This window comes from Dipodomys spectabilis, unplaced genomic scaffold, assembly GCF_019054845.1.
Source record: "Dipodomys spectabilis isolate Male_0828 unplaced genomic scaffold, ASM1905484v1 ptg000597l, whole genome shotgun sequence".
In the NCBI taxonomy this organism is placed as follows: Eukaryota; Metazoa; Chordata; class Mammalia; order Rodentia; family Heteromyidae; genus Dipodomys; species Dipodomys spectabilis.
In genome coordinates this window covers 488,384-560,472 of record NW_024871274.1, presented here as the reverse complement: position 1 = coordinate 560,472, position 72,089 = coordinate 488,384, and positions in this window count along the sequence as shown.

Here is a 72,089-nt window from a genome sequence, read left to right as displayed (position 1 = left end):
TCTAGTTGATCTATGCAGTTGTTTAGATCTGCGGTTTCTCTGTTGAGTTTTTGCCGAGTTGATCTATCTAGTGGGGAAAGTGGTGTGTTAAAGTCCCCAAGTGGTGTGTTAATGTCTTTGGATGTATGTGGGATTTGAGGGAAAGTAGTGTTTCTTGGATAAATTTGGGTGCTCCGTTGTTTGGCGAATAGATATTTAGAATTGTAAAATCCTCCTGAAGGAGAGATCCCTTAATTAGTATATAGCGACCTTCTTTATCTCTTCTCACTAATTTTAATTTGTAGTCTATTTTATCTAATATTAGGATTGCAACTCCCGCCTGTTTATGGAGGCCATTTGCTTGGTAGATATTGCTCCAGCCTTTCACAATGAAAATGTGTTTGTTTTTATGGGCAAGATGTGACTCCTGAAGGCAGCAGATAGAAGGATCTTGCTTTTTAATCCAACTAGACAGTCTCTGTTGCTTAATTGGAGAGTTAAGTTCGTTAATGTTTAGAGATAGGATTGAGAGGTATTTGGGAGTTCCTGCCATTTTATCCACCTTCTTGGGGACTCTGGCAACTGGGTTCTTCCTATGGTTCTTGAATTCTCAGTTTGAGTGCGGTTTCTTGGCCTTTATTGTGGTCTTTTTGGTTTTCTATGTGTAGGACATCTTTAAGAATCTTTTGTAGGGCTGGTTTGGTGGAAATATATTGTTTCAATTTTTCTTTGGTATGGAAGATTTTTATTTGACCTTCGGTTATGAAGGAGAGTTTAGCTGTGTACAGAATTCTTGGTTGATAGTTGTTTGTCTTTAGGGCATGGCATACATTATTCCAGGCTCTTCTTGCTTTGATTGTCTCCGCTGAGAAATCTGAGGTGATTCTATTTGGTTTCCCTTTATAGGTGATTGATCTTTTCTCCTTGACAGGTTTAAGGATCTTTTCCTTGCTCTGAATTGATCCTGTGTGGATTATAATCTGATGGTGGGATGCCCTATTCTGGTCTGGTCTATTTGGAGTTCTGAAAGCTTCTTGTATCTGAATAGGCCTATCTTTTTGCATGTTTGGGAAGTTCTCTGCTAGCATCCTGTTAAACAAATTTCCTAGACCATTAACTTCTGTCTCTAGGTGCTCCTCTACGCCCATTATCCTTGGATTAGGCCTTTTGATGGTGTCTTCCAAGTGTTGAATAGATCTAGCTTATTTCTTGGATTTGTCTTGGATGGTTTTATTTCTCTATAATATCTAGGCTGTCTTCAATCCCTGAAATTTGAGCTTCTGCATGGTCTAACCTACTATCAAGACTTTCTACTTTGTTTTTTATTCCTATTCCTTCTAGTTGGTCGGCTTTGATAGCTTCAAATTCTTTGTTGGAGCTTTGTTTTAGATCTTGTATGAACTTCTTTACTTCCTTAATTGGGTGTTCAGTGTTTATTCTCAAATCACTTAGTTGATTTGTTATGGTTTCCTTGGACTCCCATTCCTTCTGTTGGGTTCTATTCAGCATTCCCTTTGTGGTCTCCCTGACTTCTTTCTGCTCTCCGTTTGTGGATTCCATGAATGCCTTTAGTGATCTTTCTGTATTCTCATCCCGCTCTCTCAATTCCTGTATTACTCTTTCATTAGCTTCTGCACATTCACGCAGTTCCTGTATTTCTCTTTGAGGGTTCTCAGCCTGCTCACACTATTCCTGACTTTCTCTTTGACTGATCTCAGCCTGCTCATGCCATTCCTTTATTTCTCTTTGAGTGTTCTCAAGCTGCTCATGCAATTCCTGTATCAATCTCTGAGTAGCTTCCTCACGCTCATGATATTCCCATATTAACCTTTGTTTCACCTCCTCTTTCTCCCTATCATGCTCATACAGAGTCCTTTGCAGGTTTTCAATCTTTTTGTTTACCAGAGTTTGTAGAGCTTTTTGGGAACTCTCCTCTGGATTATTCATTATCTTTTCTGTCCCCTGATTATCATGAGTGGGAGTTGAGATACACAGACTTGCCATTTTTCTTGTGTTTTTCCGGGTTGCTCTGCCCATTTTGGATGAAAGTAACACCAGTTTTGTGCTGGCACACTATTTTAAGGCAAACATCAACCAAAGTCTGTAGTTGCACAGTCAAAGTCTGCAGATACAATCTAGTTCAACAGATATATCTATTCAACATCAAACAACTATGTATTAATGGGCTACGAACCACAAAGAAGAATTTGGCAAACAGAAATTATTAGGTTTAGGGAGAGATGTGGGTAAAAATAGGCATTGAGGGATGTGAAAAGGCATTGGGAGAGTTAACTAAATCCTAATCTCAAAGCAGAAAATAGGTTGGATAGAGTGATAGTAGAGAGAGAGAGAGAGAAGAAGAAGAAAGAGAAAGAAAAAAGACAAGAAAAAATAGAAAAACAAAAATTCAAAAGTGCAACACTTAAAATGTTTCTTTTTGGGGGGGAGGGGTCTGGTTATGGGGCCTGAACTCTGGGCTTGGGCACTGTCCCTCAGCTCTTCAGCTCAAGGCTAGCACTCTACCACTTGAGCCACAGCACCACTTCCAGCTTTTTTCTTCTTGCTTATGTAGTGCTGAGGAATCGAACCCAGGGCCTCATGCATGCAAGGCAAGTGCTCTACCACTAAGCCACCTTCCCAGCCCCTGTGCAACACTTAAAAATTATGCAAATTTGAAAACATAATATTCAGAGAAGAATGTGGATAGAATAAGAGAAGGGGAGGGATAGAAAGGAGATGTGAAAAACTTAAAAATAAAAATGCTTAAAATATTATATAGGTATAAAGAGGTAGTACTGCTATTAAGGAATTTAAGTCTAAGAGGTTTTAAATTGAGTAATAAATTTCTGGATTAAGTGTGTACACAATGGGGGCTAATAGTCTAATAATTGACTACAGGTATATCTGAGGATGAGCAGAACAGCAATTAATGCACACAAAGAAGAATGAAAGAGAAGAAAAAATGAAAAAGATGAGAAGGAAAGAAAAAAAAGATCAGTCAGTAGAGCTAAACATTTCCCTATTTGTTAGGAAATGGAAAGGCTTGGAAAAAAATATATTAAGTGAAGTAAGCCAAGCCCAAAGAAACATAGGTCCCATGGTTTCCCTTATTTGCAATATCTAGTATATGTATAAGTCTAGCAGGAAAGGTCAGATAATGTGATGTTAGGAAAATGAACCCTTAGATATGTATTTAAATGTTTTTTTCTTTCATGCATTTGTTTCTAATTCATTTATAAGATTATATCTTTGTAGCTTTGTATGTCCCTCCCCCACAGTATAACCCCTGCTTTCACTATATTTGATGTGGGTATAATGTGTGGAGGAGATGGGGAAAAACAAGTCATTTAAGGATACCGGTGGACCCGAAGCAACTATGAGAAGTACAAGTTGTCATGGCAAAAACGAACTTTACAACTTTGGTGCGGGGGGAGGGGGGGGTGCGGGGGGGGGGGGGGGGGGTGCGGGGGGAGACTGGGAAGGGATGTGAAGGGTAAACAAAGGAGGAGGCTGCAATGCTTGATAAGAAATGTACTCATTATCTTGCCCATGTAATTGTAACCCCTCTGTACAGTATGTTCACAAAAAATAAAAATTAAAAAAAAAATGTACTCGTTATCTTGCCGATGTAATTGTAACTCCTCTGTCTGGTATTCTCACAATAAAAAAAGAAAAAAAGAAAAAGAAAAAAGAAAGAAAGAAAAAGTACACAAACATCCCTAAAATAAAAATTATAAGAGGAAGAAAAAAAAGTTAATAGAAAACAAATTTTTTTAAGTTAAAAATTAAAAAAAAGTTTTAGAAAAAAATTTCATAAAAGGTACAAAAAAAAAGTTCTTTGCTTTTTGGGAGGGGGATGGGAAGGTCCTGTATCTCCTTTGTGTCCGTAACCAGTCTCTCATTGTAGTCTCTGGTCTGCTTGTGGTGTTTGATTTTCCTGTGGCTTGGATGGTTTCTTAAGTTAGTTTGTTTGAGCAGGCAGAAAAATGCCCTGCTTTACCCAGGATTTTATGATCCTTCTCCCAAGCTAGTACAATGGGGAGGAGAACTGCTTTGAGTATCACAAAAAAGGGAGATGGCTGTTTCCTCTCGTAGGAGATGCTGTGATGAGGCTAGGTTCTGGGTAGAGTTGAGGCCTTTCAGTAAACAGCAGCTTTTCCCTGAGGAGCTAGCTTCTGAAAAACTCACAGATCCCAGCCTGGAGCCATTCTCAGGGTTTATGTTTACTGAATTTCAATTGATTGTCAAGGCTGCTGTAGGGAGGAGAAGCCTCTGGCTCTGTTTACCCAGTGAAGAAAGCCACTCCTGGGGCTGGCAGCCTGAGCTGGGTGACTTTTCCCAGGGGGCAGCTGAGCCTGGCAGGTCAGGTTAGGTTCCTGTGACCTGCTAAATGACTCTTATTTTCTTCCAAGGCCTGAGTTGGAGCTAGCAGCTCAGCCAGGCCTTTGTCAGTATCAAAGATGGAGATCTCCGGTAGTGGTAGGGGGGAGGGGTGATCTTCCCTCCTCTGCTCCCTGAGAAGGAGTGAGGATGTCAGGCTTCTACTCACACCGCAGTCTTGGTTCCTGGGTCCTCTCTGGTCTGTGAACTGCAGGATGAAGATGTCTGCTCCTTGTCAGTTCTTGTTGGTGCTGAGTAGAATCCACTCGCCTGCCACGTCTGGCGCCTTTGTCTCAGACTCTCTGTGTTGCAGGTATGGTGGCTACGGCCACAGCCGCCGCCACCACCGCTGCCACCATAGCCGCGGCTGCTGGCAAGTGCTCAGATGTGTCTCCTTGCCTGGATTTTCCCTCTTTGGCCTAACTCTCTGTACTGTGATGGCACACTTGGTGTGATTCTCTGGCTTAGGACTGTTCACTGGAACACTAAAACTGCTTTCTATGTGAGAGCTTGTTTAGCCTCCAGCTTCTTGGAACTCCCTGCAATTTAGTGTTTTTACCATTGAAGAATTCCACCCTTAGGTCCCCTGCATTGCCATTAGCATCCTTGCATTTCTTTTCTGGTTAGGGAAATAAAAAACTTTTTTTCCTTCCCATGCTTCAAATACAATCCAATGCTATGTCCTTTGGGACATCATCAGATTTTCTTCTTGGGATCCCCAAGGTTCTTAATAATTATAGCCTTTCTAATTTGAAAAAGAAAATATTAGACTTAACAAAGAGTCCTAACCTGGTGAATACTTTTTTTTTTTTTGGTCAGTCATGGGGCCTGAACTCTGGGCCTGGGCACTCTCTCAGCTCTTCAGCTCAAGGCTAGTGCTCTACCACTTCCGGCTTTTTTTTTTCTGCTTATGTGGTGTTGAGGAATCAAACCCAAGGCCTCATGCATGCAAGGCAAGCACTCTACCACTGAGCCACCTTCCCAGCCCCATGGTGAATATATTTTAAATAGCTTCTGGAGGCTGGAGAAAAAATATGAGCAGGAAAAATTGTTTGCCCTCAAGAAGTTAGTATCTAGGGAGAGATAAATAATAGCAGTTGGAAGTCATAGTAATCAAAAGTAATGATAATAGCAATAATAATAGTAATAAAAAGTAATAGGAAGTACTAGTATTAGAAATAATAGGAAGTAATAGTAATAAGAAAAATAGGAATTAATAGTAATAGGAAGAGAGGTAGAGAGCAACATGAAGTAAAGTAAAGCCTGTAAGAAACCTCATGAGGCTTAGGACTACCTTAGAGAGAAGATCAAGAGAAGGTCTCCATGAGAAATGGTTTGAACAAAGGTCTGAGTGAAAAGAGGTATGAGGAGTAAAATATAATAATTATCAGACAGAAGTCCTTTTACAGCTCCCTTTGTGTAAAGAGGAACTTACTCCAATGGTTCCTTTATTTCCCAAGAGCTTTGCTTTCCACCTCCACGTTATGTGATCAACCTCTCATGTAACAAAGACTTCCTCTCTTTCCTCAAATGAGAGCGGTGTACTATGGCAGAACAAGGCCATCAAACTGAGTTAAGACACTATGTGCCAAAAAGGGTATCTCAGTATTCATTGCTGGAAGCAATGTCTCCATTACAATCACAACTGAAAAGTAAATGGCTTGAAACTCTAACACAACAATTAAGTGCCTCTCACAGTTCCAAGACCTCAGAAGTTCAGATGGGTGGTTCTGTGGCACTCATTTGTGGCTGCTGTGTGACCCATTTTGACAGATGGCTGGTGTCCTCTAAGGCTGTAATATCCAAGATAGTGTCTTTCCTCGGGTATTCTGCACCTTCAAATTCTTCCTGGAAACCTTCCTCTCCATATATCTCCTTGGACTCCAGGGCCTTTTGGGTGGCCTGTCTCTCCAGCCACTTCATACATGCCTACTGGCCTCCAGGATCACAAAACCAGAAGTCATCAGCCCTTCCTAAGGCTTAGATACTATCTCCTCTCCATATTCCATTGGTTAAGTGGCAGACCATGGTCAACCCACATCATGTTGCAGGGGAGGGTTGTTGTTGCTGCATGATGCTATTAAAATCCGTCAGAGGTCACTGAGGACTGTCTTCAGAGACATGGTCTACAACCTACAGAGATCTTATGTCACCTAATCCGTGCCTCAAATAGAACTCAAACATTGTTTCTTCTCTTGTCCTGTTTTTCTTTTTTTTCAATTTTATTTTATCATAAGAGTGATGTACAGAGTCCCAGTTACATAAGTAAGGCAATGAGTACATTTCATGTTAAACATTGTTACTCCCTCTCTTTTTTTCTCCCACTTTCCCTCCCCTCCAACTCCCCAAGTTGTAAAGTTCATTTCCAACATTGTATCTTGTGAGTATTGCTGTTGCATTAGTTCAACCTTTGTCCTTCATCTCAACCTGTTGTTATTCCTCTTCCCTTTGAGCTGAACCCAAATCCTGATTTCATTCCAAAGAAATAATCACATGAAGCTCAATGACACATAAAACCACTGCCCAGCTGGGCCCTCATCCTTTGCAACCAGAGTTCCTCAGTAATTTTTTATGAGTTTTTTTCTTATTTATGGCACACATACATGTATTCATGCCCCCAAAGCCCTGACTTAACAAGGCATGTAATTTTGAGATGAGCTTTGGACACCACCACCAGCTTTTCAAGGAACAATTATTAAGAAAGAATTTTCTAAATAGTGAAAATAAGGTAGACAATTAGGAACTGTCAATAAGTGTGGCTTGGTGTTAGTCAGCTTTGCATTAATACAAAAAAATACCTGAGATAAGCAAGGAGAAAAGGGTTATTTTGGTTCACTGTCTCAGCAGCTGAAGTCCATGGTCACCAGGGTCACATGCCCATTGCTATGAGCCTGTGAAGGCCCAAAATACCGTGGCAATAAAGTGTAGTGATCTCATGGTGAACTGGAAGTGAAAGAAAGAGACAGGAAGAGGCCAAGATACTAGTATTGCCTCAAGAGACTATGTCCTCAGTGAATTTACCCCACCTCATAAAGGTTCCACCACCTCCCAGTAGTTTTCCAAGCTGGTGAACACACACCTTTAATACATGAGACATTGAAGTACCAAAATGTATTCTCTGCCCAAATATTACTAAGTTATCTAGGAAGAGATATTTGAGTTTGACTTTGTTATCTAGTACATAAGTTTCACAACTTACAGATTTCTGGCCAAGAAAAAAACTGTCTTGTACATAAAATAACCTTAAAAGTTTGGCTTTATTTGCCTTTTAGGCATTAATTAGTTTTGTATTTAACCTTGTAATTTATCCTAACATGTATGTAAATTCTTACACATTCTCAGTTCCCAAATCTTTCCTGAATCAGCTTTCCTGTCTCTCTAGTTTCCTTGTTACTGAGTGGGATAATTTTCCAAAACAAAGTCATTCTATATTTGTATGAGATTTAGGTTTTCAACTTTCTCAGAGTCATGCTTTGACAGGACAGGGGCTCTAGTGGGTCTTGCTCTGGGCTAGAAGCTGAGGGCAGCTTTGTATGACACAAGCCCTGGGCTATCATTCTCATTTATGCTCTCAGTGAACTAAGCCCACTGAAATGAATGTCTAATTTGGCAGTAAAATCTCACCAGAATTATTCATGAGTTCTTCCCTTCATTGTGTTCATGACTGCCTCTCTGGGCTTCAAGGAATTCAGAAAGGAATATGCTAAGTACTTAAATCCAGATAGAATTTTTACCACTTTGCAGAAATATGTGAGGGAGAAAAAAAGAGACAACTAGCAGAACCCTGGAGAAAGCTTGGCATTTCTGTTCATTCAATCTTGGGTCTTGGCTTTGAGTGAAGACATTAACAATCCCTGTACAGCCTTATCCCAGCCTACATAAGGATTCCTACAGGAAAACTCTCTTAGGCTAAGCTCACCTACATACTCTTCAGTGGTCTTACTCCATGGTTGTTCTAGGCTTTTAAAGGAGTCTACAGGATCCACCATTTTGTTTCAATATATTACTGAGTTATCTTTTTTTTTTTTTTTGTCTGTCATGGGGCATGAACTCTAGGCCTGAGTGTTATTCCTCAGCTCTTTAGCTCAAGGCTGGCACTCTACTGCTTGAGCCACAGCACCATTTCCGGTTTTCTGAATGGTTTATTGGAGATAAGAGTCTCACAGACTTTCCTACTTGGGCTGGCTTTGAACTGTGATCCTCAGATCTCAGCCTCCTGAGTAGCTAGGATTACCTGGCTTATCTTTTCCTCCTGTTTCCAATACTTAAAATATAGTACAATACGAGTGTGAGTGTAAGAAAGACAATGTACTGCCTTTTCTCTTACTAAGTTTCTGTTATGAGTTCTGTTATGGTTTGATTATGGGTTGTCACAAAGGTTCATGAAGCAGATTCCTAATGTGGTAAAACTTTAAAAGAGGAAAGGCTTAGGAGAGGTGATCAGGTCATGGTAGTTCCACACTTATGAATGGGTTAATGACTTCCTAGAGAGATAAGGTTAAGTCTCATGGAAATGAGCTTAGGTCTGGACCTCTTGCACAAATGCTTTTTTCATGCATTGAGGAGATGAAGCAATATGAAGTCCTAAAGAGACACCAAGAAGATGCAATCACCATGATCCTGATCTCCAGTAATAGAAATCAAAAGAAAACATCTTCTTTATAAATTATGAGCCTCAGGGACTTTGTTATAACATTGAGTTGGATGGTAGAAACATAATCACATTCTATTTCTTCCTTCCTGGGTGCAGATACAGTTTATGCAGAAGGCTGTAAGGATGCCTGGGTACCATGTGTGGCTAGTACTACTTTCTGCTCTGCATTGGGAGGAGTGTCACTGTTGCTACTGCATCCCTCATCTCTGTCATCTGCTCCATCAAAGGTCTTATTATCACTTAGCTGAATCTTGGGATCTTCAGATCCCACAGCAGGTATTTTTCTGTTCCCATGCCTTTTTTCAGAACTCTGAAATTGGACATCTTTGGCCCTCTTTGTCTAAATGTTCCACAAAGCCTTACTTAGCTTAAGAAAATGTATCAACAGCTTAGAAATAATACAAAATGTGGAGAATCATCCAAGAAGGGCTTTTAGAGGTTATCTGATGCTGTAGATCCATTTTCCTCAATTGTATATTTTCATTATTACCCACCAACCCCAGGAGAAAAATAATTATATGCTAATTTAACTTCATTAATTAACTTAACCTAACAAACTAATAATCAATTAGGTGATTGTTCATCCTGTTCACATTAACAATATTCACAATGAAACGCACCAATATCACAACAGTGGAAGTAGAGCAAGTGTCCTCTGACAGATGAATGCATGGGTAAAATGTGGTATATCCATACAATGGAATATTATGAAGCTTTAGAAAGGAAGGCAACATAGATGAATGTTTAGGAGATCATGCCAAGCAAATAAGACCAAATAAGGTATTTAAGAATAGTTAAAAGTCATACAAATAGAATAAATGGTGGTGGCTGGCATTGTTAATTAGGCACAGTTTCAGCTTCAAAGATGAAGAATTACAGAAATGGATAAGGTGATAGTAATACAATTTTTCAATGTGCTTATTACATTCAAAAGGTAAGTTTTATACTGTGTTTAGCATGATACAAAAAAATGGAGGTTAAGCTCTTTAAGGTAAAAATTATTGGTTGATTTATGGGTTTCATTTACTTCCAATAAGATAAAGTCAATAGTGATAAATAAGACTTTTATATAATGTTGACTTTTGGAGAGCCACAAATTATTTTAATACCCAAGTTTTATTCTCACCCACTAAGAACCAATTTTCATCCTCCCAGGAATCATATCATCCTTAAATTAAAATTTTACAGTCTAGGAAAAGGCAACTTTATTTGACTCATTTCTGACTATTAAGAAAAACAGACTTTTCTTACAGAAAAGTATTTTTTTTTGGTCAGTAAACTTACAACTCATGTTCTCCACTGGAACATAGAGTTATATAATTTGTGGATGTGCTGCCTATATGAATACACTAATTCCTTTTAGATCATTTTCTTACATTTTTCTTGGAATCTGCTTTACCATCCAGCTGGTCTTCCTATTCATGTCACATACTCACTTTGTAGATATGTGAATCATGTTTTTAACTTATTAAAAAGTATACTTGCTGGGTGCTGGTGACTCACCCCTGTAATCCTAGTTACTCAGGAGGCTGAGATCTAAGGATCACAGTTCAAAGCCAGCCCAGGCAGAAAAGTCTGACTTCCCACTCAGAAAACTGGAAGTGGCACTGTGGTTCAAGTGGTAGAGCACTAGCCTTGAGCTGAAGAGCTGAGGGACAGTGCCTAGGCCCAGAGTTCAAGCCCCACAACTGACAAAAACAAAAAGGAAAAAAGAAAAAGAAAAAAGTATACTTTGACTTTTTCCCCACTTTTAGGAACTACAAACTATTAACAGGGAAGAGAGCTAAGTCAGTCTGTGTTCTTGAATGCCCCTCATGTCATCAGGACTCAACTAAGTGGAGGCAGGTCCTATGTCCTTCCAGTGAATCCCATGAGCATCAGTTCTCCATATCCCATTTTGACTTTCTTCATGCTGAACCCCTGGGAATCTTATCTTTTCTCAGAGAGTGGAGATTAAGAGAATAGCTTTCTTTATTAGAAAAAAAAAAATCTTCCAACAGTTCTTCAAAATTCAGACGTTATAGCTTAAAAGTCCACTTTTTTTTAACTTTCTGTGGGGGGTAGGGGAAGGGAGGGTGGGTGAGTGTGTGACTGCTGGGGCTTGAACTCAGGATGTGAGCTCTGTCCCTTAGCTTATTCGCTCAAGGCTGGTGCTCTGCCAATTGAGCCACATCTCCACTTGCAGTTTCTTAGTGGTTAATTGTAGAAAAGAATCTCACAGGCTTTCCTGCTGCGATTGGCTTGGAACCTTGATTCTCAGATCACAACTTCCTGAGAAGCTAGGATTACAAGTATAAGCCATCTTCACTTTGCTTTCAAAAAGTCCATATTCTTAAACATCTAAACAGGGGCTGGGAAGGTGGCTCAGTGGTAGAGTACTTACCTGCGTGCATGAAGCCCTGGGTTCGATTCCTCAGCAGCACATAAGCAGAAAAGGAGAGAAGTGGCGCTGTGGCTCAAGTGGTAGAGTGCTAGCCTTGAGCTGAAGAGCTGAGGGACAGTGCCCAGGCCCAGAATTCAGGCCTCACAATGAACAACAACAACAACAAAAATCCAAACAAGCTTTTGGACCTCAAAAGATATTCCTTCTGTTCATAATAATCTATAGTCAAGGGAAAATGCCTTGAAATCTGTTTGGAAAAGAAAAGACCAGAGAGTAAAAAAGGAATCATTCATGGAGGAAAAAAATTCAATAAATATGAAGAGATAAAATCATACTTCTTATACGCTAAAAAAGTCAAAGCTACGTGACTTCAATGGAATTCTATGCCTCCATCAGAAAGAATGACATTTCCCCATTTGTTAGGAAATGGAAAGGCTTGGAAAAAATTATATTAAGTGAAGTAAGCCAGGCCCAAAGAAACATAGGTCCCATGGTTTCCCTTATTTGCAATATCTAGTATAGGTATGAGTCAAGCGGAAAAAGTCAGATAATGTGATGTTAGGAAAACGAAACCTCAAATATGTATTTTAATGTTTTTGTTTCTTTCATGCATGTGTTTCTAACGCATTTATAAGATTATTTCTTTGTTGCTTTGTATGTCCCTCCCCCACAGTGTAACCCCCGCTTTCACTATATTTGATGTCAGTATAACATGTGGAGGAGATGGGGACAAACAAGTCGTTTAAGGATTCAGGTGGACCTGTTGCAACAATGAGAAGTACAAAATGTCATGTCAAAACCAGCTTTACAATGTCGGTGGGGGGGGGGGGTATGATTGGGTGGGAGGGAGGGGGGAGGCTGGGAAGGGAGGTGAAGGGTAAACAAAGGAGGAGGCTGCAATGCTTGGTAAGAAATGTATGCATTATCCTGCCCATGTAATTGTAACCCCTCTGTACAGTATGTTCTCAAATAAAATAAAATAAAATTTAAAAAAAAAAAAAAAAAAAAGCTACGTGACTTGCTGTAGGCCATACCAATGTTTAAGGAGAGTGTCGACATGAGATCTGGCAGAGGGGTGGTGCTGAGAGACCCAGAGCTGTGTCATCTGAAGCAATATAACTGAGAATCAGTTCCTCTGAGGATACTTCTCCCAATCTATCTACCAGGAGCACTGAAAAGGAGGTAAGATGTGTTCCCTCTCAGATATCTCTGTTATTTCTCTGGATTTATTCATCAGCAGTAATTGTGTAACATGACATTATTTGTCAAATGTCTTCTCCTCCTCATATCTTCAGAAAACAGACTCTAGGGGCCAGATCAGTAGTATCTTAAAAGATTATCTTTATTGACCACAACATCCCTGCCTTTTAACTGTAATACTTGCCATTTCCTTTGCAGTAACCTCATCTTGGTTGCATTTTTCTCCACAGAATTTGCCTTCGTAACATTATCCAAGGCTTTATACTCCATTGAGAATCCATTCTCATTGAGAATGCAATTTGGTACCTTTTCCAATGTTTCCTTTTGGTTTTTTATACTATTTCTTATTCGTGGAGGCTTTAAAATGTGTGTGTGTGTGTGTGTGTGTGTGTGTGTGTGTGTGTGTGTGTGTGAGATAGTACTGAGGCTTGAACTAAGGGTCTAGGCATTGTGCCTGAGCTTTTTGATCAAGGTCACTCTCTACCTCTTGAACCACACAACTCCACTTCTGGCTTTTCAATGATTAATTAGAGATAAGAATCTCGCACACTTTTGATCTCAGCCTACTGAGGAGCTGTGATCCACCAGCTCCAAGCTAGCTTTAGAATCTAATACAAAAAATTTCAAGCCAGGGCTTGTGGCTCATGACTATAATCCTAACTACTCAGGATGTTGAGATCTGAGTATCATGGTTCAAAGTCAGCCCAGACAGGAAAGTCCATGAGACTCTGATTTCCAATTAAACAGCAGAAAACCATAAGTGAAGCTGACTCAAAGTGGTAGAGTGTATGCCTTGAGCAAAGAGCTCAGGGATAGCATCCAGGCCCTGAGTTTAAGCCTTATAATTAATCAAAAAAGAAAATTCAAGTATTTCTGAAAATCAGAGCCAACTTAGGTGAGTACTAAAAGAGTGGGAGAGAACACCGACCAGGCTCAGCAGGTATACTTAAGTAAATCAGACAATTCAATGTAGATAGAATCTTAGCATTCCATTACTGTAACAATATGCCTGGGGCACTCACATTATGAGGAAGAAAGAGTTATTATTTGTCTCATACTATCAGATGTTTCAGTCCATTGCCACTTGGCCCTATTGCTTTGGGCCTATAAAAATTCATGGCATTGTGGAGATGGGAAGGAATGGATGGTAGGGGGGAAAATAAAGGAGGAGGCAACAATACTTGATAAGAAATGTACTCATTACCTTGCTCATGTGATTGTAACCCCTCTGTACAGTATTTTCACAATAAAAAAAAAAACTTATTATAAAAGAAAAAAAATTCATAGCAGAACAAACCGTCCACCACATGGTGGCCAGGAAGTAAAACACAAAGAGATGAAATGGCTAGAATCCCACCACCTCCTCCAAAGGTGTTTCCTTAGAACTTAACTCCTTTTTGTTTAAATAAGTTTTTATTGTGAAAATACTGTACAGAGGGGTTACAATTACATAAGCAAGGTAATAAGTATATTTCTTAACAAGCATTGTTGCCTCCTCCTTTGTTTTTCCCCTACCAAACCTTCGCTTCCATCTCCACAACTACATTCCCCGCTTCCCATCCCTCCACCTAAATTGTAAACTTCGATTTTTGACATAGCGTCTTGTATATCTCATTGTTGCAATTGGTCAACCTGTATTCCTATTAAACAATTTGTTTTTTCCCTTCTGCTCCCCAAATTATGGCACCATCAAATACAGTGAAAATAGGGGCTATACTTGGGGGAGGGACATACAAAGCAACAAAAAATCACATGGTACCTTATAAATACATTAGAAACAATAGCAAGAAAGAAAAAAACCAGTGTGTCCTTATCTTGGGGTTCATTTTGCTTAATATCATCTTATCTGACCATTTCTGCTTGTCTCAGATACATACTAGTTATTGCAAATAAGGGAAACCATGGGACCTATGTTTCTTTGGGCCTGGCTTACTTCACTTAATATAGTTTTTTCCAAGTCTTTCCATTTCCTAACAAATGGGGCAATGTCATTCTTTCTGATGGAAGCATAGAATTCCATTGTGTATATATAATATCACATTTTCTTGATCCATTCATCTACTGAAGGGCATTTGGGTTGGTTCCATGTCTTAGCTATGGTAAACAATGCTGCAATAAACATAGTTGTGCTGGAAGTTTTAGTATGATCCTGCTTGTGATCATTTGGGTAAATGTCCAAAAGTGGGATTGCTGGGACATACAGGAGCTCTATGGGGAGTCTTTTGAGGAACCTCCATACTACTTTCCAAAGTGGTTGAACTAATTTACACTGCCACCAACAATGCAGTAAGGTTCCCTTCTGTCCACATCCACTCCAGCATCTGTTGTTATTAGAGTTCTTGATTACAGCCATTCTAACTGGGGTGAGGTGGTATCTCAAGGTTGTTTTGGTTTGCATTTTTTTATGGCTAGGGAGGTTGAGCATTTCTTCAAGTGTCTATTGACCATCCTTCTTTCCTCTTCAGAGAAGTTTCTCTGTAAGTCTTTAGCCCACTGATTTACTGGGCAGTTGTTTCTTTGGGGATTTGGTGGTGGTGGATTTAATTTTTTGAGTTCCAGGTGTATTTTAGATATGAGACCCTTGTCTGTTGTATTGCTAGTGAAGATCTTCTCCCAATCTGTGGGCTTTCTATTGATCTTGCCAGCTATGTCCTTTGCCATGCAGAAGCTCTGCAACCTCATGCAATCCCATTTGTCCAACTTTCTTTGATTTGTTGCGCTTCTGGGTCTCTATTAAAATTTAAAAGAAAGAAAGAAAGAAAGAAAATTTCAGCCAGTGCCAAGGAGACCTATGGTTTCTCCTATTTCATCCTGTAATGTTTTCAGAGTGTCTGCTTTGACTCCGAGGTCTTTGATCCATTTGGAGTTGATTCTGGTGCAGGGTGATAGATAAGGATCTAGCTTTAGTTTTCTACAAGCAATTACCAATTTTGCCAGCCCCATTTACTGAAGAGGCTGTCTTTTTCCATTCTATTGTTTTAGTTCCTTTATCAGAGATTAGATATCTATAGGTCTGTGGGTTCATTTCTGGGTTTTCAATTCTATTCCATTGGTCCTGAGGTCTATTCTTGTGCCAATACAAGCTGTTTTGATTACTATGGCTTTGTAGTAGAGTTTGAAATTTGGTATTGATATTCCTCCAGCACTGCTCTTTCTGTTAAGGATCATTTTTGCTATTCGGGGTCTTTTATTGTTCCATATGAATTTTTGGATTGCCTCTTCTAAACTTAACTCCTCTTTACCAGGCCTCATCTACTAAACTGTCCACCACCTGCCAACTATGTGATAAATTAAGGACCAAGCCTTCAATACATGAACCTTTGGAGGACATTGAAGATCTAAAATATAACCAATGATGACATAACTATTGCCATTTAGAATCCATTGGTAGAAGCTACCAGAATTGCAGCTTCCAAGAACTCAAGAGTTAACACTCAGAATTGATTCTCAAACTCTTGCCCTGTTCTAGTAGCAGCACAGTACTGTGGAGTTTGTTACAGAAGCACAAGTTCTGATCTGATTCATATACATATTAGTGTTTTGAAAGAAATGCTTTAAAACACAATGAATGCTTTAAAACACAATTTCAAACTCTACTAGCCATACAATGAACAAGGGTCTCATATCTAAAATATACCTGGAACTCAAAAAATTAAATCCCCCAACAACAAATCCTCAAAGAAACAACTGCCCAATAAATAAGCTGGCTAAAGACTTACAGAGAAACTTCTCTGAAGAGGAAAGAAGGATGGCCAATAGACACGTGAAGAAATTCTCAACCTCCCTAGCCATAAAAGAAATGCAAATCAAAACAACATTGAGATACCACCTCATCCAGTTAGAATGGCTATAATCAAGAACTTTAATAACAGATGCTGGAGGGGATGTGGACAGAAGGGAACCCTACTGCATTGTTGTGTGGCAGTGTAAATTAGTTCAACCACTTTGGAAAGTAGTATGGAGGTTCCTCAAAAGACTCCACATAGAGTTCCCCTATGACCCAGCAATCCCACTTTTGGGCATTTACCCAAATGATCACAAGCAAGACCATACTAAAGCTACCAGCACAACTATGTTTATTGCAGCATTATTTACCATAGCTAAGATATGGAACCAACCCAGATGCCCCTCAGTAGATGAATGGATCAAGAAAATGTGGTATATATACACAATGGAATTCTATGCCTCCATCAGAAAGAATGACATTGCCCCATTTGTTAGGAAATGGAAAGACTTGGAAAAAATTATATTAAGTGAAGTAAGCCAGGCCCAAAGAAACATAGGTCCCATGGTTTCCCTTTTTTGCAATAACTAGTACATGTCTGAGACAAGCAGAAATGATCAGATAAGTTGATGTTAGGCAAAATGAACCCCAAGATAAAGACTCAAATTTTTTTTCTTTCTTGCTATTGTTTCTAACACATTTATAAGATTTTTTTTGTTGCTTTGTATGTCCCTCCCCCACAGTATGACCCCTGTTTTCACTGTATTTGATGTTGGTATAATTTGTGGAGGGGAAGGGAAAAAACAAATTGTTTAAATAGGGATACAGGTGGACCCATTGCAACAATGAGATGTACAAGACATGTCAAAAAAGGAACTTTACAACTTTGATGGGGGAGGGAAGATTGGGCTAGGGGGGAAAGGGGGAGTGGAGATTGGGAGGAGATGGAAAGGGATGGGAAGGGGAAACAAAGGAGGAGACAACAATGATTGATAAGAAATTTACTCATTACCTTGCCCATGTAATTGTAACCACTCTGTACAGTATTTTCACAATAAAAAATATTTTTAAAAACACAATCATTTTTTAATACTTTACTTCTTATATCAGGTGTTTTTTATATTTTTTTATGCCAGTACTGGGGTTTGAACCCAGGGCGTAGGTGCTATTCCCTAGCTTTTTCACTAAGGCTGAAGCTCTACTACTTCTGGCTTTTTGCAGGTTTATTGGAAATAAGAGTCTCATGAACTTCCTGCCTGGTCTCACTTGGAGCCTGGATCCTCAGATCTCAGCCTCCTGAGTAGTAAATAGCACAGGTATAATACACTAGTGTCTAGCTTCTTACATAAGTTTTTGAGGCAAAAACCTGCTCAAGAACTCTCCTTGGACTTTCCCTAATGATGAGCTTACTGGACTGCCTATGGATCATCTGTAATTATTGTCTTCTCCATTTGCATTTGTTTTTTGTCATTTTGATTGCATTAGAGTAAAGAAGATAAAATTCAATTTCCAAGGAAAATAGAAATACAACACTTGTAGCATCTACTTCAGTTCATTGATTTCTTTTTATTATCTTTCTCTCATTTTTGTAGATAAAATGCAAATAGCCCACAATTCTGCAGTTACATTTTTCCTGCTGTGCTTGAGTTCTCTCTCTGTCTCTGTATTTGTCTCTCTCTTTTTCTTTCTTTTGCTCTCCTCTCCCTCCTCTACTCTCTTCTTCATTCTTCTCTGTACTAATTCTCTGCCTCTCCAAAACATCAGCCCCTTCTCAAATGGCAATCACTTGCAATGCTTTTCCCAAATTGTGCTAACATTAGCCATTTTACTTCTAGACCTCTTCCTCAACAACTGATTTCCCTCTCATCAGTACACATCATCTACAATGTTCAATTAACTGTACCAGTGACCTTTCTTAAGTGCTCCTTCCACTGAAAGCCACCCCTCTGTACTCTCAAGAGGGAATTTGAAAGAAAGAAATACCAATATTGATAGCAGTTAATAGAGAAGCAAACAGTCAAGGAATTCTAGCCTATAGAACTCACAGAAGTCAAGATAAGCTGATAAGCCAAAACTTCTCTAGCACTGAAATGCAGATAGAGGACTACAAAAGAACAAGAAAGTAAGGACAGAAAAATGAAGAAATAAGGACAGTATACTAAATCTTTGCAGCCAAAACCCTACAGGGAAAAGAAAGTCAACTCATCAACCAAAAAGTCATGCTCAAGGACCTAGTTCTTTTTATTTAACTCAAGGTCAATCTCTGAAACCCTGAAGATGGTACAAGATGGCTCAGATGGGCTAATGTGGGTCTTCCCATGACAAATCTATGCCATATGCTTTCTTTCTCTGTCATGTTTCTTTTCTAATCAACTTTCCTATTATCTTTACTATGTTTGAGTCTTGCCTAAATGCTTCTCCTGAACCAAGGTCAGCTTAATTGCCCTAAATTTCTATTAACATATTTGATACATTGCTGAGAGGTTGGGGATATCTGATGTCTTTTTCTAATTTAAATTCTTCAAAAGTTACCAGTGCCAAACAGCTCATTCTAACCCTGTCTCCATGTGGAGCATTCTCAACATGCAGTTAGAAATTATTTGTATTCTCCTCTCTAGATCACCTAATAATGTTACTCAGAAGTGTGTCCAAGGGCTGGGAAGTTGGCTCAGTGGTAGAGCGCTTGCCTTGCATGCCTGACGCCCTGGGTTCGATTCCTCAGCACCACATAAGCAAAAAGAAAAAAGCTGGAAGTGGTGCTGTGGCTCAAGTGGTAGAGCACTAGCCTTGAGCTGAGGAGCTGAGGGACAGCACTCAGGCCCAGAGTTCAGGCCCCATGACCGGACACATCATAGCCACACACTCATGATAATTTGTCTTAGAACTGGATTATTTATTGTCCACTCCCATTTTAGACCCAGTTTTCCCTACAAAACATGGACACAACTTTTTTTCTTTGTTGTTGTTTTTAGTGTACTATGTGATTTCTTGTTTCATTTGTGTGTCCTTCCCCCTATGGTTTATCCCCTGTTGTGCCTGTATTTGGTTTTGGTACCCTGGTATTGTATATATGTTTATCTGAATTAGGGAAGACAAGGGAAACACAGAATGGTGAGATAAAGGACAAGGGGGGAACCAATGCAACAGCAATATTCACAAGATAATATATTGGAAATGATCTGTACAACTTGGGGCACAAAGGGAGTTATGGAAAATAGGAGAAAAATGAGGGAGGGAGTAACAAGTTCAATAAGAAATGCAGTTATTACCTTACTTATGTAACTGTTACCCCTCTGTTTATCACCTTGACAATAAAAAAATTGGGTTAAGTCACAATCATCCTATATATGATGCATGTAACTGATGTGACTTAGGAAACACACCACACTACAGTCAAACTTGAGTACTTCAGATCCCAAATGATTACAGTTTTGTAAATCACCATGAAAATTAGCCAATTAAGATCAAAAGCCAATCCACATGCAGAAACTGATGCTAGATCCTTATATTTTACCCTGTACCAGAATCCAAAGACCGCAACGTAAGGCTGGGTACCATGAAAATATTACCAGACTGGGTAGGGAAAACACTAGGCCATCTAGGCACAGGTTGAATCTTTCTAATTAAAGATTCAAAATCACAACAAATCAAAGAAAGACTGGATAAGTAAGATTGCATCAAACTGAAGAACTTCTACATAGCAAAGGATATAACTAACAAGATAGATAGAAAGCCCACAGAATGGGAGAAGATTTTTACCAACTATATATCAGAACAGGCCTCACATATAAAATATACTTAGAACTCAAAAAATAAACCCTCAAAAACTCAACAATCCAATCAATAAATGGGCTAAAGACTTAAAGAAAGACTTCTTAGAGAAAGACATAAGAATGGCCAATAGACACATGAAGAAATGTTCAGCATCTCTGGCCATAAAAGAAATACAACTCACCCTAGTTAGAATGGACATTATCAAAAAAAACTAACAATGACAGATGCTGGCAGGGCTGGAGCCAAGAGAGAACTCTATTATACTGTTGGTGGGAATGTAAACTTGATCAACCACTCTGGAAAGCAGTAATGAGGTTCCTGAAAAGACTAAACATAGAGCTACCTTATGACCAAGCAATCCCACTCCTGGGCATTTATTCAACAAAACACAAACAACGCCATACTAAAACTACCAGCACAACCATGTTCATTGCAGCATTGCCTACTACAGCAAAGGTATAGAATCAACCTAGATGCCTCTCAGTGGATGAATGAATCAAGAAAATGTAGTATAGATATACAATGGAATTCTGCTCATCAGAAAGAATGATATTGTACCATTTGGAAGGAAATGAAAAGCTTGGAAAAAATTATATTAAGTAAACCAGATTCAAAGAAACATGGGTTGCATGGTTTCGCTCATTTTGGTAACTAGAATGTGCCTATAAATCTACAAGTAAACGCCCTGAATGATTAAAAATACACACTGGAACATGATAAATTACATAGGTCTCTAGACATTCACACACTAAGGCCAAAGGATATGCATCAGAGTGGACAATAAAAGCTCAATAGCTATATGCATATGATCATGTAAAATAATATTTTATGAAATGAATGCCAAGAAAAGGAAACAAGATTTTAATTAGTTTCTATTGTTGCTGTTTTTGTTTTCTTTTCTTTTTGTCTTGTTTGTTAGTTTTTTTAAAGATAAAAAGCCAAACACTGCGCCCCCCAAAGGAGACATGAAGAGAGCCAAAAGTACACATTACTGTCAAGTAATAATTATAGACATTATACCAATAAGTGCCAAAAATAATTCGCAAGATAAATTCTTGCCACAAAAATGCAATATTAGATGGATAGTAAAGAAATATGAGTTAATAAGTTGAACTATATTTTTTGTAAAAGGGGTACTGACTTCTAACTATACCCATGAATGTGTTACAGATATATTCAATTTTCCTCCTGGGAAAACAGCATGGAGTAATTTCACTCCAACATTAAACAATATAGAGTTTGGAAGAGGTAAAACACGTGAGGTGAGTTTCACATTCCTCTTAGCTTTGAACTTTGCAGGCACTTTCCAAACTCAAATTATGACACAGAGAATATGAAATAAAGTACAGAAATCCCAAGCTGGGGATGTAGCTCAGTGGTAGGGTGCTTGCCTAGCATGTGTGAGGACCTTCATTCAATCCCCTGCACTGGAAAAAGAAAAATAAATTATAGAAGTCCCACCATGGTTTTAGGTATCCACAGGGGGTCTTCGAACATATTCCTCAGGATAAAGGGGGAACTACTAGAATTGAAAATTTAAGTAAATTATGGCACATAGTGGGAGTCAAGTTCAAGTTCCTCACTGTAGGAGAGGAAAGTTACAGGTAAAGGAAAATCTTTCTGGATGTACCCTGATCCATATGGAAATGGATTAGAGTTGAAGATATCAGTATGAACTCAGGTTTTGTTTCAAACACATACAGATACCGTGGTGCATTGCTCTATCAACTAAGAAGTCCTAGAAGCAACAACAGTAAGCATTTAACAATGAGTTCCCTTTTCATTTTATTTTGTCACATAAACCTTGAGGATTCATCACAGACTAAAGATTCATCTCTTTAGACTCAAAGTGCTTAGCACACCTGCTTTTATTTCTTCCCTCCTGAGATGATCTGTTAATAACTTTTTTATGCACTGAGCATTGAGCTCCAACTTGCTTAAGACCATGTCTTGCTCATGGCTCAGCATTTTTGCATAGAGTTGGTAAAATTTGTAGTCATAGAGGGAGATAACACTTTCAAAGACAAGAATTAGGGGGCATGGGGAAAAGTATGCTTAGTTAAACAGTCCTGGTCACAGGGGTGAGCTGCTAGATTATTATTTTAGTCCTTGTTTGGGGAGGAGTTGTAGAGAAGAAGAAGTTATCATTATTCTTGGGGAGGCTCTGATGGTCCCTTCCTTTGGGGCAGTTTCTTCTATCCCTCCTTGGATGCATTCTAAGTCCTGTACTTCCTGGATTCCATGGTAAATGGTTTAGATAAAGATGGAGGCAAAATGGAGGCTGGAACACTAAGATTTTCTCCTGCTTTTAATTAATTTGTGGGCACAAGGAATAAGTCAGCTTAAATACTGTAATATCACCACTATTGATATTAGCAAAATAGTGGCTTCAAAATTACAAAAACTAAGTTGCAGCTGTCAGCCACTGTAAGTTTCCTTTAAAGTTTTGTTGTTGCTGTTGTTGTTGTTTGTGTATAAGTGTCTTCCAGATAATTTCCTCTGAAGTCATTTGTGGAGGTTCTGGTAGTGGGAGATAAGTACTGTATAACTTCCACCAGGCCAGAACCATTCCAGGACACAAAAGGTATTAGTGTTCATGAGGTCAGCATAGGAGAACAAAATATCAAAAGAGGTGAACTGCCTGGTAAGAGAGGCTGACTCAGTCACAGAAGTGTGTTGCAGAGAAACACCACATGACAATGCAAAATATAAAGAAACAAGACTATCCCCAAACTGGTTGCGACCAATAAGACCAAACAAGCAACCAAAACAACCGCTAATTATCCTTTGCTTTAGTATAATGCCACCTTCATTCATCAGCCTGGCAGAACTGGCAGTTCTCAGCATGCATTGGATGCCATGACACCTTTAAAAAAGTAGATAAATAAAAATAAATCTTGCCGGGCACCTGTAGCTACTCAGGGGACTAAAAATATGAGGATCACTGTCCAAAGCCAGCACAGACAGGAAAGTTCATGAGATGCTTATCTTCAGTTGGCTACCAAAAACAAAAAGACAAAAAAAACAAAACAAAACAAAAAAACCACAACAGAAGTGGGTCCATGGCTCAAGTGATAGAGCACTAATTAGCCTTTGTGGAAAAAAGCTCAGGGACAGCACCCAGGCTCTGAGTTCAAGCCCCAGGACCAGAACACACACACACACACACACACACACACACACATACTCAAAGATACATACAAGAACAACCTTATCCCAGAACAATGATGATTTATTTCTGGAATTTCTCATCTTTTCCTTGTCTAACTCATAAGTAACCAACCCCTCCACTAGAGTTTGCTCATTATCCCAAATCCTAAGCACCCTATCTTGAGAAAACTGCATTTCTCACCCCTGAATGAGCCCTTTCCCCTATAATCACATCTTCCAAGTTCTTTGTCCTGTCTCTGAATTTTTTCTCTGCTGGTATAAAAGGTGCGGGAGGCGGGGGGCGGGGGGCGGGGGGGGGGGGGGGGGGGGGGGGGGGTGGGAGGGCCAAGGTGGGAATCCTGACTTTTAGTCTCAACTTCCCTAACCTTGGTACTACCGCAGTCTCTCAACACTGATCTTTGCCTGATTGTAATGCTAAAATATCTACCAAATGAGGAGCTAAAGTAATTTTCATTACTTGGGAGGTCCATGGGAACTTATTGTCAAACTTGCAGGCCTAGAATGGTCCTCACTGGACTGTGTGGGATGAAGCTACCACTTTGTGTACAGCAGATCACCCTCTGCCCAGTTTCCTTTATCCCTGCACTTAGGCTTTAAAAGTTATTCCCTTTGGCCATTTTACTTCCTGCAATAAACTTTACTTTGTGTGACAACTCTTCTGGTATTTTGTTCTAATTTGGTCACTACCAAGATGCAGACCTATTGAGTCCATTAATGGTGAGGCTCCTGCTCCTGCCCTTCCCGCCCCCCCCCCCTTCCCCCCCCCCCCCACAACTTCCCAAAGCACCTGACCAAAGGAACTTTAGTAGTTTATTCTCTAGCCAATTATCATCTAATGTCTTTTAAAACCCTGCCCTTTTAAATGTGGCTATACTTGAGATGTTTTTTTCAAAATAAATTTCCTCCATCTGAAAATATCATGGATCTAACTTCAAAAATATTCAACTTTCAGATCTGTTAAGAAATTTTTCATTTCTTTTTTAAGTTCAAGTTTTATAGGTTAAAAAAGACAACGAGGGCTGGGAAGGTGGCTCAGTGCTAGAGTGCTTGCCTCACATGCATGAGGATCTGGGTTCGATTCCTCAGTACCACATAGGCAGAAAAAAGCCAGAAATGGTGTAGGGCACTAGCCTTGAGCTGAAGAGCTGAGGGACAGCGCCCAGGCCCAGAGTTCATTCCCCATGACCATCCAAAAAAAAAAGCCAACGATCTGATGGCAACTGATGGTATGAGAGACATCACTCATACAAGTGTAAACAGAAGGCAACGTAAAACATTTTATAGCTAATAGATACCATAAATAGCTGTCTTAGCTATTAACAAATATCTTTTCAGATAACAGATGAGTTTTATATATAAATTCCCTCGAATTCCTCTTTAGACTTCTACTTCACAAAGGTTGACCACCTAGAAATCCAAGCGGAATTTCCATTGAATTTTTTTTAATTTAATTTTATTTTATTTGTGAACATACTGTACAGAGGGGTTACAATTACATGGGCAGGATAATGCGTACATTTCTTACCAAGCATTGCAGCCTCCTCCTTTGGTTTACCCTTCACATCCCTTCCCAGCCTCCCCCCTCCCCCCCAATCCCAATCCTTCTCCTTCCCTCCCTTCTCCCCGCCCCCCCCCCCCCACCGACGTTGTAAAGCTTGTTTTGGACATGACAACTTGTACTTCTCATTGTTGCAACAGGTCCACCTGTATCCTTAAACAACTGGTTTTTCCCCATCTCCTCCACAAGTTATACTGACATCAAATATAGTGAAAGCAGGGGTTATACTGTGGGGGAGGGACATACAAAGCAACAAAGAGATAATCTTATAAATGTGTTAGAAACAATTGCATGAAAGAAAAAAACATTAAAATACATATCTAAGGGTTCATTTTCCTGACATCACATTATCTGACCTTTTCCGCTTGACTCATACATATACTAGATATTGCAAACAAGGGAAACCATGGGACCTATGTTTCTTTGGGCCTGGCTTACTTCACTTAATATAATTTTTTCCAAGTCTTTCCGTTTCCTAACAAATGGGGCAATGTCATTCTTTCTAATGGAGGCATAGAATTCCATTGTGCATATATACCACATTTTCTTGATCCATTCATCTACTGAGGGGCATCTGGGTTGGTTCCATATCTTAGCTATGGTAAATAATGCTGCAATAAACATAGTTGTGCTGGTAGCTTTAGTGTGGTCTTGTTTGTAAACATTTGGGTAAATGCCCAAAAGTGGGATTGCTGGGTCATAGGGGAGTTCTATGTGAAGTCTTTTGAGGAACCTCCATACTGCTTTCCAAAGTGGTTGAACAAGTTTACATTCCCACCAACAATGAAGTAAGGTTCCCTTCTGTCCACATCCCCTCCAGCATCTGTTGTTGTTTTTCCATTGATTTTTGTGCACTTAAATTTCTAGACATGACATTGAAAAATAAAACAGAAAATATTGTTTGGTTCTGAAGCAGATAGATATTAAATGAAGCCTTTTCTTTCTTCCCGTTTTCCCTTTGCCCTTTTCATTGTTAATGGATGGGAAGTTACTATTTCCACTGTCTCATTTAAAGGATGGTAAATTACTATTACAATATCTCACTTGAAGCTCCATAAGCTACACCTGATTCACTGCACTTACTAATCTTCCCTCGAAAACAATTTACATTCATGAAATGCTGAACTAAGCAAAAGCATGTTGATGAGAAAAAAAAAATAGATATCACCAGAATTCACCCATTGTGACTTACAGTAGTCATGGCAATGACTGAAATCCTCACCTATCCTGGGACAGCTTGTGTGTAAACAGAGCCTAAATCAGTGTTCTTCAACTTTCTTTCTCTCTCATTCTCAATCCCTTTCTCTGTCTGACTCTCTCTCTCTCTCATGCTCCCTTTTGCTGTTACAATTTACTTGCTGCATTTTACCACAAATTAGCTTAAGAGAAAAACTTACTGATTGACACAATACTTCTTCATATAGAAGACTGTGGTATTCAACAGTCAAGCCTGAGAGTTAAACCAGTTAAGCTTCAGGCATTGAGATTTGGACTCAGAGAAATCTCTCTTAAGTATTTAAGCACTTTGGTTTCTTGAGAAGGATTTAAAAACAAAGTGGCCTTTGTGTTTCCATTTAGTCATTCTGCGGTGAGCTTGATCACTTTAATGTGGCAGGCAATAGGGTCACTCCGGGTGAATAATGAGATGTATTCAAACAACATAAGCTTAACTATACATCCGGCCACAAAGTTTCCCCCAGACCCCAAGGGCCAATTTCCTTTCCATTGTGGCTATGTGGGCTTTGAATTATGGCTATAAAATATATGTTTTTAAAAATAGATAACACTCCAGAGCATCAGGGTACAGCCTAGAGAAATGATTGACAGAACAGCTGTCAGCTCTTTCTTCTTCTGTGCCAGTTTGGAATCCAGGGTGCCTATTTAAATGGGGCACATTAGCAGTTTTGTAGTGAATGATAGGATTATTTCATGATAATTCACTGTAATGTGTATCTGCTGGGAAGAGATGAGGTCTCCAAAGAGAAGAGGAAGCCAGTAATAGCCTGGACATTTTCTGATGTAGCAAAGTCTCATAAATGAAATTTAGAAATACATAACTCCCTTTGTTCTTTTCCTGTTTCTATAACTGATAACCAAAGGTTGGGTGGTTAATATATTTTTTTTTTTATTTGTTTGGCTCATAGTTCTGAAGGCCTAGAAAACCATGGACAGCTGATGAGGGTTTCCTGGCAGAACACAAGTGAACACATGTAAGCAAAAGCACAAGGAACAGTCTCATTTACATCACAACCCAAGTTCTCTATAGCTAACTGAATCCTGGGATAATTGCATTGATCTATTCATGAAGGCTCTGATCTATAACCTAATCACCCTTTATCAATCCTCACCTCCCAAGACTATCCCAAGATTAAGATTATCCCAAGATTAAGTTTTCAACACATGAATTTAACCAAGCAAAACCCAACTCCATTCCCATTCAAATATGAGCGTCAAGGTCTACTAATAAAATAGCACAAGTGCCATCCTCCAAGGAAATGCCAGCCTTACAATCAGTTAAAATTACTATGATGTATTGTGACACAATGGAAAAGCACAAAAAAAGAACTACCGATGTGGGTAAGTGCTAGATGGTATAGTACTTGATTGTCTTACATTTAGGGGGCTAGGGTGCTGGGAGTTTGCTTCTAGTAGTAAACTTATTAAATCAGTTTATATCAGGTTAATGATTGTATTTGGGGAAGTCATCAGAATGAGAACTTTTAGTTATGTGGATGCAATGCATGTTTCACCCAATGTTCAGGGGTAGGGGAGCGTGTAATTTGACTTTTTATGCTTAAGACTACTTTCTTTCTGGTAGCTGGAGTTGAATTCAGGTGCCTTGTGCTTACTTGGGTACTTGTTTATGACCTACACTCTACCACATAAGCTATACCTCTAAGCCCAGGTTTTGCTGGTTACTTGGAGACAGAGTCACAGGTTTTTTTGCCTTGATTGGCTTCGAACCATGGTTCTCCAGATCTCATTCACTTGAGTAGCTAGGATTATAGGCCTGAGTACAGGTGCCCAAAAGATACTATGATTTGAAGGTAAAGGAGATGTTATAGTTTCTTTTGCTGTACCTTTGTGATATGATGGGGGGGAAAAGAGCTGGGAATACTTGTGTGGGAGCCATGCAATCTCATGTTCTGGTTACAATATGTGTTTATTGTTAGACCACTTCCTAGCCCATTCTTTTGGCAAAGATGTGCTACTGTTATATCCTGGTTACAGCACGTTATTTTAGAAATTTACTGGAGATGGAAATGAAGATAGAAAAGAGGTTGGTAAGCAGTATCCAGGGCTGTCCAACTGTTCCCTAAATAAATTTTCATGGAAACCCAGCTCTACACATCACTTCTGTATATGACTGGATGCTTTTTGTACTTAATGTCAGAACTGAGTGGCTGCGACACATATTACATGGCTGTATAAGTCTAAAATAATATTTTCTCTGTGATCCTTTGAAAATAAGTTTATTACCAGGCTCTCATGGCTCATACTTGTAATCCTAGCTATTTAGAAGGCCAACATCTGGAGGAATTATTGTGGTTCAAAGACATCCCAAGCAGAAAAATCTATGAGACTCCATCTACCAAAAAAAAAAAAAGGTTGCTCTAGAAGTATGGCTGAAGTAGTAGAAGACCAGCCAAACAAACCAAGAAACCTAAGTGAGAACAGAGCTCTGAATTCAAACTGGCCATCAGAAAGAAAACAGGAAAAGTTTTCTGGCTCCTGCAAGGAAAAAAAAAACACAAAACTTTGCTGTTATTAATTGCCTGCCTAGCTTGATGTCCTTCACTGTAGAGAGCACATCTGAAAGTGGCTGCAAGTAAGCTTTCTTCCTGACCAGCGGTAAACAGGTAGGCTAAGTAGGTTAGGAGTAGGATCAGCATTCAGGTACACATTAATTTTGAGGCTGATCTTTAAGTCCAGGCTTTCTCCCAGAGGCAAGCTTTTGGCTTGTCATTTTGGCATGTGAAAGGGAGTCCTAAGGGCTTCCATGTGGCCCTTTCTACCATAAAAAATCACTACTCAAGCACAGAAAACTTTTGTAGAGTTTTTGCCAACTGATGAATTCATCTATCATGGGTATACTCTCACAGCTAGGGAAATAACTGCAACATAAGTTTAAAAGTTTAGGATCTCAACCCTCAATGAGCCTATAATAAAGAGAAAAACAATAGAAAATTCTAGTTACTGTACAACTCCTACCAACCTATTCTGAGGATGGCTTCCTAGTCTCTGGAATTAGCATTGGATTAATCCAATGTCTAGAAATCCCCTGTCTACAATCTATTCATCCTCATGTGTATCTACTGACTTTTTTTGAAGATGTCTAGGGAAAATGCACAAACTTGCAATGGTCCTTCCTTAAGAACATCCATCTCCTTTCATCTGAACATGGATCTAAGCTTGAGAGTTAGATGCAGATTTGTATTAATAATTACTTTAAATGTTTTATATCTTTTTTTGTTGTTGTTTGTTTGTTTTTTTGGGTCCGGTCGTGGGGCCTGAACTCTGGGCCTGGGCGCTGTCCCTCAGCTCTTCAGCTCAAGGTTAGCGCTCTACCACTTGAGCCACAGCACCACTTCCAGCTTTTTTCTTTTTGCTTATGTGGTGCTGAGGAATCGAATCCAGGGCCTCTGGCATGCAAGGCATGCGCTCTACCACTGAGCCACCTTTCCAGCCCCTGTTTTATATCTTATGATGTTCTGAAATCTTGAAAGTCTTGTTGTCGGGTGCCAGGAGCCTGTGCTAGTAATCCTTGTGATTCAGGAAGCTGAGATCTGAGAATCCAGGTTCAAAACCAGCCCAAGCAGGAAATCCCATGAGACTCTTATCTCCAGTGAAACAGCAAAAGGCCAGAAGTGGATCTGTAGCTCAAGTGGTAGGGTACTAGCCTTGAGCAAAAAAGCTAAGGAACAGCATCTAGGACCTGAGTAAGTTCAAGCCCCAGGACCAGCACATACTCAAAAAAAAATGTCTTGCTGGCCAGGAAAGGCTGCCCTTCTCAGGGCTAGTCAATTCTTAGAAATAACAAAGAATGCCAGGAGGGCATTTTTTTATAAACAAACCCATCCAGAGCTCTTAATCACCAAAACAACATTTCCACTGCCCTAAGTCAACCTATAGCCAGATACCAGATGACCGGGGCTCACTCCTAGAATGCAGAGCATGCTGAAACTATTCAGAGTACTCAATCCTGAATTGCTGATCATTTTTTTTTCCTGAGGAAACACCACTGTTCTTGACTGGCAGGGGTAAAGTCCCTGGCTCTTAAGAAGCATAGCACGCCCTCTTCTCCTAGGAGACATAAGCAATAAATACTTTCTTTCAATAGCACAGGCCTCTCTTTATCAATTAGGACTTAGGCACAGAACAGGCTGAGCCATTATCCTGCTGGCTCAAATCAGGCCTCAGTTAATCAGGTTAATTATTTAAATAACAAAACAAATGAGGTCATATTTCAAAGAGCTTTCCCATCAATATCTCTCCATCCATGTGGTGATTATTTAGCCATCACCTAAGATTCTTATGAATCAGAAAATTCTAAAGATTCTTGTGAATCAGAAAGGTTTTTTTTTTTTAATGCCAGCTCTGTTGTGAAGAGTATCTACCAAATGACCACATTCTTCTCTCCACATTAAAAACAGAGAACTCATTTACATCTTGTCTGAGGCATATAGGACTTTACCAAAGAGCTGAGACCTCTCTTAACAATATTCTTATCAATGGGGTATAATTATCATGTACAGATCACACGTGGCAAACCCACTCCCACATCTGATCTTCCAAGAATTTGGATTTCTTCCTCTAATACTTACAGAATGCTGGCATCTCTGCTACATTTAGTATGGACCCAATTCAAGCCAGATTCCAGACTCTAACATTGCAATTGGAACCACTTTCCACCACTTGGATCATCACACGCTAAATCCAGAATATTACTAAGAATAACTATATTAATGAATTTAAATTCACTCAATATTATACTCTTTCTTCCTTGATCTAGCTACCTACTTGTAAACCAATTTTCAGACTTTAGTAGTATCTATAACCTCCAGTCTTTCCAGGATCTCTGCCAATGTCACCTGGTTGGCAACTGTCTTACAGCTATATATCATTACCTACAAAATCCCATGTCTTCATATTTAGTTGGGTTTTCACAATCTTCTTCAGAGCATATAAAAATTCCCACATTTCCTTATGTCTTGAAAGTCAATTGCTTACAAACATTCCTAATGACAATTTAAGTATCGTTTTGGGTTCTGATAATAAAAGCAAAAGTCTCTGATACAGGTAAGAAAGAAAGTTATTGAAAGATATTATATAGATCTTAGGAATTTGTGGAAGGCTGGAGAACAAGGTTTAGGAACATACAGTCAGGAATAGTGTCTACAAGTATCATGTCACACAACTGCTGAGGAAGACTCCCTTGTTATCATAAGTAGACACTGCCTGATGTTAGTGCTTTATGCCTGTAATCTTAACCATCCAGGAGGCTGATATCAACCTCAGCAGAAAAGTTTAGAGCCCCGTGTTAGGAAAATGGAAGCGAATGGAAAAGGAATATGCCGGACTCATATCATCAACAGGCAAGGACTGTTTATTGAGGAACACTGAGGGGCACAGACCTTCCCGTGGGTTTGGAGGTTGAGCCAGAGAGTTGGACAGGAGCTGGGTTTTTATAGGAGGTCCAAGCAAAGAGGCAGAAGGAAATGAAATCACTAGGTCAAGGAAGGTGTGGGCCTTTCACTTGAGCCCACAATGAGATGTTTACAGCTGGGTTTAGGTGATTGCCCTACCTGCACTTCAAAGAAGTTCACACAGACCTGGGATTTTGCCTGGAGTCTGTATGGGCCTGGGACAATAGGGTTGGGGTCAATCCTTCATATTCCATCTTTAGATACATAATGATCAGGCCAAGAGGGGAGAGGCAAGTCCTTCATATAGGATCTTTGGATACATAATAAGAATTGGGCTTAGGGGAGTAACATGGAGTTATGAGAACAAAGCAGATTGCCATCATTTAGAACCCTGAAGAGTATAAAAGGTGGGGGGATGTCTTTGTCTTTTCTGGCTACTTCCTTTTGGCATGGGGATATTGAAGAGTCACTGGGGCTGGGGTCTTCAGAGTCCAGGTCTGTGCTGGGTAGGGCAGTGTAAGCGAGGCCTCTGGTTGCCTGCAGTAATAGGATGGGCTTGACTTGCTCCCAGGTCCTGAGTGAAGGCTGTTATTCTGTTAGAGAGAAACTGGAAAAAGGTGAGATCAGGCATAGGCTGACAAGATGGCAGGACTGGTTGATAGAAGGACAGGAAAACACACCCTAGGTACAAGCTAGAAAAGTGCCATTTGTAACATGAGCCCATAACCAGTCAGAAGCTAGGGCGGGATTGAAGTGGTTAAGGACCTAGTGGAGACCTTGATCATTTCCTATAAATAGCAGGTGACAAAGGCAAGAATGTAAATTCCTGTCCAATTAAAAGTTAGACAGATATGGACATTAGATGGACAAGTTTCTCAGTTTATTTCTATTGACCGCCCAGCTCTGGTTAATTTTGAAAGGGCAGGCACAAAGTGGCTGATGTAACATCATCTCCTCTTACTCTTCACCTTGTCCTGGGGGGTCTAGGTGCCTGTGGCTGGGATAGGGGCTTTGAAATCAAGGCCTGGGCACTCTCCCTGAGCACTTCTGCTCAAGGCTAGCGACCTACCATTTTGAGTCACAGGGCCACTTTTAGCATTTGGCTGGTTAATTTTTGAGCCATACTTCCACCCTGGCTCTTTGCTGGTTAGTTGGGAGATGGAGTCTCAGAGGGATTTTTCTCCCTGGGCTGGCTTTGAACTGTAATCTTTGCCACAAAAACGCCTTATTATTTTCAATTAAAGCAACAAGGAGATCAATGGGAACAAGTAGAGCTTAACTGCACCCTGTCAAAATTGATCAACAAATACTTGCCAGAACTCTGCAATGACAAAATTCAATAGATGAGATGAGAGTTTTAGCATAGATATAGTATAGCTTGGCTGCCTGGAAAACTTGATAACCAAAGTTAACAAGAGGCTCTCCTGGCCTACACATGTTTCAATAGCATAACAATGAAGCTTTTTCAGGTCAGGCTGGGTAAGGTTTACAGAGAGTGTGGGCAAGAGTCTTAGTTTGTGTAAATCTAAAGAAGTCTTTCATCGAGAATCAGCTGCGTGTGATGGAGTCAGGCAGGAGTCCAGTCCACCATGGTGGAGGTAGTCAGGATGGTCCAGGCAGGATCTGGGCTAGACTGTATCCCTCGGATAGATTGTCAAATCTCCCGATTATTTGCTTACAAATTTATACACAGACTGGTTAAAGACACTTGACTTTAGATGGACATAAAGAACGACATGCTTCTTTTAATGTAAATCACAGCCAACAATTACATACCAACTTTACTTATAAGCTCTTTTAAAGCACACTCCTACCATCTGCCACATATGTGAACTTTCTGTTGACAGAAACAAATATGTGGAACAAACACTTACTGGATTTTGTTTTTGTTTTTTTTTTAAATCACAGCTGACTAGGAGCTGAGCTGAGTCTCATTCCTTTTACTACTATCCTTGATAAAGATGTTTCCTTTTAACAAACAGCACATTTGATAATTAACTGCTTCAACACAAAATTTAGGAAATATCAGTACAAAGAAATAGAAGAAGATAACTTTTTACACAGTTTTTATGCATTACAATGAGATTATGTTGAACATGTTCACACACACACACACACACACACACACACTTAAACAAAAGTTTTAGGGCACACTTAGGTTTTTAAAAAAATGAAAATCGGCCATACATTTTTTGGAATTCCAGTGGCAAAGTGATATTGTTTAGCCCAGTATGATAAAACCACATAGTCAAAGTTGGAAAAGTAGGCAATACCAAACAAAATACAAGGCAAATTTTGACAAACAGAATTTAACAGAATTTCCAAGCTTAAACAAACATTGATAACAAGAGCAGAACATCTTTAATGAAGACATTTAAAGGGAGCATGTGGCATAATGAAAGTACCAAAATGTGAGTGTTTGAAGTAATTGGATAGAGAGTGTTATTGGAAGAGGTGGGAGGGAGGGATTTCTCTGCTGCAGCCTCCTAAAAGAGAAATTAAGAATCCAGATTTTGAAGTGAGGGGACTCAGGAAAGAGAAAATGATTGGATTATTGTCTGAGTCCCAAAGAGAAAAAGGACTGGTTTGTTTCTATTATGGGATTTCAGGGTGGTAAAGGGAGAGAGCAGTAAAAGAGAGATGTCCTCTGTGTGTTTGCCAGCCAGCCTCTGTCAGTGACAGATTAACGAAAGAGCCAGAGCAGAGGCCCATTTATTTAGGGTCTGGAAGGGAAGAAGCTGTATTAGCCATAGAAGGGGGTTGAGAAATGTGTGTGTTTGGAGGGATTTGTTTAGCAGGGCTGTAAGCTTGTTATTTTACCTTTGGAGGCCTATGCCCACCCCGCCACCTTGTGTCAGCTATATGGGCAGGCAGGCAAGCATTGTAACAGGGTTTAGCAGGAGGAGTTTGCTTGAAGCAGACACTTTTAGCCTAGAGAATCTGGACCAATTGCAAATAGCAAGAATGTAGTTAGAAGAGCAAGGAAGAAGAAAAGGATCTTTGGTGTTGAAGATCATCAAAGAAAAGAGAGAGAGAAAGAGAAGGGGAGAGAGAGAGAGAAAAGAGGGTGAAAGACAGATTGAGCTGCTACAATATAAGGAGTTACTTTTCTAGAGGAAATGATTGAAAGGCTGATGGCAGGGAAGGGTTTGGTGAGCAAGGCAGGAGGGCAGAGGGGTCTCTGGCATGGGTGTCAGAGAAGGACTTGGTGGACAGAACAGAACAAGCAGAGGGGGGGTCTCTGGAATGGAGGTCAGAGAAAGACTTAGGTTTAGGGGACCTTTGACTCCTCACTGTTTTGTTGGAGAATTGTTTAAATCAGTAAGAGTAAAACCTAAGGTTCTGAATTTAGGCCAGCGGTGGCCATGGTAGTGAGATCAGATTTTGGTAGACAAACGTCAGGTGTTTTTCCTTTTCTTTTCTTTTTTTACTGTAAATCAGTCAGCCCAGAGTCTTCTTTAATGGTTTTTATTGTAAAAATAGTGTGCAGAGGGGTTACAGTTACATGAGTAAGGTAATGAGTACATTTCCTATCGAGCATTGTTACCTCCTCCTTTGTCCCCTACCATCCTCTTCCTCCCCACCTCCCCAGCTCCCCGCTCCTGCCCCCAAGTTATAAAGTTTGTTTTTAACATAGTGTCTTGTACATCTCATTGTTACAATGGGTAAACCTATATCCTTATTTCAGCATTTTGTTATTTCCCTTCCCCTCCCCAAATTAGAAAAATGTATATTCAAGATGCAGGGCGTTGATATCAAATACAGTGAAAACAGGTATTATGTCATGGGGAAAGAACATACAAAAGAAACAAAAAAATCACATAATACATTTTATTTTATTTTTTATTTTTTGCCAGTCATGGGGCCTGAGCTCTGGGCCTGGGTGCTGTCCCTCAGCTCTTCAGCTCAAGGCTAGCGCTCTACCACTTGAGCCACAGCGCCACTTCTGGCTTTTTCTGCTTATGTGGTGCTGAGGAATCGAACCCAGGGCCTCATGCATGCAAGGCAATCACTCTACCACTGAGCCACCTTCCCAGCCCTACATAATACATTTTAAATACATTAAAAACAATAATAAGAAAGATAAAACAAGTTGTGTCCCTATCTTGGGGGTTCATTTCACTTAACATCATCTTATATGGTCATATGTACATGGCTTTTGACCTCTTCAAGTCATCCCAGAGTCTTAAGATTAGACTGCAGGCATGCCAATGGGGTGTCTCTGGGAGACAATCTGGAAAATTTGGTAGGACTATGGAGCCTGTCCCACTGCTCCAAGCATCCCTGGTGCTTTGGGAAGGCAGACAGATGGATCCCACTAATTAGGAGAGGGCATTCCCCAAAGGTCCTAATTAAAGGGTGTCAGGAAGGGAGAGACTCCTGGTGTCTCTGGGGACCCTACAGACAGGAAGGGAGGGAGGGCTTCCTGGAGTCCCGGGGTTCGTTCGACTTGGGGCGCCTCTGCCACAGACCCGGCTGGTTACCTTGTCCTAAAGGCTTTTAGGTGGTGGGTGGAGACGGTCAAATGGCAAAGAGCCTCCTGCCTGGAGATCAGAGTCTGAGAACAGGGTGAAGGGGAGAGAATAGGCTTTTCTGGGTTTATGCAGGAGGGCCAATAATACCTCAAGCCAATGGGGTGGCCATCCATGAGGCATTCACCCCTTATGTAGGCAAAGGCCACAAGGTCTTTCAGATGACTGTTTAGCCCAAAGTAAGCTCCAAGGACTCTGCGCTCCCGATGGAGAAAGGCCTTGGTAGGAGGAGGAAGGTAGCAAAAAGGCTAGATGAGAGGTGGCAAGGAGGTGTGTGGCCCCTCGGCAGAGGGCACCCAGTTACTTCTGGGCTTTTCCTCTCCCCCCGCGTTTCAGCACCATATGTGAGGTAAATGGAGGAGAATGGAAAGGGAATAGGCCAGACTCAGATCAGCCGCAGGCAAGGACTGTTTATTGAGGAACAGCGAGGGGCACAGACCTGCCTGCGGGTTTGGAGGTTGGGCCAGAGAGTTGGGGCAGGAGCTGGGTTTTTATAGGAGGTCCAGCAAGGAGGCAGGGATTAATGAAAAAGCCACCGAGTCAAGGGAGGTGGGGGCCTTTCAGTTGGACCCACAATGGGATGTTTACAGCTGGGCTTAGCCCTGCCTGCCCTTCAAACAAGTTCACACATACCTGGGATTTTGCCTGGGGTCTGTATGGGTCTGAGACACTAGGATGGGGGGTCAATCCTTCACCCCTAGCTCCAAATAACAAGCAAAATACAAAATGGGAGGTGTGGCTCAAGTGGTAAAGAGTCATCCAGGGAAGCAAGCCAACAATAACCCAAAATCCTGAGTTCAATGCTCCAAATACCTCCCTCCAAAAAAAAAAAACAAAACACTGCCCCAGTACAATCCCCAGTCTGGATTCTGGACACCCCTTTCTCCCCAAGACCCTCCCCAAACTATCACTCCCCTTGAGTAGGATCCCAACCTCTGGAAATCACCAGCAGATGCCCTTCATCTGTACATGCAGATTACACACCATGAATTTGCTGCAGATAATTGGTAAAATGCAAACGTAGTTTCTAGTAAATGCAATCTTCCTCTCCCCTCAAAGATTGGGATGTGAAGGATTTACCCCAAAATTTAGGGAGTATGTTAAAGTGCTGAGAAGTCCTTTAAAAAAAAATGTGTAGCACCTGTCCACTGCAGGATGTTTTGTGCATGGTTTTCTGCATGGAATAGGTGCCTACTAAATGCCTGTGGAAACAGTTGATAAACTTCCATTGAAGCCATTCCATTTCTTTCTGTCCTACTTTTGGACAATCACATGAATGTTTTTTCCCTTTGAGCAACGTATGATGCAATCCATTTGTTCCTGATGGTGAACCTTTTTCTTTAATGTGATTTAAATGTGATTTCTTAAGAGTCCTAGAATATTATAGTTGCAAGGAACTGAGATGAAAAAGAATCACTGGCCATTCAACGTGATCCTCTAAAGAATCCCTGACAGGTGATTAAATGGTATCAGATCTCTAGTTTGCCAAAGAAGAAGGGGAAGGGAGGGGAGAGGAGGGAGAGGAGGGGAGGAAGAAAACGGGAGGGAAGGAGAGGGAGAGTAGGGGAGGGAAGGTGAGGGAGAGTAGGGGAGGGGAGAGAAGGCAAGGGGAGGCGAGGGGAAGGAAAAGAAAGGAAAAAAGGCAAGGCAAGGAAGAGAAATAAAGACAATAATTTTATTTATTGGTCTAAAGCAAATCAATGTACTGTCTGACATTTTACATTGTTACTCAATCTTGCTGAATTGAACTTTGACACCTTATAACTTCAACCTATATGATAATTGTGTTTTTTAAAGCTGAACAAATTTACTTCCTCTTTTAAGAATCAGCACTTCAATTCCAGGGAGGAATGCCTGACTTTCCCTGCTAATTATCTCCGCTTCCTTCCAGCCCTCCATGTATGATGGAATTGTGAACCTTGTATTGGGTGTACCTCTGTCTTTGCTGCTTTTCTGTGGTACTCATGAGCTGTCAATGCTTGATTTGGACCTATGTTTGAGAATAATAACAATTATAAAAATTTTTAAAATATGTATCCCAATCTCATTTGTATGGAAATTTAGTCAATCACATCCTTATTGCACTCAAAGCACTAGATTTTGAGAGGGAAAAAAGAAGGAACTCTGGACATTTCTAGGCATTCTTCTGCCTCTCCAGGTACATTGTGTTTTACCATATATTACAGGAATGGTGGCTTCTAGTGAAAATCAAATCCCATATTTTGTTTCCCAAGGTAATTTCATAGCTTGAGATTTAAATTAGGGAAGATTTATAATATTTTCTTAGTGACTCTGCAGGCCAGGCACTGCACACCAAAATGAAGTAAAAAAAAAAAAAGGGGGGAAAGCAAGTTTTGTTAGAGGAGACACTAACTGAAAAGACAACCTGGCATTTGTTTTTGTTTGGTGGAGGTGTTTCTTACTGATTTCTGCTTTGCAGAGTTGAGACACAAACTAAGAAGAACATGATGAGATTTTTAACATCTGCTAAATTTGCTCAGTGGAGGATGAAATGATGAGCAGCCACTGGAGGAGAAGAAGATGAATTTGTTTATTATAGAAACATTTTATAAGTTTGTACTTGACTTCAATGGGTATACACTTAGGAAAGATCTAACTCCTCTTAAAGATAGATATCTCAGAAATAATCAAATCTCTTCAAGGAATCAGAAGTAAATTGCTGATCAAATAGGACATTGGACACTTATTTCCAATCATTGACTAGTTTCTGAACAAGAAGTCATTTGTGTTTAACTTACAATCATTGGTGGTTGCTCAAAAAAAATCATTCTCAGTGACTCAAACCAGTCTCTAAATTCTTTTTTTTTTTCTGGGTCCGGGCGTGGTACCTGAACTCTGGGCCTGGGCACTGTCCCTCAGCTCTTCAGCTCAAGGCTAGCGCTCTACCACTTGAGGCACAGGACCACCTCTGGCTTTTTTCTTTTTGCTTATGTGGTGCTGAGGAATCGAACCCAGGGCCTCTGGCATGCAAGGCAAGCGCTCTACCACTGAGCCAACTTCCCAGCCCTCTAAATTCTTTTAAACATGTAACATCACTTTTGCTTCTGAAATGCTTAGTAAGTACATAGTATTTATCTTATGTCAGGTAGTACATGTACATGTGTGTGCACATGCCAATGTGTTTCTGTATGTCATTTAACTAAGGTTCAGAGAAATAAAATAACTTGAAGAAGTCACAGAGCTCAGAAGTAGTGAAATTGGAATTTGAACTCCAGTTGGCAGATTTGAGAATTCATCTTCCAATCTACATCTGGCCCTCTTTATCCATCCACATGCATAAATTTTGCCAACAGAGGAAGAAAATGCTCAGAAAAAAAATGCATCCATGCTGTATAAGTACAAGCTCTTTTCATGTAAATATTGCCTAAACAGCTGAGCACCACTAACTCATACCTCCTAGTTACACAGAGGCTGAGATCTGATGATTATGATTAAAACCAGCCTGGGCAGGAAAGATTGTGAGACACTGATCTCCAATTCACAATTAAAAAGCTGGAAGTGCGGTGTGTCTCAAGTGATGGATGGCTCACTTTGAGTGAAAAAGATAAGAACAGCACCCAGGACCTGTGTTCAAGCCCCAGTACCAACACAAATATGATAATATATAGTATATACAATGTAATACACAAATAGACACAATCAGAAAGAAATTGCTGGTGAAATAAAACATTATGTATTATATTGTGTGCATTTGTGTACTGCCTAACCCATAGTGTGTAACAACTATTTGCATAGCATTTATATTGAGTTATATATTATAAGTGATCTAAAGGTGACTTGAAATCTACAGGAGGATATGCAAATGTAATACTACTGGACATCAATGACTTGGTCATCTGAATGTTTTACTACCTGGCAGAGGCTCCAAGGCAACTGATTACTGTATACTGAACTGTCACTCATATGGTAGAGCAAAGCTGAATGCATTTTACTGGGTTGTAAAGGGAAAATAATAGACTGGCCAATTCTTTCAGTCTCTGAGGAAATGAACTTGAAGTATGGCTCATTTAAAATGAAAATAAACTGGACTCCAATGCCTTCTTCCTGTAATCCTAGCTACTCAGAAGGCTGAAACCTGAGGACCAAGGTTCTAAGCCAGCCTGAGCAGGAAAGGCCATGAGGCTCTTATCTTTATTTAACCACCAAAAAGCTGGAAGTGGAGTTGTGGCTCAAGTGGTAGAGCACCAGCCTTGAGCAGAAAAGCTAAGAAATAGCACCCAGGCACTGAGTTCAAACTCCAGGACCAGGACACAAAAATAAATAAATATAAATAAAAATAATAAATCAACTGTGAAGATTTCTTTTGCCAGTGCTGCCTGAATTGTCTATGTCATTTTCCACACTGGACCTACAGAAGAGCAAAGTAAAACTATATCTCACACCACACCCAGTCTCTCTTAAGGCTGAAAATTCATCTTTACAGTTTTCGCGTTGCTAGTTAATGACTTTCATTTTTTCCAGACTTGAGATATATGTCACTCCAGAGGTTTTCCCAAGCCATAAAAGTTGATAGCCCTTGGTTCACACTGTAAGTTAAATAAATATCTGGCTATATAACTTACTTAGGATGCCTTTCAGAGATAAAGCCACATATATGTGGCCTGATATGTCCCAAAAGCCAGCCCAAAAGGGCACCATATTGCTATCATTAAATCTGTTTTATTTTCCTGACTGTACTGCAATATCCACCCCAGTTGCAATGAGAGCTCAGGTACCATGTGTGCTCCTGGCCATCCCAACACACCCACAGACAAAGACCAGTAGGAACCACATTCCACCTGGAAGGAGATCAGAAGAAATAAATTTTGAACCTTTGAAGGCTTGGTTACAGGATTTTCTTAAAAATAAGAATTGTTTGACCCTCAGATAGACAGTCACAGAGGAAGACCATTCCTTCAAGTTTAAGCCAAGAAAATGTCTTACATTCACCTCTATGTTGAAACGTGGAAGATGAGCGAGAAAAAGAATCCCAGGATGCATTGCAAGCACTGTTGTATGTGTGGTTAGCTAGCTGCCATCTTAGCAGACCAATTTAGAAAAATTCATTCCACATCCCAGCTTTGTCTCTTACCTTGATGTCTTACTAAGGCCACAATGCTCATCTCTGCCGTGTCACCAATTTCTTTTATAGTGCAATGAAACTAAAAGTAGATTCATCATAGGATTGGAATTTTGCAAAGAATTGGCTAATACTTGAACTCAGCCTTCTCTTTCTCCACTGTACTTTGGCTTAAGTTATTGGCAAAAGCTGGTTTCAAGTGATTTTGATGCTATTTTCCAAGGTTCTGACTAGCATATTCATAACAGACCCATGCATTCCATTATGACTGTTGTAACAAAATAGCCTAAGACCGGGTAATCCATAAACAACAGAGGTTTGTTTTTTAAGTTTCACCTTATTTTAATTACATGTAATAATTGTGCATATGTATGGATATAGTGTGGTGTTTTAGTCATGATGCATTATGAAACAATGTATCAAGGTAGTCAGTTTATCCATAGCATTACACATTTATCATCTTTTGTGTTAGAGCATTCAAAAGCCTTGCTTCAGGTCATTATGAAATATTATTGATTATAATTACCCTACATGTAGCAGAATCCATTCCTCCTAATTAATTTTATACCTGTTGGAAACATCTCTCTCTTTCTCTTTCTCTCTCTCTCCTGTCTGTCTTTCCAAGCCTCTGGTTACCACTATTTTATATTCTGTACTTCTATAAATTCGCTTTTTTAATATTTGACTAATGAGTAAGCTTATGCATTATCTTCCTGTTTCTACCTTATTTTATTTAACATAATGTCTACCAAGTTGATCTATGTTGCTGCAAATGACATGATTTTATCCTTTCTTGTACTGGCATAATATTCCATCATACATCCACATCACATTTTCTTTATTCTGATGTATATGTTGGTTAGTTTTGTAAGTTGGCTATCAGGAATAGTACTACAATAAACACAGGCACACAGATCTTGTCAACCATTGATTACATTCAATTGATTACATTGGACAAATAGTAGTAGTATTGCTGACTCATGTAATAGTTCTAATTCAAGCTTCTTGAGAATTCTCCATATATTTTTCCATACTGGTTGTACTAATTTACATTTTCATTAACTATGAATAAAGATTCCTACTTCCCACATCCAGGTCAATATTGAATAACAAATTTGTTGTCCATAGTTCTGGAAGCCGTTGTCAATATCAAGGCAGGCAAGAGCAGACTGTCTAGTAAGGTCCCAGCTGCCTTCCCCGTGTGCTCACATGGAGGAGGAGAAGGAAGGGTTAACAAGTTTCTTCATGCTTTTTGCTTTGTCTTTGTTTTAGTGGTGCTGGTACTGAAGTTGAAAGCAGATCCTCCTCTCACTTGGCTTTTTGTCTCTTCTCCCCCCCCCCCCTCCCCTGCCCCCACACATACACTCAAGGCTAGTGCTCTAACTCTTGAGCCACAGCTCCACTTCCAACTTTTTGCTAGTTTGCTGGAGGTAACTCTCACAGACGTTTCTGGCAAGGCTACCTTTAAACCAAGATGCTCCGATCTCAGTGTCCTGTGTAACTAGGATTACTGGTGTGAGCCATGAGTACCCAGCTCCCCTGCCCCTTTTATCCCACAGTGACCTATGCATTATAAAGGTGACCTATAGGTCACCTTCTGAAGAGCACATTCCTTAATATCCTTAATATCATCACGTTGGGAAATTGATTTCAGTGCAAGAATTTTGGAAAAACACAGACCCTTAGAAGACAGCATTCCACTAGATTCTTATAAATCACTGTTTCAATCTTCTGGCTGATGCCCCTGATGTAATATTTACTCTTCAATACACTCTTCAGTAAGAGCCTATATGCTTGACAATTTTATATTAATCTATGGTGTTTTCCCATTAAAGTGTTACAAGTAGATGCTATGTGATAATATAATTACAAACAAGGTATTTTCACAGAGATGCTGTAGGTAGACCGAAAAGAAAACTAATTCACTGCCTAATATCATCAAATGCCATTTTTTGCATTAGGGGAGAAATTTAATTAAATTTTACCTTCAGGAAATTTAATTTTTTTCAGTCTCTAGTGATTGAGGGGTCGGGGGGAGAGACACTAATACAGTATTTCCAGAATAAATAAAGGAAGAAATCTCCTTTAGAAATTCTCAGCAGAATTGGCTGACTACAAAAAAGGAGGCCAAGCAGCTTCAAGAAGAGGATTCACCTCACCTGTCTGCAAAGGTTTACCTAGGAAGGCACCATGCAGTGCTCAACCTGTGGACTGTGAACAAGAAAACAGTCATGCCTGAAGCTGATAACTCATGCCTATAATGTTAACTACTCAGAAGGCTGAGATCTAAGGATCAAGGTACAAAGTTAGTCCAGGCAGAAAAGTACCTGAGACTCTTACCTCCCCTTCCAGCAAAAATCTGTAATCTGTAAGGGGAGATGTGGTTCAAGTGGTAGAGTGCCAGCCTTGAATGAAAAAGTTAAGGGACCCTGAATTCAAGCTCCAGTACCAGCACAAACAGTTTTTGAAAGAAAAGAAGGAAGGCAAGAGGGAGGAAAAGAGGGAAGAAAGGGAGAAAGGGAGAGAGAGAAAAAGAGAAAGAAAGAAAGGATTAGCCATCCATTCTTCTCTTTGAAACACAGGTAGAAAATAGTTGAGTATTTGGGGGTGCTTTTCCAGGCCTTCTAATTCCCCATGAAGGGGCAGTGGCCCAGCTTAGCATCCAGGCATAACCACTGATGACTAGGATTGTACTCTCCTCCAAGATGAAGTTTACCCTTATGTTAACCAAAGCACCAGCAATATCTTCATTTTCAAGGTGGCTCTGGAGAGTAAATAGATTCCATAGAATGCTTCTCCCAGCAGCTAGGGGTGTGAATAGGATGATTCTTTTTGCTATTGTCACTATTTTCACGAAAGGATGTGAAAATAAAACATGTAAGCCGTTTATGCTGAGTGGAGCCGCATTTTACAACATTGTTCTAGAGAAATGAGAACAATCTGTCCTGCCATCATACCTGCCTCCAAGGGTGGGGGGAGGGGGGGCTCACATACATTGTGAAATAAGCGATTAACAGCAAGTTCTGTTGGTCCATAGGTGGTTCTGTATTTCCAGGCAAGAGGACAGAACGGAACAGAGAAGCTCTGGTAACAGAAGAGCTGCAAGTTTGGATGCTGAGCAGATAGGTGGGAGCCTAATTTTAAGCCACAGTACCAGCCTTGCAGCGCTCTCTGCTGGTGACAGGTGGTACATCTCAGGGCCCAGGGGCCAGCTTCTCCTCTTGTTCTGATTTTACACTTCTGTGTCTGCAGCCACCACCTCCTGTCTCCCTTCTCTCTTTCTCTTCACAAGCACTGTGGTTACAGAGTTTCTGAGAGACATCCATCTAACCCCAAATGACTTCTACACCCAGTTACATCTGTTATGCAATTTGGCAAAATGCTTTTTTTTTTTTTTGCATAAATGTATATGTTGCTTAATAGCAGAAGGGGCTACAACTGATATCCAACAAAGGGATTTTTTGTTCTCATCTGTAAAAGAAAGCTGAGAAATTAATGCACATATCTCATTTTTTTATATTTTTAAATTTTTCTCTTTAAGTTGTGATACAAATGGGATCCATTCAACATGGCAGTTTGTGAGTACAAAAAGTGCATCTTGATCCCTGTCATCCTTTCCATCATTCTCCCCTCCTCATCTTCCCCAACACACCCATCCCTCAAGTTACCTGATTCCATTTTCACATATGGACATTGATTATTATGACTGTATTCAACCACCCCTCCTCTCTCCATTGGTCTTTCCTCCACACCCTTGACCTCACTCCCTTGTGACAAAATATGTTTCGTCTTTCCTGGCATTCATGTTGTTATACTGTAAGTTAGTTACTCATAAGAGTTTCACCACTGGAATTCTCCCATAGAAACACGTATTTCTAAATAAAGCAGTTATCTATAAATATCATGTACCAGGTTCCTACTAAGATCAAAACCAGTGCTCCCGCTAAAGAAGATCAGAGGAGTGTGAGTTAGCCTCTCTCCCCTGCAGGACATCACAAAAGACCAACGGAGGCTGGCAGATGTGTACTGGAAAAGCAGAAATTCTGTGTTCAGTACAAATTGGGGCACAAGAAATCAGTACTCTGGGCATTCAGAGAAGAATTTGGGTATAGTCTTGGCTACATAATAAAGAACCTTTTTTTGTTGTTTGGTAGTAATTTTTGTGCCAGCACTGGGACTTAAACTCAAGGCCTGGGCACTGTCCCTTTGTTTTTGTTTTGTTTTATTCTGTTTTGTTTTTCACTCAAGGCTGGTGCTCTACCACTTGAGCCACACCTCCACTTCTGGCTTTTTGAAGGTTAATTAGAGATAAGAGTCTCACATACTTCTTTTGTTTGGCTGGCTTGGAATCTCAATCCTCAGATCTTAACCTCCTGAGCAGATAGGATTATTGACGTGGGCTACCAGCAGCCAGCCAACTAGGGACATGCTCAAAATAAAAATGTAACTTTGTCTGAATCATCCATGGATTCAATCAAACTACTGATGGACCATCTTCTAAGTAGTAGGCTCAGTGTTAGGGACTACAGATACAAAATTTTTTTTAAAGTCAAACAATGGCCCAAATATTCATGGAAATAGTAGAAAAGCAAATTTCTGATATATAATTGTAAGAATTATTTATATGCTGTTTTATTAAGGACTACAAAATAAATCCTTCCAAAATCTGGAAGAGTTTCATTTAGAGGGAGAGAGAAAAATCCCTCCTAGCTTAGGGATTTAGTTAAGCAGTTTTCTTTGACCTTCAACTCTCTAAGCACAGGTGCCTTTGAGGCCTCTCTCGTGCAGTAGTCAGAGGAGATTCACTAAAGGACAGCCTGCTTGGCACTCTAACACTGTGCATTTGTTAATTCTGACAGCTATATACATATGTTCTAGTGAACGTTCTTTCTACCAAGACAGGTTGAGTTGGGTACTGATGGCTCATGCCTGTAATCCTAGCTACTCAGGAGGCTGAGATCTGAGGGTCCAGGTTCTAAGCCAGCCTGCACAGAAAAATCCATGAGACTCTCTCCTATTTGCCACCCAAAATTTAGAAGCAAAGGTATGGCTCAAGTGGTAGAGTGCCAGCTTTGAGCAAATAAGCTAAGGGACAGCACCCAGCCCCAGTACTGGCGTACACACATGCACACAGGAGCACACACGTGACACACACACACACACACACACACAGAATTGAAACTGTCATCCTCATTACATTATACACATTAATAAGTGATTGTCCACATATGCTAGCAATACATCTGTTCTTAATTGTTACACAAAGTTGCATTCTCATTCCAGAAACCAAAAGCATTTTCTTGGATGGGACTCATATACTCAGATTTTGAAAAGTCAGGGGAAACAGTATCCACCTGGCCAGCTTTGGGTGAGGGTATTACTTCAGACAGAAGCCTGTATAACTGATCCCAAGGATTTATGGGAGAGAGACTAGGATAGGATTGTTTGTCAAGGTGGAAACTTGAGCTTGTCTTTGCAAGGTCTGTCCATTTGTTCCTGTCTTCATTTTCATACAGGGAGCTGGGTTTTTGTGTTCCCTGCATGGGGAGACATTTGTATTGCTGGGCAAAAAAATAAAATGAAGCTCTGGAACACTGCCTCTTTTTTGTTCCATGAGAGCCTGAGGCTTAGGAAAGCAGAAGAGGGCAGATGTGGCAAGATTGGGAAGAAAGAAAGAAAGGGCAGCGAAGGGCACCAGGATGCCTTTGATTTGCTCAACATGGTGCCAAGTTTCTGATGTCTCTCCCCTGCTGCCATCCCTCTTGTGCCTTGAGAGGCAATTAAGAGAGGAAAACAATGAAGAAGCCCAAGCCTTATGCAAAGATCTTTCTACTTGTCAAATGCAGACATAATTTTGCAGCTTGGCCCCAAGTATCAGACAGAGACCTCTCCAAAATTACATCATGCCTTCCCCTATCAAGAACTTTTGCCTGATTCTGGAGGAGAAAAAAATAAAGAATGGGACACTTGAGATTCAGTTTTGTGCCCGTTGAATGGAATTGGGACTTATGAGTCAGATGTTATTTGATTTTAGGTGAATAAAGTTTTATGACAGGCATTTGATGTCTACCTGCCATACAGCCTAAGAGTCATGCCCACTGCACTTAATCTTGTATTTTCCACTCAGTACTTTATACAGTTAAATAATTAATTGCCACAATAGCCTATCGATATGTCTTGCTTTAATTGTTAAACACGTGTTAATAATTCAAAAATTGCCTGGTGACCTCCTAACACTCTTGTGAATTTGCAGGCCTCAGAGCTCTCTGAAGAGGGTTTGCCATTCTTGAATAAAGCATCAACTAAAAGCGTTCTGGTTTCATCCCCTTTTTAGAAGACATCTTGCTTGCCAAGAAGGTCTTGGGGTTAACTGGAAGACAGAGTTCAAGGATTCTGAAGTTCTGATTCAATGATAGTAAATGGGTATAGGAGACATTGCAGAGTGCATCTGACTAGACATTGGGGTCACCTTTTTCCTCTTAAAAAAAAGCTAGAGATCTTTATCATTGGAGAAATCTCACCCTTGGGATTTGGGGTTGCACTAAACTCTTTTTACCAAATTTAACTTCCATTTCAGGCAGAAAGAGGTGATAATAAATGATAATGTGGTCAAATATCAGCTTCCACTGTTCTCTTCATCCATCTTCTCTCCATTCCATTTTCTGCTCACAAGCAAGGGGATACAGTAATTGTTGGACTTGGAAGTTGAGCCACCAGTTCTCATGAGATTTCCTAACATCGGATGATCTGAGATAAAACATCTCACTACAGATTTCTCTGGCAGAAGTCACTCTGACTCCTGGGTCTTTTTCAAATGAATAGACTATTCAGATTTAAAGATGAAAAGTACCTTAAAAGTTAACAAGGTCAAATTAGACCTGCAGTCTTGTCCCAGTTCAATGAGGATGGTTACAGACAATGCTGGGGTATGGATCCACTGCCTTCACTGTCTCTACAATTCTTCGCTAATAAATTGCACTTCATTCCTACCCCATGAGCTGAATCTCAGAGCTTTGCTATTTTTTTCTCATCTAATTTTTTTTCCTGTGGCATTTTGGGAACACTCCAGTATCTGCACATCAGCAGGAGGATTATTTTAAGCTGAAAAAAATCTCAGTATTCTTCAAGCTCTGAATATCATTAATTCCCATATGTTCTGAAGGTTGTTAAATGCTTTTCATGTGTCTTTACCCCTGATATCATTTCCTTGTTGTGTTCTCTATTGACTGGAATAGCATCACCTATCCAGGTAAAATGCTCTATTGCTTTAGTGCTCTGTTAGTCTTAAATGATATTTGACATTTGACATCTGGGTTCTATGCCTGCTGTATGAATGGCCCTGAGCCAGAGTCAATTTGCTGCTTTCATCAAATTATTTGTGAGCCTTTGAAATTGAGATATTTGGTATTATTCATTTGTGATATCATGGCACTAGGCAGAATTTTAGAAATAAAATACTCTAAATATTAATAATAAGGAGCCCTTCTGTCAAATACTAAAGATGACCAAAATTGGTTGTGGCATTGAGACTGAAATGAAATGATTTCAAGGATCTTTACAAAAGGCTGATTCTCATCTTCTAGACACTGAAGCTCAGCGCCCTTACACTTCACAAAAGAATATCATATTTTTAGCAAGATGCAAATGCCATGTAGCAAGAATCTCCAGAAAATAATCCCAAGATTTTTGGATACTTAAAGATAGACCTAAGCAGCAAAGAAGCTACCAATTTGTATTCCAAATACCTATACAGGTGAGCCAAGAGAAGCATTTTAAGAATTCCTAATGAAGTTTGAGCAAGGGAACCACAGAATCTTGAGGACAAAGCACACAGTGAATCCTGTAAGCATTTGGGATATAATATACACCACCTCAGCCAAAGACAAAGTGGGCCAAGGATCCAGCTTCCTGCCAAGAAACTCATGTCCATGAACTGGCTGGCGTAAGATGCAGTTTGGATACATGAAAAGCTGGAAAGTATTTTAATTCTCCTATTCAAGCCAGCTTCTTTTCACACTCTGAAAAACAGGCACATGAAGAACATATCTACAACTTAAAAATATCCCACCACTAACATTGTTCATTAGTTACTCCTTGATTATATACAGCTCCAAAAACAATAAAATAAAATAAAATTCCCCTTAAGAGTCAGTGAGCTAAGAAGAAAACTCACCTCCAGATGAACTTCTATGTATTCTTTTAGGCATCAAAGTTAAATCCCGTTCTACATTTTTACATTTTGATTGCCTGGGAACCCACTACTAAAATTAGTGTTAAACTGTAATAGCTATTATTAGCTTAGGTTTATCATTTTGTATTTGACATGAGCTTTAACTTTTTATCCTACTTAAATGAGTCCAATTACTTACATCTGTTTTACTATAAATCAGTTCAAAGGTAACTTACAAGTAAGTAGAAGACAAAATAATAAATATATTTTTGATACCATGAGTTACAATGACCCCCCAGCCTACTTCCCAACTCTTGTTTAGGCAGTTGTCAATCAGTTCCACACACCTGGGCCCATGGAAGGACTAAGCTTAATAAAAGTGTTGAGGAAATTCTGCTTAGCTAGCAAGGGAAGTGAGTGAGAAAGAAGACACTGTGGGCCACTCAAAGATGCCCACTCACAGATACCACTCAAGGCAATATGGGTGGATGTTCAAGCAAAAAGGGTCCAGGCAGGGTAAGACAAAAGCCACCTCTTCAGCTTAGAAGGACTTCAGAGCCACCCATTTTTGAAACATTTTAAAGACCAGAGGCTGAGGAAGTCTGAGCTTAGCACCCTGCCCCTAATGTGGAAAGGGTCCAACAGAGTAAAGTTCAAGGCACAAATGGGAAAAACATTTCCCTCCACCCACATACGTTCCTTCCATGGACATAATCGCTGCATGAAATGATATGCATATAGAAAGCCTTCATTTGTTCCTTCTTCTCTCCCCTTCTCTCTTTCCTTCCTGCTATTCTTCTCTCCCTCCCTTCCATTTGTTTTCTTCCTTTCTCCATTTCCTGCTTCAGATAGAGTCCAGATAGAGTGGGTAGTCCTGATGACAGCCTAACAATTCTTCAGGTTTCCACACAGTCTGGCCAGCTTATTAAACCAACATCAGGCACAGCATTGGTGCTCAATAAGAATACATTCAATGGGTCTTTCCTAAGAATACATAGAGACTGTTGAACCCATTCATTTGGAAACATCAGCTAAATAGAGATTGGGGTGGGCGAGAAGGACAATCAACCTCTCTATCCAGCTACTACTCAGATGTGAATGCTCCCTAATTCTTTACTCCTAAAGACTGTCTTTGGCTGGAAGGGTGAGAACCAACAGTATTCAACTCCTTCAGCAGAGGTCTCTTTTTCTAGCATAAATTACGAATATTGCCTCATTTATGTTGGTTTCATCTTTGGTTGGTTTAGTGTTTGGTGCTGAGGATTGAACCCAGGACCTAAAAACATGCAAAGTACATGCTGTACCACCTAGCCATTCCTGTTGGGCCATTTGGATGTAAATTTGGGTACCTTGCACATTGATCAATAGAAGATGGTCTAGGTAGCCATGAATAATTGAGTTTCTCAGGCTAAAAGTGTGAAATACAGTGACCATCTTTATTAACTTGGACAAAGTATTTACATCCATTGAAAGACCCCCTTTAAATTGCTATAGCATTCTTTAAACAAGTTAGCTCTGGCATTTCCAACCTACGCTTTGTATAGTTGGTGACAGAGATGGCATTACTTTTTAGAAAGAAGACTGCCTCGAGTTTCATCTCCCCTAGCTGCAAATGGGATTTAAAACCACTCACCTAGCACTTTATCTATGGCAAGACCCATCCCCTGTCCCCTGAGAAGTCCTGAGTGCAGTCTCCCTTGAATGGGCACTTTAAATGGGACTGAAATTGAATAATTTTTGCAATTTACGGTGGCTCTGTCCCTCTGGAACAGAATAAGGTTGGAGATGCTGGGAGCCCAGAGAATTAGAGTCAGCCAAATGATCTGGGATTTGGAGATGAGTTCAGCATCATTTCCACTCCTCATAACCACCCACCTTCCAGCCACAAATGAAAGAAAAGTAGTCACGGATCATTTGAATGAGTTCTGTGAATGTGACTCATTTAGATGAAACATATGGAAATTTGTTTTGACAAAAATGCACCAGGAGGGGTGGGGAGCCAGAGGGAAGAAAATAATTCTTTTGACTAGATTACATCAAAAGCAAGGTTTTCTCAGGCTGCTTCCTCAACATTACTTAGATCCTCAATGACTTCTTCTATGTGTATTAAAGTGGCTTATGTTCCATAGAAAGACTTGAGAAAAAAAAAAGTGTTATGTATCTCTTTTGTTTAGATTCAAGAGAGAGAGAAGGAAGCCTCTAGTGACACAAATGATATGACTATGATTCTGGAATTTGCAGCCTGAATTATTGACACCTGATTGGCTACTCTAATCAAATTAACGAGAATCTGCCAAATCTCCACTGTCCTTGGCAGTGGTATAGGTCACCAAAGTAAGGTTCCATGAAGACTTTTCTACTTAATTTATTTCCCTGGGAAAGTTGGATCAAAGTGACAAATCCTTCATGATAACAACTGGCTCAAATGTGGTGACATGATCGGATTTATTCTTATCCTCCATGTGACACCATTGAAATGCATGAGAGTTATTTATACACCGTGCAGTTATTTATACATAGTGCTACGCAGGAGATGGTGCCAATCAAATTATGCACATCTCATCCACTCTTATTTTGAGGAGTGAACACAGACAGAAGTATGTCTAAGTTGGAAGCCAGCTTCCATCCAGCTCAGCTCAGCCTACATTACTCCACCCACAAAGCCTCACCACACCTTCCTTCAGGGCTCAGCTCAATCGTCACCTGGTCAATGACAATCCCCTTCAAGAAGCACCACCCCTGCTTTCACCACTTCCTCCTCAGAAGATTATGAATGAACAAGGATGCATGAGATCTGGCCCATAAAACAAGAATGTTATTATCACCATTGCAATTAGTGCATTAAAGCTTATAGTGTGGTCCCAATTAGCCATGTTATTAAGACCATGTTTGTGCACCTTTGGGGAGGTACCTGGACATTTACAAGGTCATGAAGCCCATTCTCTGCCATTTTCAAGCATGACCCACCTAAGAACCACTGTGCCTTTATTTTCAAACCCTCTTGGTCACACTTCTCCAATAGTCCAGTAGTTAACATTAAGAAATTATCTTTTGGAGCCAAGCACCAGTGGCTCATGCCTGTAATCCTAGCTACTTAGGAACCTGAAAACAGGGGGGGGGGGAATATAATTCAAGATCAGCCTGGGCATAAAAGCTCTTCTGACCCATCTCAACCCATGGCTGAGTGCACTGGCTCATGTCTGCCATTCCAAGTTACCTGAAAGGCTGAAATTGGGAGAAGTGCAGTGCCAAAACAATTCAAAGTAGAAAAGTCCATGAGACTCTGTTCCACAGAGGGAAACTGAGGGAGGTGGTCCCCTCTTATGCTCCCAGCAACTATGGGAAGCCAAAAAAAAGTAGATGGACTGTGGCTCAGGCACATTCTGGGTCAGGAAGCAAAATACTATCCTAAAAATAATAGATGGGGAACAGGGCTGGAGGCCTGGCTCAGCAATTGCACACCAGGCTGGCAAATGTGAGGCCCTGAGCTCAAACTCTAGAATGAAAGAAAGAGGAGAAGGAAGGAAGGAAAGAAGGAAGGAAGGAAGGAAGGAAGGAAGAAAATGGAAGCAAGGGGGGCAGGGAATGAAAGAAATTGTCCTTTGGAATGATTGAATTTACTTACCAAAGCTCTCTCAAAACAAGACAAAAGCAAAACAGCTTAAAATTCAGCAGTTACAACCATATGCTAAGATTGTCACTAGATCACCTCTTTCTCCTCCATAGGAAAAAGTGGAGGAAAAAGAACAACTATGATCCAATAGAGCTATCTCCCCAACTAGTGGCTCATGTCTGTAATCCTAGCTATTCAAGAGGCTGAGATCTGAGGATCATGGGGCACAAAAGTCCATAAAATTCTTATCTCCAATTAACCAGCAAAAGAAGCTAGAAGTGGAGCTATGAAAAGCTATGTACATATGACCATATAATATGATGCTAAGTGAAATGAACCCCGAGATAGGGACATAAGTAGTTTTATCTTTGTTGATGTTGTTTTTAATGCATTTATAATCTGCCATGTGATTTTTTTGTTTCTTTTGTATGTTCTTCCCTCATGGTATAACCCCTGTTTTCACTATATTTGATTCCAGTGCCCTGCATCTTGTATATACATTTTTCTAATTTGGGGAAGGGAAAGGGAATACCAAAATGCTGAAATAAGGATACAGGCTGACCCATTGTAACAATGAGATGTACAAGACACTATGTTGAAAACAAACTTTATAACTTGGGGGGGGGGGGAGGTGAGAAGGGAGGGAGGAGTTGGAGAGGTGGGAAGGGAAGGATGGTAGGGGAAAAACAAAGAAGGAGATACCAATGCTTGAGAGGAAACATACTCATTACCTTACTCATGTAACTGTAACCCCTCTGTACAGTATTTCTACAATTAAAAAACATACAAAAAAAGAAATTAGGGTTTTGATCGGAAAAAAAATAGAAGTGGAGCTATGGCTCAAGTGGTAGAGCTCTACTCTAGCCTTGAGCAAAATAAGCTCAGGGACAGTACTCAGGACTGAGGATAGTTAGATAGACAGATGTCGCCACCGCCTCGACCCGCAAGGATGACGCGACAACAGGTTCTTCTTTCAGGCGGTTTATTCAGGACCTTTTACAACATCTTCTCTCCTGCTTCTTCTGCCCGCTTTTTCCTGCTTCTCTATCTCTCCCTGCCGCCGCGCTCCGGTTATAAGCCTCCTGGATGGCCAATCCCGAAGCGCCACGTGGCATATACCGATAGGGCTGCAAACACGGAAGCAAACTAGGAGCCAAGTCATAGCCATATAAGGAGTTGTTTTTTACAGAGAGCACTCGTCACCGGGAAGACGGAAGGCGGGAGCCAGCGCCATCTTTGGTCGCAGCTGTGGCTTTGGTTGCTTTTGTGGCCGCGCCTTACGGCCGCACCGTCTTTGGGCGCGGCTCCCGCAGCTCTCCACAGATAGATAGATAGATAGATAGATAGATAGATAGATAGATAGATAGATAGATAGATAGATAGATAGATAGATAGATAGATGGATAGATGGAGATAGATATAGATGTATATCCTGTCATCTTTATTTGGATTACACAGAGGAACTTAAACTGTGTGTTACTGTGGTAGACAAACACAAATACTAAAAACTACTCACTACTCACATGTCCTCTGACCTTAGTCTTCTTCTGCCTGCAGAGGCTGGAAGTTAAAAGGCTGATTTTCAAAGTCTCCATTTATCAAGGGGTTATCCAGGAAGCTTAGTTTGGGTCAATATGATATACACAACATTGCTAAGGAGCGGTACCTTCCTTAAATAAAAGGGAAATATAGATTAGGAGAAAGTTCTTCACTCTGGGCCCTAACTCCAATATTCTACTTGCTATGGAGGTGCTAGGGAAGGTCAGACCTTAAATTATAAGATGATGAGCAAGGAGATCAAGTCAACTCACTAAGACAGCAGATAGGCCGGAGAGCTGAGATAGCTTGTGTCATCTCTGAATGACTAGGCTCTACCGTAAGGCCCAGATTGCATAGTCTTGAGCTGCCTCTGTCATGAACCACATACCTCCAGACTGGTTTCAGCCCCTGCAGTAGGGATTTCAGTTCTCAGAAGGTGAACTCACACAAAACCCCCTCTCACCCATCTCTCTTCCAATCCCCACCTTTCACACTCTCCTTTCCTTCAGGTCCATTCACTCATCATTGCTTACGTGTCCAGCCATGTGTGGCCATCTTAACTCCCAGTTCCAGACATTACTGTGCCTTAGCAGGGCAACTGTGACAGCCACTGGTTTTGCTTGTGCCCTGTCCATGGGCGGCCCATGCTGTTGCCAGTTTCCTTTGCAAAACACAAATGTAATTTCTAACATACACAAACACACGCATAAACACCGGCTTAAAATTAATCAGTGTCGCTCTATTTTCTCTACAGTAATGATTGAACATGATCCAAAAGGCCTTTAAGGGACCGTCCCCAACTCTTTTCTCCATGCTTTGCCTGTGTGGTCTTCCTCAGACCTTCACGAGGTCTTCTTGGACAGTCTTTCTTCTGGCTGCGAAGTTCTTTTATTTATTTTTTCTGGTCCTGGAGTTTGAACTCTCGGTCTGAGTGCTGTCCCTCAGCTATTCAGCTCAAGGCTAGCACTCTACTACTTGAGCCACAGCACCACTTCCAGTCTTCTGGTGGTTACTTGGAGATAAGAGTCACCAGGACGTTCCTGCCTGGGCTGGCTTTGAACTGCAATCCTCAGATCTCAGCCTCCTGAGTAGCTAGGATTACAGGTGTGAGCCACCGTCATCCAGCTTACAAAGCTCTTTTTTTTCCATTCATGGGTTTAAAGTATAGGCTTGGGCGCTGTCCCTGCGCACTTCAGCTCAAGGCAAGTGCTCTACCACTTTGAGCCACAGTGCCACTTCCTGTTTTCTAGTGGTTTATTGGAGATAAGAGTCTCACAGACTTTCCTGCCCGGGCTGGCTTTGAACTGTGATCCTCAGATCTCAGCCTCCTGAATAGCTAGGATTACAGGCATGAGCCTTCAGCGCCCGGCTTGCAAAGCTCTTTTTATTCCAACTTTTTGTTAATGGATTCCTGGCCAGCTGTTCCTCACTCAAAATACAGCCTTGGCTTCTCAGCTTCAGTGGCCTCAACTGACTTATCTCCTTGGTTTAACAGTGCCACAGGGACACCTTCCTCTTCTCAAAATCTCTGCTTATAGTTGTGTGTTCGTGATAAGTCCTTGGGAATCACCTCTGACCTTTTTGTCTCTGCATGACTTCCTCCATATTTATTGTGATGTCAGCACATAGTAGGTACTCAGTAAATATTTGTTGAATAAAGATTGATTTGAATGAAGGAAAGGCAACTAGTCCATTTAATCAAGTGAGGATTGATGTCATATTCCTTTTGTTAATATTTTACTCTCTGTAAGTAATTGTACAAAGGAATTACCATTCAACAAAGCAGTCTATGTCACTCACCCCTTTCAATAGTTGCATCCATCCCTCCCAACATACTCCTTCCCTCACAATTCTTAAATTCTGTAGGATATACACTGAATTCTTGACTACATTCTCCCTACCTTCTTCTCACCATCCTGAGTACTTGCACTCACCTTCAAATCCCAGTAACCTGCTGACCCGGGGATAATGGTCAAGATTATTCACATTTGCCTACAAGGTGATTAAAAGAAACTGAGGTTTAAACTCTATAGCTGTGTGTGTACATGCATGTGTAAGTATATGGATGGGAGATGTATCCTAATACTTTATCAAAAGTTTTTATTGATATTAGCTACCTTTTTGGAAGTGTTTCCCTTGCCATTTTGGAGAAAGCATGGTGACAGTTTGCATCAGTGGAGAGCCCCATTGAATACACTGTAAAAAGCCAATGAAGATAACGTGATGTTTTGATTACCAAACTGTCACAAGTTACATATGTTGATTCAAGAAAACTCAGTATTTAGAATTCTCTATTAACTGAGAAGACTCCTAATTCAGAGGGGTGGGCATCAATGAGAGAGTTTCTCCCAAACTTACTATTTCCCATCTCCTTAAGAGCTTTGAGTTTGAGGTTGAAGGATGGATGAGTCCAAATATTACTTTGGGCTCACATCACCCACTTGGAAGAGGGTTCCAGAATCCAATCATAGGAAAGGTGGTCAACTAAATGATCCTAAGAATTAGAATACAGTACCCTTGGATATTTCATAGTAACATAATGAACCTAAAGAAGGAAGGAAGGAAGGAAGGAAGGAAGGAAGGAAGGAAGGAAGGAAGGAAGGAAGGAAGGAAGGAAAGGAGGAAGGGAAGAAGGAAGGAAGGAAGGAAGGAAGGAAGGAAGGAAAGAAAAAAAGAAAGAGGGAAGGAAGGAGTGAGGGAGGGAAAGAAGAAGGAAGGAAGGAAGGAAGGAAGGAAGGAAGGAAGGAAGGAAGGAAGGAAGGAAGGAAGGAAGGAAGGAAGGAAGGAAAAAATAACTTGCCTACTACCTGTTTGTAGAGGTGAGGAATCTGAGAGCTAGAACAAGGTTATACAGCCAGCAAGCATCAGTGCTGACAGGCAGACCCAGCCTTAGTCTTTCATGCAGGCTCCCTCTCCAATAAACTATGCTGAGTTCACTAATCTGTGTTGCAAATAAAAGCTTACTACATGTCTGACTTCTGCAGATTTCAGTCTTGCTTGACTCTCTACCCTTCTTCAACCCACTTCTCACTGTTCCAAAGTTGGCTTTTCTAACTCTTCCATTACAACTCTGCATTTGAAGAATAGTGCATTAAGAATTATCACTTATTTGCACTTATTGGCAACCAAGCCAATTGCTACAACATTTATCTTTGAAGAGCAGGCAGACATGAACTTACTGTGTCTGACTAAAGGAACTCTGGGCATCTGCTTCATGTGACCAATGAAAACAAACAAGTCAGTGTATCACTATTTTATTTTAGTAATGTCTGGGGATAACACAGCAAGGTTGATGCACCAACATGCCTGTGAAAGTGGGACTCAGCCCACACTGTTTTCCCCAGCCACCAGGCTCCCAATTAAATACCCACCAGTCAGTAAGCTGACTGAGTGTCTGAGGAAAGGCCAGGAAACCTCATTACTGATAAGGTTAATTTAATCAGTCACTTTTCTGAATGCCTGTGAGTCAGTCACTCCCAAAATGTGGAACACAAATACAAAACACGAGTGGGAGCATTTCCCCTAGCGTGTGGAATTCCCCCACCGCTCTGTGTCCACCCACTCCCCATTTCCTGAGTCTTTCTACCTGCAAAGCAGCTGTAGCCACTGACAACCCATATTGTGTGAGACATGAAGATTAGGAGCCACAAAAGCATGACAACAAGATGTGCCTTCTTGGTGTATTTGGAAATTTTGTCAAGCCACATGATTTTCTGGGCTTTCAGCAAAGTCCCCTTGTTCCACCACTGGGATCTGTTTTCACAATTGAAGTTCTGCAAAAGGAAGAAAAGGAACAATTAAGTTTATCTGTGAAATAGGAGGTGATAGGTTCTAGCTGTCAAGACATCCAGCTATCTCAAAACAGAAGAAACGTATTGAGTGGTGGGAGAGTTTGGGATGCCGACAGCGCCAGCTGGGAACCTCTGGACATGGCTTCAGTGTGTCTGGAGAAAGGGTGACTCCTTGTTCTCGCCTCTTCGTCTCCCTCAGTAGAACTTTTCTCAAACTATGGGTTTTGACCAATGTCTAAAATACATGCACTAGCTGTCAGACTTCCAGGAACCAAAGCATAACCATAACTTTTAAGTGTTTGAGAATCTAGACAAAAGAATTTAAGAAAGAAATATGAATATGACTGCCAGCATCATAGGGTGGCCTTATTTAGTATATATGCAACCTAAGACCTACTCTGATTTTCTTCTGTGCCAATATTAGAGTTTAGACTTCAACCTCTTGCTTGGCTTTTACACTCAACGCTGGAGCTCTGCTACTTGAGCTATACCACCATTTCTGATTTTTTACTGGTTAATTTGAAGATAAGAGTCTCAGGTATTTTTCTGCCCAGGCTGGCTTAGAACCTGAATCCTTAGGTCTTAACCTATTGAGTAACTAGGATTACAGGCATGAACCACTGACACCCAGCTCCTACTGTGATTTTTAAATAACTAAATGAGGATGTGCAATGAGGCCTAGCCCAGATGCAGATAATGATACTTAGCCGTATAGACCCAATGTATGAACATTTATTCATCATGGAAATTTAACAATATTGGTCATTAATTACCCTAAATATTGGTTTCCAAACATAAATTACAATACAATGTCTTGAAATGATATCCTGACAGGAGGCCTTCCTTTTACCAAAATAAATTGCAAAGTTGAGTGATTGATTTTTAAAAAGCACTTAGAAGAAAATACAGGCAAGTAGTCATAACCTAAAGATGGGAATTATCTGTCATCTAAGAATGATACTAATAACCAAAATCACAACAGTTCCAGTGCCTAATCAAACAAAAATGTGAAATAGTAGCAGCAAGAAAAAAACCACTAACACAGTATAAAATGATTGAAAGGCCTACAACTAAGGAAAACAACAGGCAAGACATAAAACAAAGGGTGAACAAATCTAGTGTACACAAAGAATCTGTAGGAGAAGAGCCTGATATGGCTCACTTTTATGATCCTAATATTTTGGAGGTTGAGGCAGGAGATAGTGAGTTCAAAATCAGCCTGGACTACATAGTGAGACTGCCTCAAAAAGAAAAAAGAAATCAGTGAAAGGAGGGAAAGGGAAAGGATGGGGTGGGTGCGACCTATCAAGTTTGGGTAGGAATAACAATTGACACCCATTTTTCCAGGTTGATCAATTGACACTAAATCTCACAGTGCTAAAATTTGCCTTGAAATTCCAAATTTAACCTAATAATTGTGGATAATCACAAGACTTTAACATTCATTAAAGGGTGATTATAAGAGAGAAACAGTATTGGATAAGTCAGCCAATGGACAAGTATCTAATAAAATATGTGGTGATTCCAAATTATATTGGAAAACTATCTGTGGAATAGTATGCTTTAAGGCTGTCTGTAAAACATCATGATCCTCTAGGTATAAGTATAATATATACATGAATTCGTGTGTTTGTGTGTGTGTGTGTGTGTGTGTGTGTGTGTGTGTGTGTGTGTGTGTGTGTGTGTGTGTGTATGAATGCTCCTTAATTTAATGAGATCCAAATAAACCCATATGGTAAACTGAAAATATCCTAGATCAAAAATGTCCTTGGTACACCAATATATCAACAGTGGTAACTTAGCCACCGCCACACTTGTATGTGTTTGCTTTTTCCCCCTGGTGCTGAAGGGCTTGACATCAAGTGGAAGCTCACCCAGGAAAATGTCAAAATTCAATGGACAGTTTCTACAGAATGAACTCCTTTCATGCCACCGTAAAATTAAGAAAAGAAACAAAAATAAAAACAGTAAGCCAAATTGTGTGTGTGTGTGTGTGTGTGTGTGTGTGTGTGTGTGTGTACATATAGAATAAAATATATACTCAGGACTGAAGATATGTAAGCTACATTATCAGGAGTATCTGTGATGTGATTACAGATGACATTTATTTTGTTCATTTGCTTATTGTGGTTTCAGGGCTTCCTTTGGATGACAGAACTTTTCATAACAATGTTTTTTAACACTGTTTTTAATAGTTTTTTTTTAATAAGCTTAAAGGTAAAACAAACAGGCTTAAATTTTTTCCACCAAACTAAATGGCCTTCATTTACTACTTCCAAAGATCATGCTGCCTCAAGCCCCTGTGACCTGCATCTGACTCTGTAATCATTTCCTTCACATCATGAAAAAATTATCTGAAACCCCAAGTGAGCTCTTTCAATTAACTCCCTACCTCCCCTCACTCGATATTCAATTAACATTGGATCACTTTAAGTTTTGCTATTTTAAAATCTGCTCTGGATAATCTGGGTTGTTGTTGTTTTTAAATAACCAATTCTTCTTTCAATTTCTTTTTTATTTATATTTTTATTTTATTTTATTTGTACTTGTATTTGTATTGTATTTTTGTTGTAGAGGTGATATACAGATGGGTTATAGTTCCATAAGTCAGGTAATGAGTACAAGTCTTTTTCAACCAAGTCTCCTCTTCCCTCACTCTCTCCCAGTTTTTCCCTCCCATCCCTACCCACAAGATGTACAGTTCATTTTCCATATAGTGTCTAGTGAAAACCAGTTGTATTTGCTCACCTTTGTCTTATTTTTTCTGTGCCCCCATTCCCCTTCCAAATACAAACAAACAAGACAAAATGAAAGTAAAATAAAAACAGCAACTACAGCAACTAAAAAATGTCCTGTGTTTCTTTTTCTTGGAGTTCATTTCATAAACATTATTTTATACGATCGTATGTACATAGCTAGTGGGCCTTTGTCAGCCACTCCGATGCATAGCCTCCTTTGGCTTCAGTGTGTGACTGTCCAGAGATCTATATAATTTACATGTCCCAGTGTGTATGTGTGTGTATATATATATATATATGTAAATATATGTATATATATATTTTTAAATCATTGTGTGTTTATTTGTAGATTTATAGGCACATTCTAACTACCACACATGAGGGAAACTCTAAAACTTATGTTTCTTTGGATCTGGCTTACTTCACTTGGTATAATTTTCCAAGTCTTTCCATTTCCTTACAAATGTACTATGTCACGCTTTCTGATGGATGAGTAGAATTTCATTGTGCATATACTGTATAGCATATTGAGATTCCACCTCACTCCAACTAGAATGGCCATTATCAAGAAAACTAACAACAACAGATGCTGGCAGGAATGTGGCCAAAAGGGAACTTTACTACACTGTTGGTGGGAATGTAAATTTGTTCAATCACTCTGGAAAGCAGTATGGAGCTTTTTTTTTTTTTGTCGCTCATGGGGCTTGAACTCTGGGCTTGGGCGCTGTCCCTGCGCATTTCAGCTCAAGGCGAGTGCTCTACCACTTGAGCCACAGCACCACTTCCAGTTTTCTAGTGGTTTATTGGACATAAGAGTCTCACAGACTTTCCTGCCCAGGCTGGCTTTGAACCGTAATCCTCAGATCTCAGCCTCCTCAGTAGCTAGGATTACAGGCATGAGCCACTGGCACCCCACTAGTATGGAGGTTCTGTAAGAGACTAAACAGAACTTCCTTATGGCCCAACAATCCCACTCCTGTATGCAATAGAACACAAACAATGCCACACTAAAGCTACCAGCATAACCATGTTCTTTGAATTTCTAAGCATTCATACTTGTCTAAATACAAGGGGATGTTTATAAACAAATGACACTGTTAGTCCTCACTGAGATGCTTCACCCATCCTCCAGGATCCATTCTGTCAAGTCTAGTAGGTGTATACAAACAAACAGACATTATGGGGGCTTCCAATTTTGGTGTACCAAGATACCATGGGAAGCAGGACAGGGTATGCTATGATGTGAAGACACTCAACACAGTCCAGTACAAATTTTGGAGCATGGCTGAGATCTAAGAATCCTGGTTCAAAGCCAGCCCAGTCCAAAAAAAGTCCATGAAATGCTAATCTCCAATCAACCAGTAAAAAGCCAGAAGTGGAGGTGTGGTTCAAGTGGTAGTGCACCAACCTTGAGCAAAAAAGCTAAGTGAGAGGGTAAGGCCCTGAGTTCAATCCCAGGAGTGGAAGGGAAAAATCTTATGAATGACTCTGGCCCCAGTCTGCCTTAAGAGCCCTACTTGGCTACAGATATGCAGCTTAATTGTCCTGGGCTCCAGTCATAGAATTTCCAAAATTATGGGACTCATTTCTAAGCTGGCATCTAAATCCACGGTGGTTTATACCTTTCAACCCCAATCACATTATTCCAACAATAATCCCTTAATATAGGCCATAGCCCAGTTTTTACCAAAAATATATTTATTTTCATAGATGTGAACATAAGAGGGTTTTTTTTTTTTTTTTTGCTGCTGTTGTTTTTATTGTACTATGTGATTTTTTTGTTTCTTTTGTATGTTCTTCCCCCTATGGTATAACCCCTGTTGTCACTGTATTTGATCCTGGTGCTCTGCATTTGTATATACATTGTTCTAATTTGGGGAGGGGAAGGGAAATAACAAAATGCTGAAACAAGGATACAGGTTGATCCATTGTAACAATGAGACATACAAGATACTATGTTGAAAACAAACTTTACAACTTGTGGGGTGGAGGGGAGGGCAGAGTTGGGGAGGTGGGGAGGGAAGGGATAGTAGGGGAAAAACAAAGGGATAACAATGATCGATTAAAAAAAATGTACTCATTACCTCACTCATGTAACTGTAACCCCTCTGTACAGTATCTTTACAATAAAAAATATTTTTTTAAAAAAAATAATCTCAGTTTGAAGCCAGAACCCTGGGAGAAAAATCCACAAGACTCCATTTCTAAAACTGGCTAGAGATGTGATTTAAGTGTAAGAATGCGAGTTAAGCAAGCAAGGCAAGCAAGCTCAAGGTGCTGAGTTCAAAACCTAGTACAAGACATAAAATAAAATAAAATACCCTGGGGCTGGGAAGGTGGCTCAGTGGTAGAGCACTTGCCTTGCATGCATGAGGCCCTGGGTTCAATTCCTCAGCACCACATAAGCAAAAAAGAAAAAAAAAAACAGAAGTGGCGCTGTGGCTCAAGTGGTAGAGCACTAGCCTTGAGCTGAAGAGCTGAGGGACAGCGTCCAGGCCCAGAGTTCAGGCCCCATGACCAGACCAAAAAAAAAAAAAAAAATACCCTATACACAAGTAGTCATAGAAATTTTTTATTAGAAATCCCAAACAAGAGCCAGCTGTAATTTTTACAGTGGATGACTGATTGAACAAACCATAAAATACTACTCAGCCATAGAAAGAAACCAATTGCTTGGATACACCACTTGGATCACAAAGGGTTATGCTGAATAGGAAGAGTAAAATGATCCCAAAGGATGGGGATATAGTTCAGTATTAGACCACTAGTTTAGCATGTCCAAGGCAGTGAGTTCAAATCCAGAATGACACACACAAAGAGATGTCAAAAGGTTGTATAATGTAAATCCATTTACACAGAATTATAATAAACAACACATGAGGAAGTAGTTGTGGCTATAAAAGAATAGTAGTGGGGTTCCTTGCAATCCAACTGTCCTTTACCCCACTGTAGTGATGCTCACACAGATCTACACAGGTGATAGAACTAAACATACATATACAAACGAGTGTATAAAAATCCAGTAAAACCCAAATACAATTGTTAGATTGTATCAGGATTGATTTCCTGGTTTAACATTGTGCTGTGATTACACAAGATATTGAGAAAAAGAGAGGGAGGAAGGGAAAAGCAGAAAGAGAAAGGGAGGAAAGGAGGCAGAGAGAGAAAAGGAGATAATAAACACACGTGTGGACAGCTAAAGACCTTGAGAATCAACTTCAGTACTGATTTTTTTTTCTGTAAATTTACCTGATCCAATAGAAATGCAAATCTTCTCTCCTATTGTCCACACTTCCTGAAATTTCAAATTATGCCTAACTTTAGGTGGTCTATTTCATGGTGGTTGGCATGGTGATGTTTAAAGAGGGGAGAATTGTAAAGAGCTATTCAAGGAATCCTATTTTCTCCAAGGAGCTCTAATAGTGTTTCCTTAGTGGGGCATAAGCCACAGTTCCCTGGCCTGCAGGCTTGACCAACCTCAGAGGTCACCAGCAGACTGAAATGCCAGGGCCTGCTTGGAGACCAAAAAGCCTGTGGATAATGTCGCATCCTCCTAACCCCAGAATAAGATCCATCTGTGGTATATTGGACATCATCACTCTAAGGAGCCAATAGGATTGAATCCCTATCGACCTCAGTCATGACTTGCTCATGATCACATGTTTTATTGGCTTTTCCTTCTTTCCTGACATCTCTGTCCCACTCCACATCCAAGTAAACTAACTGAACCCAATTGCTTGTCTCAGGGTCTGCTCTGTGTGTGTGTGTGTGTGTGTGTGTGTGTGTGTGTGTGTGTGTGTGTGTGTGTGTGTGTGTGTGTGGTGTGTGCCAGTCCTGGGGCTAGGACTCAGATTCTGAGCACTGTCCCCAACCTTCTTTTGATCAAGGTTAGCGCCTTACCAATTGAGCCACAGTGCCACTTCCAGGTCTGGCTGAGTCATTTACTGGAGATAAGAGCCTCACAGACTTTCCTGTCCAGATTGGCTTTGAACCCCAATACTCAGAGCTCAGCCTCCTGAGTAGCTAGGATTTCAGGCATGAGTCACTGGTACTTGGCAGAGTCTGCTTTTTAGAGGATCCAAATTAAAACTGTGAGTCCAATAGGGCACTGGTGGCTTCTGCCTGAAATCCTAGCTACCTGGGAGGGTGGTGATGCAAGGGCAGCCTGGGAAGAAATAAGTTCATTAAACCCCTTCTCAACAAAGAGCTGGCCTGGTGATCCATGTCTATTATCCTAGCCGCAACAGAAAGACTGTGGCCCAGTAAAGTGCTTAGATAGGAAGTGAAACCCGACCTTTAAATTACCAGTGCAGGGGCTGGGAAGGTGGCTCAGTGGTAGAGCGCTTGCCTTGCATGCCTGAGGCCCTGGGTTCGATTCCTCAACACCACATAAGAAAAAAGAAAAAAGCCAGAAGTGGCGCTGTGGTTCAAGTGGTAGAGCGCTAGCCTTGCGCTGAAGAGCTGAGAGACAGCACCCAGGCCCAGACCGGACCCCAAAATATAAATAAATAAAATTACCAGTGCAGAAAAGGACAGAAGGCCTTGAGTTCAAACCCTAGTGAAACAGAGTGGGGGGAGGGGAAGGATTGGGAAAAGGAAGCACGGGCTGGCGGGGGGGGGGGGGGGGGGGGGGGGGGGGGGGGGGGGGGGGGGGGGGGGGGGGGGCGGGGGCGGCTTTCCCTAATCAATAACAAACACAAAGTCATTGCTACACACCTCATGGAGATTTAGCAAAATCCAATTTGCTTATTTAAGGCTGATGTTCGATAACCTCAGATATAGACAGGTTTAGACATGTCTGAAGCATTTCTGCCTGGTAACAAACACAGATATTGATGACATGAAGCTGTTTAGCAAATGGCTTTCCAGCCATTTTCCACCAGGCTACATTCTCGGAAGCAACATTTCCAAGAATGCTCACTCCCTAGAAAAGTGATGCAATGCTTGCAGTACGTTTCAGGCAACCATGGACTAGATACGCAACAGGGGTCTTGTGAGATTGGAATAGAATCAGAGTGATCTCACAGTGCATCGCATGACTCACCTGTTTGTGAGATGCTGGTGTCAACAAACCAAATCCACTTGTTCCTACTAGAAAAGTATTGCATATGAAATCATTTCTGATACATAATGTATGACAATGGCAATAAGCAGTTGTTAATGGCTTATGTATTTCTTATTCTGTACTTTTGTTGGTTATTCAAAAGTGTACTCTATCTCATTTTTTTGAAGTCTACTATAAAACATTCCATTGTGTTAGACAGCAATGGCGGGCAGCATCTTATATTTCATGCTTGTGGCATCTTTGGGTTGTATCCAAAGGCCACACCAAGTGGTTGACTTCAACCATCCGGGTTTATGTATATATAGACTAGTATGTCCAATCAGGAAAATCACCTAACAACAAATCCCAGAATATAGCCTCATCATTAAGTGACACGCGACTGTTTTTATGCCCATTCAATGTGCAGAAGTGTTGGCTTATTTATAAGCACCAGGTAAGTGACTCAGAAAGTCAATCTAAAGCAAATTCTTTTCAGAACCATGAAGAAACAGAACAGGGATCCTGAAAACATTCTAAGTATAATCTACCCAGACTACTAACCAGCCAGAGACCTATAAATTAATACCTTGAGACATTCACCCTTCCCTTGATTTTCCAATATTGCCCTCCATTGTCACAATTTTCAATAGCTCTGCTCTAAATGTCTATGACTAAATAAATAGGTGAAGATCTAATGGTGTTTTTATAAGCATGAGAGGTGGAGTAGCTAAAAGAAACATATCCTAAGTGTCTGAATAGTTAGATCCCAGCTTTGCCTGTACCTGAGAAGTGGGAGTGAGAGGCAATTTTTATCTAGTTCCTCAGGCTTCCTGTTTGTTTACTTATCAGCAAAATGAAGGCTCTGAATTAGATGAGTTTGACAAGACTGTGATATATATAGATATACAGCCATCCACACCTACCTCCACTTTCTGTTTTTTGCTGGTTAATTGTAGACAAAACTCTTAGGGACTCTTTTGCATGAGATATCTTTGAATTGGGATTCTCAGATCTTAGCCTCCTGACTAATTGCTAGGTAACATTTTTGTTTAGGGGAAATGGTATATTGACCACTGCACTGATTACATCAACATCAACTTCGGCATCTTCTATGAAGCATGTGTGGTTCAAGAGATATCAAAGTGTCACCATGCGTGACAGGACTGTCTCACTCTTACCTTCATCTTGGTTTCATTTCCTCCAGGAGCCAGTGTCCCAGTTTCCATCATCTATTAAATTCATGGTGGCAAACAGCAGGGAGCACTATTACCAGGAATTTCCCATCCACCAGGATGAATTGCTCCAAGAAGAGCCATCAGCGTACTCAAAGAAGAGGAGATACAATATGAGACAGCCAAAAGGCTACCCACATCACCCCTGTCTGCCTCCCAAGCCCTCTGGCACACAGGGCATAGATGTAACTTTGTATGTGTACTTTGGAGAAAGAGGAGAATGTGAACTCAGCCTCCTGGCTGAGGCAGAGAGAGATGATATACTCTGCTAGGCAGAAATTGGGAAAAGGGGAAGTACCTGTACTTACAGGGGGAGAAACTTCTCTCCCTTTGGACATCTTTGGTTTGATAGCCAAAATTAAGCCAAAATCAGAATCACTCTTCTAGGGGACCCAGAGTAAACTTTGTTCAATCTAATGTCATTATAATAGTTAATTATCCAGGGAATGTTCCTGCCCATCTTTTTTCTTTTTTTTAATCCATCATGTATGCAGATGCATCATCACAACCAAACACACTCACAACTTTCCAATAAGATTGTATGACTCTTCCCAATAAAATCCCATTGCTTCCTGTGCTCTGGGAGACACTTCTTTGGGAAGTATCCCTCAAGTTCTCCTTACTTGCACCAGCAAGTACTAGCACTCCTTTCTTCACTCTCTTAGCTCCTGCTTGTATTTATTGGTCTTGCATTGAGCAAGGGAAGAGCCCATTGTGTGTAGTGACAGGTAGATCCAGGTAGATTGGGAGTTCCTTGCCCAGCTCTAGCTCACTCTGTGTATTACCATAGCACATTCTCAGAGAAGTCAGCACAGCAGCTCTGATGGCTCACACCTGTGTTTCTAGGTACTCACGAGGCTGAGATGTGAGGACTACAACTCAAAGCCAGCCCAGGTAGGAAAGTCTGTGAGAGTCTTAACTCTAATTAATTATCAAAGAGCCTGGAGTGAATCTTGAGCAAAAAAGCTCAGGGACAGCACCCAGGCCCTGAGTTCAAACCTCAGGTCAGGAAAAGCAACAACAACAAAAATCAGCAGTGAAAATGTTTCATGCAGTATTCAGGACAAGGTGTTACTCAAAGCCTGGGTCACCAGGCACATGCTAGCTTCCTGATGTCCTGTGGATGAATATCATTGGTTAGGTTGGACCAAGCTGGCAGCAGATTTGGCCATACTCTGATTGCTCGAAAGCTAATGATTCCAGGCTGTTACAGGCAGGTCCTCTTACCTACTTAGTGTTGAAAATATTTCTGCTTCTGCCATGCCTTGCTCCATTTCTTCTCTTACTAGTTAGTTAAATTAGAAGACCAATAAGAACCACTGATATATATTCAACTCCAAAGCAATTAAACCCAGCATTCAGTTACAAGGGAACTGTAACTGTCAAAATAACTTCGAAAAGGAGCAAGTTGAAAAAGTAACACTACCTGATTTCCACACATTTTAGAGCCACAGATTTCAAGATAATATGTTACTGGCCATGTGTATATATATATATATATATATATATATATACACATATATATGCAAAAAGATTAAGGGAACAGAATAGGCTATCCACAAATCAAACCCACACATGTATGGACAAGTGAATTTTCAGGGAAGTCACAAAGGAGGAAATTCTTTCAATATGTTGTGCTAGAACTATTAAGCCACTACAGCTTACACCTAGAATTCTAGCTACTCAGGAGGCTGAGATCCAGAAAATTAAAATTTGAAACCAGTCCAGGCAGAAAAGTTTGAAAGATTTCAATCCCCCAAATAACTACCAAAAAGGAGAATAGGAGGTATGGTTCAAGTGGTAGAGTGCCAGCCAAGCAAGCAAGTTGAGCAAGAACTCAAATCCCTAAGTTCAAAGTCCAATACTACAAAAAAAGAAACAATTGAGTATAACAAAACAAAGCCAATGGAATACAAACCTCAACTTAGAATAGGTCATAGATCTGTATGTAAAGTTTAAAACTATAAACCATCTAAGAGAAAATCTTTTGTGAGCATGATTTAAGGAAAAAATTCTTACATAAGAGTTCTAAAACCAAGCCAGGTGCCAGTGACTCACGCCTGCAATCCTAGCTACTCAGGACTCTGAGAGCTGAGGATCATGGTTCAAAGCCAGCCTGGGCAAGAAAGTCTGAGATACTTCAATTAACCACCAGAAAACTGGAAGTGGTATTGTGGCTCAAAGTGGTAGAGCACTAGCTTTGATCTGAAGAGTTCAGGAACAGCATCCAGATCCAGAGTTCAAGCCCCACAACTGACAAAAATAAAAAAGATGTCTCAAACCAAAACAATAAAACATTCTTTGGAAAACACTGTTATGAGAATGAAAACATTGAGAGAAAATATTTGTATATCACAGTATGTGAAATTCCTGACTATAGAAAGAAGTCTAAGAATCCAATGATTATTTTAAAAATAGAAACATTACACACTGAGTGAAAACTTGAACATATGGTTCATCAAAGAAGATAAACAAAAAGATGCTAACATCAATAGTTTAGGAACATTCAAATCAAAACCATAATTAAGCACCATTACATACCTAATATAGCTAAAAGTCAAAAAAATATAATCATTACAAGTATTGAGAGAATGGGAGAGAACCAGAATGCTCACACAATACTGTTGGAAACTTTAAAATGGTACAATCATTTTGGGAACGTTAGAAAACTTCTTAAGTTAAACCCAGAATTCAGCTATTTTAATCCTAGGTGTTTACTCAGGAGAAAGGCAAAAAGGTGTATGCACAGCCTTGATTATCAATATGCATAAAATTTTCTATTTGGAAAAACTACAAACTGAAATTTTATTAGTTTGTAAATGGATAAACCAATTGTGGCTTATCCATACAAGGGAATATTACTTGACCATAAAAAAGGAATGGACTATTGGCATATGCTATGACGTAAATGATTCTTTGAAAGTATCTTGCAGAATGAATGAAACCAAATGGAGAGGGGGGAAGAAATGGATATTACATGCTCAGAGAGTGCTAATGTCTCCCTAGTGACAGAGGCTAGATCTGTGATATTCAGAGTACTGTTAGAGAGGGAGTAGGTACCAAGGAGATGAAAAAGGAGAAATTACTAAAAGCAGAAACAAATTGGTGTGGTTTTATGTGTAGTATCTTGATATGCCAAAACTTACTAAATGAATTGTACTCTTTAAATACATGCAGCTTCTTCCAGTTCAATCTATTTCAATAGGAGTTTATTATAATCAAGGAGGGAACATTCTGAATATCACGAAGATCCCAAACATAGGACATAGCCTTGCAAAAGCCAAGAGTGGAACTTGTTTATGAGAATAAGTCCCTCCCCGAGGTTAGCGCTATCCTGTGTTTTGTGCTGAACATTCCTTGGCTGTATTTTTAAAAACAGCTTTCCTAACATGTATCTTCATTCTGTTAGATTGTGACCATTGGGTTTGGGGGATTTGGTTTGGGTTTTTTGTGGGGAAGGGAGGTAGTTGTCTTTTGCTCTTTGGGTTTGTGTGTGTGTGTATGTCTGTCTGTCTGTGTCTGTGTGTCTGTGTGTGTGTGTGTGTGTGTGTGTGCGTGCGCGCTGGTCCTAGGGCTTGAACTCAGGTCCTGGGTGTTGTCCCTGAGCTTTTCTGCTCAAGACTAATACTCTACCTTCTACTTCTGTCTTTTTGTTAATTGGAGTTAAGAGACTCCTGGACATTCTTGCTTAGGCTGGCCTCAAACCAGGATCCTCACATCTCAGCTTCTTGAGTAGCTAAAATTATAGGTGTGACCCACTGGCACCCCAGCTAAAATTGTGATATGTGTGTATGTAATATGTCTATCTATACACATATATATACACACATGTAAGTGTGTATGAATATGTATGGGTGTGTATGTAAATATACATCTATATGAATATATGTATATGTTTGTATGTGTGTGGTGTGTGTGTGTCATGTTCAGCATATTCTTGGATTTGCTTTTCTAGTCCTGTTGCTTTGTTAGGATTGTGGCTGTCTTCAGCCTCCACTAAATTCTCTAGTGGCAGGCAGCAAGGGGTGCTATCTCCAGGAATTGCTCATGGATGCCAATCTATGTAGAAGTAGCTGTACAATACCCCAAAGAATTTTCATTCATTCTATTCTATTTACACTGCCTCCAATGTTTAACTGTTTCAAGCATTATAATTGTGAGTGCCTGTATAAGTCTATTTCTTGGGCATGTATTTACTGATAGAACTGCTCTATCTCAGCATATACGGGTGTTCATTTTTACTAAATAAATAATGCAAAATGATTTTCCAAGGTCAGGCATGCATTTTGAAACAACATTTTATTTGTTTTGTTCTTGTTTTGTTTCGCTTTTTGTATGTGTGTGCCAGTCCTAGGGCTTGAACTCAGGGTCTGATCACAGACCTATTTTTGCTCGAGGCTAGTGCTCTACCACTTGAGCCACAGCTTCATTCTGGCTTTCTTGGTGGTAACTTGGAGATAAAAGCCTCATGGACTTTTCTTCCCCAGTCTGGCTTTGAACCATGATCCTCAGATCTCAGCCACCTGAGTAGCTAGGATTATAGGTGTGAGCAGCCAAGGCTCAGCTTCAGAACAACATTTCAAAGATAGACCACATGTATGTGTAACAAGTGATGCTATACCATCATATAGCTTAGTGACAACAATTATGCAGTGAAGTAATGGCGACAGCAGATCCCTGTAGTTAAGTGACACATGACTATATTTGCCTCCATTTGCTGTCACCAGCAGAGCACACGAAATCAGGTTGCTATGCATCCTCAACAATAATTAATATGTGAAGTGTTTAAATCTGACATTTCTGGCCAGTGCAAAAGAGCATCCTAACATTGTTTTTAATGTGCATTCCCAAAATCTCCTCTTCACATGTTATTTCTCCTG